This window comes from Cynocephalus volans, chromosome 3 (genome assembly GCF_027409185.1).
Source record: "Cynocephalus volans isolate mCynVol1 chromosome 3, mCynVol1.pri, whole genome shotgun sequence".
Taxonomy (NCBI): Eukaryota; Metazoa; Chordata; class Mammalia; order Dermoptera; family Cynocephalidae; genus Cynocephalus; species Cynocephalus volans.
The window spans coordinates 4,530,525-4,602,613 of record NC_084462.1 but is presented as its reverse complement, the minus strand read 5'-3'; the positions used below and the strand labels follow the sequence as shown (position 1 = coordinate 4,602,613).

The following is a 72,089-nucleotide window of genomic DNA, read 5'->3' as shown; positions in this document are numbered from 1 at the left end:
GGCAGGGGGCATGGCTGAGGCCCTCGGCTCCCCACCAAATCAGCTTGGGAGCCCGGGATGTTTCCTGCTGCAGTCATTGCTGAGCCAGCTGTAGTTGTTGGGGGCATCACTGAGGCCCACAGACCTCCCCATCCCTGGTTTGGGAGCCCAGGGTGCTTCTGGTCCTCCTAGATTTTATAGGTGTTCTTTGGTGGTTACTAGTTACTGCCTTTACTAGTTAATATGAAACCTTGTCTCTGATCTGTGGGTATTTTGTTTTTTCTTTCAGTTATGTGTTGGATTATTTGCTGTTCCAATCAACTCTGCACTGGAACTAATTTGTTGTCATTGGCTTACTTCTAAAAATGGGGAAACTTCCTGTGGGGACCAGTATTTGAGCCCTGTAGTTGAGCCACATTGCTTCATTGCTGCTGATTCCTGGGGGAAGTCTGTTTGTGCAGCTAAGGTTTTAATTGTTGACCTTGTACATACTTCCAGGCCTTGTGAAGTCCAGTCCACCTGGGTCATGTGGAAACTCTGGTCTGGGTCTGAGTCTTTTCAGCAAATTTTACCCCCTGCTGTTCTATATTCTTGACCAGTCACCACTGAGTGGTCCTGTGCTGATTGGAGGGAAGATCAGCTGTCCATGCTGTGCCCCAATGCTGCCCCTCACCAGGTCCATCTGCCTCACCACTTGTAATCCAAACACTTCTTATTACACAAGCCATCTGCAGGTTCCTTATGATGACTCACTGACCTCTGAGTGGCCCCCATTTTTTCCCCATATTTTTTTATTTTTATTAATTTTATTTTCTCGATATACATTGTGGCTGATTATTGTTGCTCATCACCAAAACCACCCTCCCACCTCCCTCCCCCCTCCCCAAAACCAATGTCCCCTCTGTTTGCTTCTTGTATCAAATTCAAGTAATTGTGGTTGTTATATCTTCTTCCCACCACAGCCCGTTTTTGTGTGTGTGTGTGAATTTATATAATTTTTAGCTCCCACCAATAAGTGAGAACATGTGGTATTTCTCTTTCTGTGCCTCACATTTTCACTTAATATAATTCTCTCAAGGTCATCCATGTTGTTGCAAATGGCAGTATTTCATTCGATTTTATAGCTGAGTAGTATTCCATTGTGTAGATGTACCACATTTTCCGTATCCACTCATTCGATGATGGACATTTGGGCTGGTTCCAACTCTTGGCTATTGTAAAGAGTGCTGTGATGAACATTGGGGAACAGGTATACCTTCAACTTGATGATTTCCATTCCTCTGGCTATATTCCCAACAGTGGGATAGCTGGGTCATATGGTAGATCTATCTGCAATTGTTTGAGGAACCTCCATACCATTTTCCATAGAAGCTGCACCATTTTGCAGTCCCACCAACAATGTATGAGAGTTCCTTTTTCTCTGCAACCTCGCCAGCATTTATCATTCAGAGTCTTTTGGATTTTAGCCATCCTAACTGGGTTTAGATGGTATCACAGTGTGGTTTTGATTTGCATTTCCCGGATGCTGAGTGATGTTGAGCATTTTTTCATATGTCTGTTGGCCATTCATATATCTTCCATAGAGAAATACCTACTTAGCTCTTTGCCCATTTTTTACTTGGGTTGCTTGTTTTTTTCTTGTAAAGTTGTTTGAGTTCCTTATATATTCTGGATATTAATCCTTTGTCAGATGTATATTTTGCAAATATTTTCTCCCACTCTGTTGGTTGTCTTTTAACTCTGTTAATTGTTTCTTTTGCTGTGCAGAAGCTCTTTAGTTTGATATAATCCCATTTGTTTATTTTTCTTTTGGTTTCCTGTGCTTTTGGTGTCATATTCATGAAGTCTGTGTCCAGTCCTATTTCCTGAAGTGTTTCTCCTATGTTTTCTTTAAGAAGTTTTATTGTTTCAGGGTGTATATTTAAATCCTTAATCCATTTTGAGTTGATTTTAGTATATGGTGAGAGGTATGGGTCTAGTTTCATTCTCCTGCATATGGATATCCAGTTATCCCAGCACAATTTGCTGAAGAGGCAGTCCCTTCCCAAGTGAATAGGCTTGGTGCCTTTGTCAAAGATCAGATGGCAGTAAGTGTGTGGGTTAATTTCTGGATTCTCTATTCTATTCCATTGATCAGTGTGTCTGTTTTTATGCCAGTACCATACTGTTTTGGTTATTATAGTTTTGTAGTATAGCTTAAAGTCAGGTAGTGTTATGCCTCCAGCTGTATTTTTTTGCTCAGCATTGCTTTGGCTACGTGTTGTCTTTTATTATTCCATATAAATGTCTGGATAGTTCTTTCCATTTCTGAGAAAAATGTCTTTGGAATTTTGATGGGCATTGCATTGAATTTGTATATCACTTTGGGGAGTATGTACATTTTCACTATGTTGATTCTTCCAATCCAAGATCATGGGATATCTTTCCATCTTCTTGTATCCTCTCTAATTTCTCTCAGCAGTGGTTTGTAGTTCTCATTATAGAGATTTTTCACATCCTTGGTTAACTCAATTCCTAAGTATTTTTTTTTTTTGGTGGCTATTACAAATGGGCAGGCTTTCTTGATTTCTCTTTCTGCATGTTCACTATTGGAGAAAAGAAATGCTACTGACTTTGGTGTGTTGATTTTGTATCCTGCTGCTGTGCTGAAATCATTTATCACGTCCAAGAGTTTTTTTGTAGAGGTTTTAGGCTGTTCGATATATAGGAACATGTCATCTGCAAACAGGAACAGTTTGACTTCATCTTTTCCAATCTGGATGCCCTTTATTTCCTTCTCTTCTCTGATTGCTCTGGCTAGTACTTCCAACACTATGTTGAATAGGAGTGGTGAGAGTGGGCATCCTTGTTTAGTTCCTGTTCTTAAAGGAAAAGCTTTCAGCTTTTCCCCATTCAAGATGATATTAGCGGTGGGTTTGTTATATATGGCTTTAATTATGTTGAGATAATTTCCCTCGATACCTAAATTATAGACGGTCTTTGTCAAGAATGAGGGCTGAATTTTATCAAATGCTTTTCAGCATGTATAGAGATGATCATATGGTCCTTGTGTTTGAGTTTATTAATATGGTGTATCACATTTATTGATTTGCGTATGTTGAATCAACCTTGCATCCCTGGGATGAATCCCACTTGATCGTGGAGAATAATTTTATGTATGTGTTGCTGTATTCTGTTTGCTAGTATTTTAGTGAGGATTTTTGCATCTATATTCATCAAGGATATCAGCCTGTAGTTTTCTTTTTTGGTTATATCTTTACCTGGTTTTGGTATCAGGATGATGTCCGCTTCATAGAATGAGTTTGGGAGATTTTCGTCTGTTTCAATCTTTTGGAATAGTTTGTAAAGAATCGGTGCCAATTCCTCTTTGAATGTTTGTTAAAATTCTGCTGTGAATCCATCTGGTCCTGGGCTTTTCTTTGTTGGGAGCCTTCTGATAACAGCTTCAATCTCCTTTATTGTTATTGGTCTGTTCAGATTCTCTATGTCTTCATGGCTCAGTTTTGGGAGCTGGTGTGTGTCTAGAAATGTATCCATTTCCTCCAGATTTTCAAATTTGTTGGCGTATAGTTGTTTATAGTAGTCTTGAATGATTCTTTGTATTTCAGATGAATCAGTTGTAATATCACCTTTTTCATTTCTAATTTTTGTTCTTTGAGTCTTCTTTCTTCTTTTTTTTGTTAGCCATGCTAATGGTTTGTCAATTTTATTTATGTTTTCAAAAAACCAACTTTTTGATTCATTGATCTTTTGTATTGATTTTTGGGTTTCAATTTCATTCAGTTCTGCTCTGTTCTTAATGATATCTTTCCGTCTGCTAACTTTAGGTTTGAATTGTTCTTGATTTTCTAGTGCTTTAAGGTGAAGTGTTAGGTTGTTCACTTGCCATCTTTCCATTCTTCTGAGGTGAGCATTTAATGCAATAAATTTCCCCCTTAGTACTGCTTTTGCAGTATCCCACCGGTTTTGGTATGATGTATCATTATTTTCATTAGTTTCGATCAATTTTTTGATTTCCTGCTTGATTTCTTCTTGAACCCATATGTCATTAAGTAGAATGCTGTTTAATTTCCGTGTGTTTGTATAGTTTCCAGAGTTTCATTTGTTATTAATTTCTAGTTATAATCCATTGTGGTCTGAGAAAATACATGGGATAATTCCAATTTTTTTGAATTTATTGAGACTTGATTTGTGACCTAATATGTGATCTATCCTGGAGAATGATCCATGTGCTGATGAGAAGAATGAATATTCTGAGGTTGTTGGATGGAATGTTCTGTAGATATCTGCCAATTCCAATTGGTCTAGAGTATTGTTTAGATCTTGTGTTTCTCTACTGATTCTTTGCCTAGATTATCTGTCTAATATTGACAGTGGGGTGTTCAGGTCCCCTGCTATTATGGTATTAGTGTCCATTTCTTTCTTTAGGTCTAACAGAGTTTGTTTTATAAATCTAGCTGCTCCAACATTGGGTGCATACATATTTATGATTGTTATGTCTTCTTGATGGATCAGTCCTTTTGTCATTAAGTAGTGTCCCTCATTGTCTCTTTTTATGGTTTTTAGTTTAAAGTCTATTTTGTCAGATATAAGAATAGATACTCCAGCTCGGTTTTCTTTTCTGATTGCATGGTAAATCTTCTTCCATCCTTTCACTCTTAGTCTATGTGAAACTTTATGGGTGCGGTAGGTCTCTTGTAGGTAGCATATAATTGGGTCCTCCTTTTGGGTCCATTCAGCCAGTCTGTGTCTTTTGATTGGGGAATTTAAGCCTTTTACATTAAGAGTTGTTATTGAAAGGTGTTGATTTATTCCTAGCATTTTATTGGTTGTTTCGTTGTCTTAGGTGTCTTTTGTTCCTTGCTTTCTGATTTACTGTTTGGTTTCTGTGTTTGTTGATTCCTTAGGTTGTAGATAGCATTTTTGTTTGTTTGTTTTCTCTTCATGAATGCCATTTTTATTATACTAGTGGGTTTTGATTTTTCTTGGGTTTTTATGGCAGTGGTAGTTATTTTTCAGAAATCAAACCCATTACTCCCTTGAGGATTTCTTGTAAGGGTGGTCATGTGGTAGTGATCTCCCACAGTTTTTGTTTTCTAAGAAATATACTATTTGCCCTTCATTTCAGAAGGATAGCCTTGCATGGTAGAGTATTCTTGGCTGGCAATCTTTGTCTTTTAGTATTTGGAATATATCATCCCATTCCTTTCTAGCTTTTCTGGTTTGTGATGAAAAGTCTGATGTTAGCCTGATTGTGGCTCCCTTATACGTGATTTGATGCTTCTCTCTTGCAGCTTTTAAGATTCTCTCTTAGTCTCTGAGTTTTGCCAATTTGACTATAACATGTCTTGGAGAATGCCTTTTTTGGTTGAATACGTTTGGCGATCATTGAGCTTCCTGGATGTGAAGATCTGTGATTTTTCCTATACCTGGGAAGTTTTCTGCCACTATTTTGTTGAATATGTTTTCAATGCAATCTCCATTTTCCTCCCCTTCTGGAATACCCATGACTTGGATATTTGAGCGCTTAAGGTTATCTGATATCTTTCTCAGATTTTCTTCAATGTCTTTGATTCTCTTTTCTTTCTTTTTGTCTGCTTGTGTTATTTCAAACAGCCCATCTTCAAGTTCAGAGGTTCTCTCTTCAACTTCGACAAGCCTCCTGGTTAAACTCTGCATTGTGTTTTTTATTTCGCTGAATAACTTCTTCAGTTCATCAAGTACTGCTGCATTTTTTTTCAGGACATTGATTTCCTTGTACATTTCCTCTTTCAGGTCCTGTATACTTTTTCTCATTTCATCATGATGTCTAGCTGAGTTTTCTTGTATCTCATTCAGTTTCCTTAGAATTATCACTCGAAATTCCTTGTCAGTCATTTCAAGGGCTTCTTGTTCTATAGCATCTAGAGTTTGAGATTTATTAACTTTTGGTGGTGTACTTTCTTGATTTTTTGTATTTCTGGTATCTTTTTTTGATGTTTAGTCATTGTGGCAGGGGGTTTCACAGTCCATAGGTTTGAGAGTATTGACTAACTAAGATGTTGCTGTGGTTGCCAATTTGGTATGGCTTCCTACGTGACTGCTCAGTTGGACTCTAGTGCCTTGTGTTTATGGTTGCCTCGGGTCTTGGGCCTCTCTGGGAGCCACCTCTCTGGTCACCTTGGACTCTGCTGGGCTGCTGGATCACGGGGCGGTACCGCAGGGTGTGTGGTCTCTGCTGAGCTTTCACTTCTCATGCAGTACTTCTCACTGTTCCGTGCGCTCTGGCCTGGGTTGTTGAATCATGCAGTGGTGTCCCCACAGGGTGTGTGGTTTCTGTTGAGTCTCCGCCTCCCTAGCCAGACGACTCCCCACTCTGTGTGCACTGGGCTGGGCTGGGATGTGTCTTCTGCACCCCTCGTCTATCAGCTGGGCCTTCAAGACCCTGCTTGGTACCGCCTCGCCCAGTAAGTCTACCAGGTTTCTGGTAGGCTCAGACGACCGGTCTCTCTGGGTGCCTTTGTAGCACTGTGTAGAACTTTCTTGGGACTTATCACCTTCCTCCTGGTATCGCAGTTATTTGTGTACTTGTCTTATCTACCACACCAGAGCGTGAGCTCCTTGGGTGAGGAGCCCACATCACACGGTTCACCTTTCTATCCCCCTGGTGCGGACCAAGTCCGGTGCCGGCCCGCAGTCAGCTCTCTGGCAGCTTCAAGTGAACTTGGGAACTCTCCAACCACACTATTCCTAACCAGGATTTGGTTAGGCGTTTTTCCAAACTGGTGGCCCTGGAGATGGTATCTGCCTCCCAGTAACAGGAAGTTTACCGGGGGCCGGAGCCCAGGGTGTGGTGGGGTGACAGTCGGCCCAGCCCATACTTCCTTGCCCTCCCGACACTGGCTGGGGATGCCCCAAGCCACCATCCCTGCCAGAGAACCATGGAGGGAGTGGGATGGGAGGCCGGCCCGCAGGCCCCGGGAAGCCCTGCACCTGGGCAAGCAAGTGGGAAGGCTCAGTGAGGAGCTGAGCCGGGCAAGGAGGACAGGCTTGGCTGAGCCAGGCCGGAGCTGCCACCACCTGAGAAAATGGTGGCAGCCCTGGGGGCGGTGAGTGGCCCGGTGGGGCAGGCGGAAGCCAGGTCTGCATCCGCCCCCCTAGCAGAGCCAGGCTGGGGGTGACTCACAGGGCTGTGCCGGGTTGGGCAGCTCCCTCTCTGCCTCTGCTTTGTCGCCATCCCGGTTCTCGGCCATCGCTGCCTCGGGCTGCTCAGTTGGTCCCGCGGCGCAGCTTGGGTGCTCCCAGGAATCTTCTTTTATGCTGGCCTGAAACTTTGAATCCTGAATAGGGCAGCTGGCTGCCTTCAGTGCGGCCCCGACCTCCGGGATCCTGGCCGCATCAACAGCAGCCCCGGCACCGTGTTACCTGTTTAGATACTCGCTTTTGCAGCTAAGAATCAGTTCTTTTCCTGCTCCATACTTCAAAGCTGTTGCCTGTAAACAAGGCATGAGTGGCCCCTTTTTTTATTTTTCTGAGTCATCACTCGTATGTGGGTCCACAGGAATCCTGTTAGTGGTCTTGCTGGCATGGGGGCTACTAAGGCCCTCTTCTCCCTTACTGCCTCCAATCAACTTCGTACAGAGGGCACAGCAATGGTTTTTGTCAGCTCTTGCTCCACATGCTCACCAGCTCTAGAGTTGAAGAAGCTGGGGCCCAAAATGATGGGAGCAATCCTTTCTTTCTCTCCTTGTGGCTTCTCCTGCCTTCATGGACTCCATAGGTCTCTCCTCCTCTTCCCCTAAACTCTAGCAGCCCCAGCTTGGCTGTTGTTGCTTTGTAATAGGTGTAAATTGGTTGATTTGTGGGAGGGAGTGACACTGGGGACCTTCTATTCCACCATCTTGACCAGAAGCCGATTTTTGCTTTAGTTGCTTGTCTTATTTTAAAAATACTTGTCCAGCCCCATTTTGTGCAACATTTTCTTCTCATACTTTCATAGTTTTGAGTTTTACATTTAAATCTTTAACCCACTTTGAGTTGATTTTTGTATATGATCAGACATAGGGGTCTAGCCTCATTCTTCTGCATGTGAATATCTACTTTTCCAAACACCACTTACTGAAAAAACTGTTTTCCCCAATATGTATTCTTGGCACCTCTGTCAAAGATCAGTTGGTTGTGCATGCATGAATTTATTCCTGGGCTCTCTGTTCTGTTCCATTGTTCTATTTGTCTGTTTTATGCTAGTACCATGTTGTGTTGTTTGCTATATAATATATAATTTTTAATATAATTGAAGTCAGGTATTGTGATGCCTCCAGCTTTGTTTATTTTTCTCAGGATTTCTTTGGCTATTTGGGGTCTTTTTTTGTTCCATATAAATTTTAGAATTGATTTATTTCTGTAAAAAATGTCATTGGTATTTTGATAGGGATTGCATTGAATCTATAGATAGCTTTGTATAGAATGGCCATTTTAATGAATATTAATTCTTCTAAGTCATGAACATGGGATATCTTTTCATTTATTTATGACCTCCTCAATTTATTCAAACTTTTGTAATTATCAGTGTAGAGGTCTGTCGCCTCCTTGACTAAGTTTATTCCTGTGTAATTGTTCTCTGTAGTTATTGTAAAAGGAATTGTTTTCTTGATTTCTTTTTCAAATAATTCACTATTAGTATATAGAAATTATACTGACTTTTTCACTTTGATTTTGTATACTGCAACTTTACTAAATTTGTTGACCAGTTCTAACAAGTTTTTGGTGGAGTCATTAGGTTTTTCTATACATAAAATTATGTCATCTGCAAACAGGAACAGTTTAACTTTCTCCTTTCAATTTTGGATTTCCTGTATTTCTTTCTCTTGCCTTGCTAGGATTTCCAGTACTATGTTGAATAGAAGTGGTGAAAATGGGCATCCTTATCTTGTTCCTGATCTAAGAGAAAAAATGATCAGCTTTCCACAATTCAGTATGATGTTAGCCGTGTGTATGTCATAAGTGACCTTTATTGTGTTTATACATTCTATACCTAATTTGTTAAGAGCTTTTATCCTAAAGGAATGTTAAATTATGTCAAATGCTTTTTCTGCATCAACTGAAATGATCATGTGGTTTTTGTCTTTCTTTCTGTTAATGTGGTGTATCACATTTATTTGACTTGCATATGTTAAACCATCCTGCATCCCTGAGATAAATCCACTTGATTACCATGAATGATCTCTTTAATGTGCTATTGGATTTGATTTGCTAATATCTTGTTAAGAATTTTTGCATGTATGTTTATCAGGGGTACAAGCTTGTAATTTTCTTTTTTATTTTTGTTGTGTGCCTGTCCAGTTTTGGAATTGGAATAATGCTGGCTTTGTAAATTGAGTCAGGAAGTATTCTCTCCTCTTCAATTTTATGACAAATCTAAGGAGAATTCATATTATTTCTTCTTTCAATGTTTGGTATAATTCTTCAGTGAAGCCATCAGGTCCTGGATTTTCTTTGATGAAAGACTTTGTGCATTAGCCTGTTTCTGTTGCTTATAACAAAATACTTGAAACTGAGTGATTTATAAAGAAAACAAAATGTATTGCTTACAGCTTCTGAGGCTGGGCAGCCCAAAGTCCATCTGGTAGTGGTGAGAGTGACACAGGGATCACACATTGCAAGATGGTTGAAGTGGAGAGAGAGAGAAGAGAGACAGACTACCCTCTCTCTTCTTTTCAAGCCCTCAGAACCATGCCCCTGGCCACCATTTTAAATTCACTCAGTACAGCATGGTCCTATAACTTAATCGCCTCTTCTAGTCTCCCACCTTTTGATTATCGTAATAAGATTTCCCACCCTCTTTACAGTCACAATGGGGGCCAAGTTTCTAATATATTAAACTTGGGGGACACAATTCAAGCTTCAGTGAATTTTGGAGGGACATAACTCAATCCACTACGGTTTGTATTACTGATTCAATTTTCTCACTCATTATTGGTTTGTTCAAATTTTCTACTTCATAATTTAATCTTAGTAGATTATATGTGTCCAGGAATTTATTCAGTTCTTCTATCTTATCAAGTTTGTTGGCATGTAGTTCATAATAGTCTCTTATGACCTTTTGACTCTCTGTGGTGTCAGTTGTATTGTCTACTTTTTCACTTCTGGTTTTATTTATTTGAGTCTTCTTTTTTTCTTGGTTAGTCTAGCTAATGGTTTGTTAATTTTTTAAATCTTTTAAAAAAACTCTTTGTTTCACTGATCTTTTCAATTGATATTTTGGTTTCCTGATTCATTTAGTTTTTTCTCTGAGCTTTATTATTCCTCTCCTTTTGCTAATGTTGGGTTTAGTTCGTTACTGTAGTTTTAGTTCCTTTAGGTGTACTGTTAGGTTGTTTAGTAGAAATCTTTTTTCTTTTTTTTTTAATGTAGGAATTTATTGTTACAACTTTCCTCTTAGAACTGCTTTTCTCATATTCCATACATTTTGGTGTGATGTACTTCTATTCTTGTTTGTCTCAAGAAATTTTTTAACTTCCCTTTTAATTTCTTCATTGACCCCATTGATTGCTTAGGAGCATGCTATTTAATTTCCATGTATTTGCAACGTTTCCAAAGTTTTGCTTGTTGTTGGTTTCTAGTTTTATGCCATTGCCAGAAAACATACTTGATATGATCTCTATTTTTAAAATTTGTGTAGGCTTGTTTTATTAAAAAATATATGATATATCCCGGACAATGTATAGTTGGCAAAAATGTGTATTCTGCAGCTGTTGGATAAAATGTTCTGTAAATGTCTATAAGAAACATTTAGCTTATGATGCAGTTTAAGATGTTTCTTTGTTTATTTTCTGTGTAGATGATTGGCCCACTGTCAAAAGTGTTGAATTGAAGTTCCCTTGTATTATTGAAATGCAGTCTATCTCTCCCATTAGGTTTAATAATATTTGCTTTATATATCTGGGTGCTTCAGTGTTGTGTGCATATATATTTACAATTATTATATCCTCTTCTTGAATCAACCCCTTTATTATAATTTAATGGCCCTAGTTTCTTTTTATGGTTGTTGATTTAAAGTCTATTTTGTCTGATATAATTATGGGTACTCCTGCTCAATTTTTTTCCCATTTGCATGGAACATCTTTTTTTTAGTACTCTACCTTTAGTCTACATTTGTCTTTAATAGTTAGGTGAGTCTCTTGTAGGCAGTGTAACATCGGTTATTTTTGTTTGTTTGTTTTGTCCATTCAGCTACACTGTATCATTTGGGGAGTTTAATTTATTTAAATCCAAGATTATTATTGATTGGTGAGAGCTTATTCCTGCCATTTTATTAATTGTTTTCTGTTAGTTTTGTAGATACCCAGTTCCTTTATTTTTCTCTCTTTATTTACCTCTGTAGATTGTTGGTTTTCTGTTGTGTAAGAATTTTTTTCTTATTTGTGTACCTTGTGCAATTAATCTATCTTTCTCTCTTCCTTTTCCGTCTTTTTGTAGTTACCTTGGGGCTAACATAAAGTGTCTTGTAATTTATTATAATAACAAGGCTATTTTAAGCTGATAGCAACTTAACTTTTGTCACATAAAAATACTCTAGAGGTCCCCTCTCCCACAATTTATATATATCCTGTTTTAATGTACATTTGTATCTATTGTATGGTTCTTTGCACTAGTTGTAGCTGTTTTATTTTGACTATTCTGACTTAAACCTTTATACTAGAGAATTGAAGAAGTTATGTAGCATCATTACCTCACCAATGTATTTTGAGTTTAAATTATGAATTACATCTACTGCTGAGTTTTGTACTTGTGTTTTCATTATAGTAACTATCGTCTTTGCATTTCCAGTTGTAGTACTCCCTTAAGCATTTCTGGTAAGTCCAGTCTAGGGGTTATGAATTTCCTCAGCTTTTGCTTTTCTGGGAAGGTCTTTATTTCTCCTTAATTTTTGAAGGCTAGCTATGCTGGATATGAATTTTCGACTGACAGTTTTTTCTTTCTTTCAGCACTTTTATATATAACCCATTCTTTCTTAGCCTCAAGGTTTCCATTGAGAAATCTTCTGATAGTCTAATGGAGATTTCCTTATATATGATTTGACTCTTTTCTGACAGCTTTTATAATTCTCTCTTTGATTTTTGACAGTTTATGATGTGCATCAAACAGAATCTCTTAGGGTTGAATCTAATTGGGGACTTTTGAGCTTTCTGATGTGAATGTCCACATCTATCCTAATATTTGGGAAGGTTTCAGCTATTATTTCATGAAAAGGGTTTCAGTGCCTTTCTCCATCTCTTCCCCCTCTGGGATACCTATTATTCAAATATTTGTTCACTTACTGGTATCCCATAAGTCTCATATGCTTTCTTTATTCTTTATTATTCTTCCCCCCTGACTAGGTTATTTCAAAAGATCTGTCTTTAAGTTCAGAAATTTTTCTTTTCTGCTTTATCTAGTCTGTTGCTGGAGCTCTCAATTGTATTTTTTATTTCATTTATTGATTCTTCAATTCCAATTTTTCTGTTTGGTTCTTTTTTATGACATTTATGTCTTTGTTAAATTTCTTATTCAGATCATAAATTATTTCTTTGAGTTGTTTGTGATTTCCTGTATCTCTTTGAGCTTCCTTAAGATCATTATTTGATCAAATTGTTCCTGTTTACAGATGATTCTATATATCAAAAACCCAAGAGACTCTACCAAAAAGCTCTTAGAGCTGATAAATGAAATCAGTAAGGTTGCAGGATACAAAATCAATATGCAAAAATCAGTAGCATTTTGTACCCCAAAACAAGCTAGAAGAAAAAGAGATCAAGAAAGCAAGCCCATGTGCAATAGTCACCAAAAAAATAAAATAGCTAGGAATAAATCTAACCAAGAAGGTTAAAGATCTCTGCAATGAGGACTACAAATCACTACTGAAATAAATTAGACACCAAAAGATGGGAAGACATTCCTTGTTCATGGATTACAAGAGTCAATGTATTAAAAATGTCCATACTACCAAAAGCCATCTACAGATTCAGTGCAATCCCTATTAAAATACCAATGACATTCTTCACAGAAATAGTAAAAGCAATCCTAACATTCATGTGGAACAACAAAAGACCTCAAATAGCCAAAGCAATCCTGAGCAATAAAAGTAAATCTGGAGGCATTACATTTCATGACTTCAAACTATATTACAAATCTATGGTAATAAAAACAGCATGGTAATGGCATAAAAACAGACACATGGATCAATAGAACAGAATAGAAAACCTAGAAATTAACCCATGTATTTACAGCCAATTGATCTTCAACAAGGGCACCAAGAACATACACTTGGAAAAGATGGCCCCTTCAATAAGTGCTGCTGGGAAAACTGTATATCCATATGTAGAAGAGTGAAACTTGATCTGTACCTCTCACCATATACCAAAATCAACTTAAAATGAATTAAAGACTTGAATATAAGACCCCAAAACTTTAAAACTCCTAGAAGAAAACATAGCAGAAACACTCGAGGATTTAGGACTGGGCAAAGATTTTATGAATAACACCCTAAAAGTACAGACAACAAAAGAAAAAATTAACAAATAGAATTATATCAAACCCAAAAGCTTTTGCACAGCAATGGATACCATCAACAGAGTGAAAAGACAACCTACAGAATGGGAGAAAATATTTGCAAGCTATGTATCCAACAACAGATTAATACCAAGGGTATACAAAGAGCTCAAACAACTTTACAGCAAAAAATGAAATAATCCAATTTAAAAATAGGCAAAAGAGCTGAATAAACATTTCTCAAAGGAAGACATACAAATGGCCAACAGGTATATGAAAAAATTCTCGACACCACTAATCATCAGGAAAATGCAAATCAAAACCACTTTGCATTATCACCTCACCTGAGTCAGACTGGCTATTATAAAAAACAAAGAGAATAACAAATGCTGGCAAGGACACAGGGAAAGAGGAACTCTTCTATACTGTTGGTGGAACTGTAAAATAACACAGCCATTATGCAAAACAGTATGGACGTTCCTCAAACTGCAGATATGATTCAGCAATCCTACTACTGGAGGTATATTCATAGGATTGGAAATCATAATGTCGAAGGGATACCCATACTCCCTTGTTGACTGCAGCTCTATTTACAACAGCCAGGTGATGGAACCAACCTAAATGTCTATTTATGGATGACTGCATAAGGAAATTGTGGTACATATACAAAATGGAATACTACTCAGCCATAAAAAAGAATGAAATTCTACCATTTGCAGCAAGATGGATGAGCCTGCAGAAAATTATCCTAAGTGAAACAATGCAGGTACAGAATGAGAAATATTACATGTTCTCTCCCACAACCAGGAGCTGAATCCATAAATAAACAAATAAACAATAGAGACACACACAGAGAGAGAAAGAAGCAATAATCACAGCAATACATTAAACTTTTAGAAAGAGAGAAAAGAACAGTTATTTCTAGAGGTGGAAAAAAGGAGGGGAGAGAGAGAGGGGGGCTAACAAGGAATTGGTTAATGGGCAGTAAGAATGATTGCATATTGTAATGATGAATAAGCTAACTATCCTGATCTAACCATCATGCATTGTACACAGCTATTAAAAATCAACATTGTACCCCACATGTATGTATAATAAATTATCTTAAGAATAAAAAGTAAAATTAATAAAATTAAAAGATTATTTGAAATTCCTTTATAGGCATTTTGTGACTGTCCTTTTCTTGCACATCTGTTACTAGAGATTTATTGTGTTCCTTTGGGGACATGATGTTTTCTTGCTTTTTCATGTTTCTTGTGTCTCTATATTGATATTTGCACATCTAATGGAGTGATCGCCTTTCTCAATTGTATGGACTAGATTACATAGAGATGAATTTTTCCTATATGTGGGCCCTATGGTGTCTTTTGGTTATGTTGTATTGGCTTTGGTTTTGCGTGGACTCAGTAGCATAGTCTTTATGCAGTGTCTTCAGTTGTAATCCTCTTCAGTGATGCATAAAAATGCCTCAGTGGCCTAGACTGAAGGAGATTGTGCCTGCACTGGTGCTTTTTTGCTGAAGGGCAGAGACTCTGGTTTGGTTGTTGGGCCAGGTGTATGCAGGCTAGGGCCAACACACTCTTTGGTGATTTCTTTGAGGCACAGATTCACTGCCTGACTAGCTGTCTCTCCAAGAGGGTGGTGCGTTGCCTGACCAGCTTTTGGGCTGGAAGCAAGTGAGCCTGGGCAGGGGGTAGGGAGTGTCAACTGATTCTGTGAAGACCTGTCAGGGGAGGTGAAGCTGCTGTCTGGTGAGGAGCTGTGCATGCACAGGTGCAGCAGGGCCAGGTAGCTCTATTGATGTCTGCCAGAGTTGGTGAAACCACGGCTCAATCCACAGTCAAGCAGGGAGCAGGCATGCATGGATGCATCAAGGCCTGGTAGCTCTATGGAGGCCTGCCAGGGGAGGCAGAGCTGATGATAGATCAGCTGTCACACCTAGAGTAGGTGTGCCCTGGTGCAACAGGGCAGGGAATCTCTTTTGAAGCCTGCCAGAAGGAGGTGGAGTGGCTGTTTGATTAGCTCTTGATCCTGGAGCAGATGTGCACTGGTGCAGCAGGGCTGGGCATCTCAGTTGAGGCCTGCTGGCAGGAAGTAAAATCATCATTTGATTTGCTGTCAAGCAGGGAGCAGGTATGCACAGGTGTAGCAGGGTCCAACAGCTCTGAGGAGGTCTGCATGGGGGTGTCAAAGCTGCAGCCTGAGGGAGCAGGTGTGCAAGGGTGCAGCAGGGTATGGCAACACTGTGGAGGGCCAGAGGGAGCAGTAGAGCTACTGCCAAAATGGTTGTTGGGCTGGCCCAGCAACCTGTGGGCTCAGTGGGCCAGCAGGCCATGCAGGATGGGTCTATGCAAATGTGGTGGATCAGCTACTGATTGGTGGCTTCCCCACTTGGCAGTTCTTCCTGTTCTCTTGGGGGAGGGGTGGTGGAATGTATGTTCAGACACTGGGGTCTCAGTTCTGTCTGGCCTAGGCTCCAGGCAGCTGGAGTGATGGTCCTCCAGGCACTGTGTGAACATGGTAGAATAAAGGTGGAGCCTCATGGATGAAGGGAGTCAGTTTCCATTGGCCCTCAGGGCAGGATACACTCTAGAAGTGGGTTCAGGTTCAAATGGCACTGTGCCATAGTTGCTTAGGTCAGGAGTTCTCCCTGCACTTCCACTATGAGGCCATGCAGCTGCACAAACTCTCAGCTACTCTCCAAACTGGACTTGGGGTGTGTGAGGACCCGGCAACTCTCTTGTGGCAAGGATTGCTGGCAGAAGTGAAAATATCTGTGGTTTTTCTGCCTACAGTTTTGCCATAAGGAGAACTCCCACCTGCCAGTCTGTGCAGGGAGAAAGTGTGGCAGAGGCAGGATGACTTGCTCTGTTCTCTTGATACTATTCTGATTTTCCATGTTCCACAGGAATTTCATCACTCCCCAAGTGATCTGTAGACTACTTCTGCAGTCATTCCAGTCAAAATATAGTTGTTTATTTGTTTGGGTCCATTTTTGGGGGGGAGGGGGAGACACATGCCACCTTGCTCTGCCCTCTCTTCAAATGTCCATTTATTGTTCTCTAAGCAGGACTCACTGTTTCTTACCCAGATATCTTTATTGCATAAAGGGAAGACTCTGGATAGACAAGGCAAGATCCCTACTTTTACTAACAAGAGAATAAAAAGAAATGATAAAGGGAAATACCTTGTCCTAATTAAGCAGGTCACAGAGGAGGTGGAATCTTTTAAATGATATCAGTTCCCAAAGGTGTTAAACCCATGAACAAATAAATGTAAGGGTTCTTCTCCAAGACATCCCAAGGGGAATCATACCTCCTCTCATCTATACTTTTATCCATTTTAGACCAAGGTTCTCATCCTTTTTATTCTACTTATTCGCGGGGATTACATTTCTTTTTGCTATTCCATTTTTATATGCAGAAAGACATTGGGTCTCTCTGATAACAAACAGATATTCATACACACCCCTTTTTTTTGGACAATTCCATTCTTTAGAACAGTCTTTCAATTTTTTACTTTCTACAGTGACATAATACCATTTGATCCTTTACTCACCTTCATCTTACTATTATTTTTCCATGTCATGAGAAAAATATGATTCTATAATTAGCACCAGTTGACAGATTGTTGTGTGAGTGGGAAAACACACACACACCGCCACTCCTCTGTTCTCACTCAGAAACAATCAATACAGAAGACTGACTTCTATATATAAGTGTGGGGATTTCTCCCCACTAGCAAGCAAACAAGCAATTTCTCAGCAGACACCAGCTGGGTGTTCTCTACTGCAATTCAATTCTGACACTATCTACCTGGAAATACTGTCAGATCCCACAGGTTGAGTGCTCAGTCCCCAAGACTGTACGCACACTTCAGGTACTGGTCACAAGTCCAGGACTCTGGAACTTCTGACCAACCAGCTATAAATCAGGGTTCCCACAACCCCTTCCTTGGGTTTGATGAATTTGCTTGAGTGGCAAATGGAACTCAAGGGAAATGCATACCAATGTTTTCTGGTTTTTTATAAAGGATATTACAAAGAATACAGACGAAGAGATGCACAGGGTGAGGAATGAAGGAAAGGTCACAGAGCTTCCATGCCCACCACTGTGTACCACCCTCCAAGAGCCTCCACATGTTCAGCTATCTGTCAGCTCTGTGAACCCAGGCCTCCTGGGTTCTAATGGAGGCTTCATTACATAGGCATGATTCACTAAATCATTGGCCACTGGTTATCAACTTAAACTTTAGTCACTCTCCCATTCCTGGAGGTGGGGGGTGGGACTGAAAGTCTTGCCTAGGTCTTTCCTGTACCCAGCCCTTCTTGTGAAGCTGCCTAGCCATCACCAGCACATGAAAAGACTCATCACTTTGGAAAGTCTAAGGATTTTAGGAGTTGTATGTCAGGAGACAGGGACAAAGACCAAATACATATACAGTACACCTCCTGGTCTTTGAACATGGATGCCTTATGTCAAAGGAATTTATAACTTAAAACATTGACACATTACTGGAATACCATCTAGCCATTAATAATTAGTCCAGTTTATAATTATAACCTACAAATATCTCGCAGGGAGAGGTCACCGAGGCTGTAGGTTACCATTCAGTCTTTTCAGGTTCCAAAAGGAGGAGCAGTCTTGGCAAACATATAGCTTCACCTTTTAGGCATATCGTATGGAGACAATGCCATCTATGGCTCTGAGCCTCTTCAAGGTGCTAATGTAATATTGGATTTCCCTCATTGCATAACCCATTTATTGATTCTTTACCCTGAGCTACTGTTCCTCCTTCTCTCCATTAATACCAAAACTTTTTCACCTTTGGAAGGGATATTAGGTTTGGCCACTGTGCTTGTCTAGTTTGCAGGCAGCAATACCAGTCTAGCAAGTGCCTCCCCCTCAATCCACTCCCATTCATATAGAATAAGATGACTGATGGAGTTTGGATATGTTGTCCCCTCCAAAACTCACATGGAAATTTGATCTCCGATGTGGCAGTGTTGGAAACTAATTGAGTCATGGGGGTGGATCCCTCATGAATGGATTAATGCTCTCCCTGGGGGGGTGGGCAATTAATGAGTGAGTTCTCACTCTATTAGTTCCCATGGGAGCTCATTGCTTAAAAAGACCCTGGCACCTTCTCTCTCTCTCTTGCTTCCTCTCGCCATGTGATCTTCTTGTACCTGCCAGTTGCCTGCCACTTTTCCACCATGAGTAGAAGCAGGCTGAGGCCTGTTCCAGATGCAGCTGTCCCAGAATTATAAGCCAAATAAACCTCTTTTCTTTATAAATTACCCAGTCTTAGGTAATTCTGTTATAGCAACACAAAACCGACTAAAACAGAAAATTAGTACCGAGGAGTGGGGTGTTGCTAAACGGAAACTTGAAAATGTGGATGCAGCTTTGGAACTGGGTAATGGGCAATGGTTGGAGGAGTTTGGAGGATTTAGAAGAAGAGAAAAAGGTGAGGGCAAGTTTGGAATGTCTTAGAGACTTATGTCGTGGCGAGCAGAATGCTGATTGAAATATTAACAGTAAAGGCCATGCGGATGATGAGGTCTCAGATAGAAATGAGGAACTTATTGGGAATTGGAGAAAAGATCACCCTTGCTACACCATAGCAAGGAATTCGGCTGCATTGTGTCCATGCCCTTGGACTTTGTGGAAGGTGGAACTTAAGAGTTGTGAACCAGAGCATTAGGCCAAAGAAATTTCTAAGCAGCAAAGCATTAAGGACACTGCATGGCTACTTCTAACAGCCTACTCTGAGTTATGGCAGCAAAGTCATAACATAAAGCCAGAATTTAAAAGGTGTCCCGCGCAACCGTCTCGCCAGCAAGAACGACGCGGCACACACAGGATCCTTCTGCAGTAAAGCTTTAATGCGTCTTGAGAGGCAGAGCACAAGCTTATCGGGGCGGAGACCCCAAGTACAGAAGCCCGTTCCCTTTTATAGAAAACTGTCCCTCGCCTAGGACGTGTCCCCCTCTGACTGGCGGTCGTGCATCAGCCCAGATGACGCCACGGGAGAGGCAGAGACTAGAGGTGGGGAAATTCCCAGCACATGCGCTCTAGACTTGTTTTTGCCGATTGTCAGTGTCGGCCGGCGCCATCTTGTAATGGCGATTACGGTGTAACGTGGGCAGCTCCCCACATCTCCCCCTTTCTTATTACATTAAGAGGCTGGAGCAAGCTCATTGGCCACAACATGTCTAGCCAGTAGTCCTGTCTTAGGTCGACCCACCTCAGGCCGTGACCTTACCCGTCAAAGGTTAACCCTATCGCCACCAGGCACCATGTCTTAGGTCGGCACACGTCTGGGGGGAAGTTGCCTGTCTCTGGATCTACTGGAGCGGACTCTGAATTGTGAATTGTGGGCCAGCACGAGCCAGGGCGAACCCCACTGATCAGTTTTTCAGGGAGGCCAGCCGAAAAGAGGGGGGACTAGTCTTTGAGCATAGATAGCCAAATATCGGGATTGGCTCCTTGCTCCAGAGCCACAAGTGCTTGGGCAACGACCACCTTGTCTCTTTGTGTTTGGGCTTTCAGCCTACAGACCAGCCACAGAAGGAACACTAGTCCACAGCAAAGGGCCGCCCCAAACAATCCCACCCCCACCCATTCCTTGAAATGTGACATAGCAGTTGTGATCCAGGAGGACAATCCAGCTGCAAAAGAGGCATCCACTCTTGTCGAATTCACAGCCACGATGGCAGAGCGCAGGTCCCGCATCAGGCCGTCAAAGTCTCCTGTCCAGTTTCCTAAAAGATACTCAGACAAGCGATGAGACAAGTTTGCTGCCCTGGTATAATTTTCATATTGGATGCTAGTTACACATAATCCTGAATATTTCCATTGACATCCCAGTTGTGCAATTTGCCATAGAACCTCTATTTGTTCTTGGACTAAATCTACCCTTTGATTGACCACCATCAATCCTCCCCTTAACTGAGAATTTATTGCAGTTTGTGTGTTCAGGGCCTGGGCCACAGAAGAAGACAAATTATTCAATGTGGAGGCAGTCTGGACCGTGGTGCCCAAAGACACAGCCGCAGCTGTGGCTGCAGCTGCCGCCAAGGAGACAGCAGTAACAATGGCTGCGGTGAAACCAAAATCCCTCTTTTGCCTGAATAAGGACATAGCATTAGGGGCCTCCACAGGAACGGGAACCCACCTAGGCATTCGCGCAATCACAGCCAATTTAAACCCAGTAGCATTCCAACACTGTGCATAAAAGCAGGATTCATTGGTGCAAGTAATCTGATTTTCCTGTACTGCATCCTGAACTAAAATAAACACGAAAGGGGGGAAAAGGCAGACTGGTGTCGATGGTACAGACGTATTTTGTCCGTACCTTTGGACAGAAACAGAAGACTCAAAAGTCTCGGACGTATTCCACTCAAAGGTGGCATGCCCCCAGCTTCCTCCTTTAAATCGGACTCCTCGCTAGGGCTGAGGGGATCGGAGTCGGACTCATCCAGATTTAAATCTTCTAATTCTTGTTTTAAGGCCCCCAGCTCTTGCATAGGGTAGAGGCCTCCTTCTTTCCCTTCCAACTTTTGTCTGGGTTTTGAAATCCCTCCTTTACCGGCAGATGTGCCGGGAGTGTCACTTTGTTGTTTTAGAATCTCTCCCTCGTCCGTAGACTTACCGGGAGGGCCCTTTTTCTTATGGGAGACGTCTCTCCTCCTGCGGGTACCCATCCTCTCACTCCGTTCAGTTTCTGACATGCTGTCTTGGACCTCCTCTAATGTATTTTGCCCTACTATCACTACCGGTTTACAGCCCTCATCTTCTAAGCAATTTTTAATAAACTTCCAAATGGTCTTGGTGCCCTGACAGAGGTCTCCCTCCGCGTACTTGCGGTCAAGGTCTTTGCCCAATTTGTTCCAAGAGCTCAAGGTTAGGGAGCCGGAACAGGCATACCATGGCGCCACACGATCTACCTCTTTCACAAAATTTCTGAGTACACGGCCCCCTACTTTGATCTCACGTTGTCTCAGCACAGCCTCTAACGCGGTAACCATAGACTGCGTGGAACCCATAATGCGCCCTGCTTTAGGAGGCGCTGTGAGACACACCGCTCCCTTATGTACGAGAGGCTCACACGGGTCTCAGGTGCAGCTGCGTATCTACGTCAGTCTGACCACACCAAGGGATGAGTCTAAAACCTTGTAATCTAACCGAATTCACCCCAGACCAAGAACAGACACACCTCTCTGAACTTACCCTCCTGCAGTTCTGAATCCTCCCTGTCACCAGGGGGTCTCCGAAGGTGCTGACGATGTCACAAGTTTCCCGGGTTTCGGCACCAGTTGTCCCGCGCAACCGTCTCGCCAGCAAGAACGACGCGGCACACACAGGATCCTTCTGCAGTAAAGCTTTAATGCGTCTTGAGAGGCAGAGCACAAGCTTATCGGGGCGGAGACCCCAAGTACAGAAGCCCGTTCCCTTTTATAGAAAACTGTCCCTCGCCTAGGACGTGTCCCCCTCTGACTGGCGGTCGTGCATCAGCCCAGATGACGCCACGGGAGAGGCAGAGACTAGAGGTGGGGAAATTCCCAGCACATGCGCTCTAGACTTGTTTTTGCCGATTGTCAGTGTCGGCCGGCGCCATCTTGTAATGGCGATTACGGTGTAACGTGGGCAGCTCCCCACAAAAAGGGAAGCATGGAGTAAAGATTTGGAGACTTTGCAGCCTGGCCATGTGTAGAGAAGCGGAGAGCAGGCGAAGAATGCAAGGGTGAAGCAGATAAACTGGTTGCTAAAGACATTATCTTGGCAGTGAGGCAGCCAGATGCTAATAGCAGAGAAAATGAGAGGAAAGCCCTGCAGGCATTTGAGAAGTCTGGAAGGGTGCCCCACCCATCACAGGCCCTGAGTCCTAGAAGGACTGAGTTGACCCAGAGGACAGACCTGGGGCACAGCTGCCTTTGGGATCCTGCTCCCTGCATCCCAGCTGCTCTGGCTGGAGTGGCCCCAAGTGTGGTTCATGCTGCAGACCTGGAGAGTAGAGGCCCAAAACCTCGGTGGTGTTGTGTTAAGTCCACAGGCCAGCAGGACGTGAGAGAAGTGGAGGCATGGCAGCCTCCACACCAATTCCAGAGGATGTATAGAAAAGCCTGGGGGCCCAGGCAGAGACCTGCTACAGGGGCAGAGCTGCTGCAGAGGCCATCTACCAGAGCAACATGGAGCAGAAACGTGGGTTCAGAGTTGAAGCAGAGAAACCCCAATAGTGCCATGCCTACTGGAGTCATGAGAGTGGGACCGCCATGGAGACCCCAGTCCTGTGGAGCTACCAGAGTCAAACACCAGCCTGGGAGAGGTGAAGTGTGGCCCAACACCAGGAAAGTCATAGGAGCAGAGCTGCCCAAGGACTTGGGGACCCAACCCCAACACCAGTGTGCAGAGACAGTCGAACATGGAATCAACGTACCTGATTCGCCAGCCTTGAGATTTAATGTGTGCCCTGCTGGGTTTTGGACTTGTTTGGGGCCTGTTTTTCCTTTCTTCTGGCCTATTCCTCCCTTTTGGAATGGCAATGTATACCCAATTCCTGTTCCTCCATTGTACCCTGGCAGTAGATAAATTTGGTTTTGTTTTTCAGGTTCACAGCTGGAAGAACTTTTGCTTTTTGTCTAGGATTAGACTTTGGACTTTGGACTTTTAAGTTGGTGCTGGAGCAAGCTAAGACTTGGGACTGCTGGGATAGGATGACTGTATTTTGTATATGAGAGGAACATGAGTTTTGGGGGGTCAGGAGTGGAATGATGGAGTTTGGATGTGTTGTCCCCTCCAAAACTCATGTGGAAATTTGATCTCCAACGTGGCAGTGTTGGAAACTGATTGAATCATGAGGGTGGATCCCTCATGAATGGATTAATGCTCTCCCTGGGGAAATGGGGATTAATGAGTGAGTTCTTGCTCTGTTAGTTCCCACGAGAGCTCATTGCTTAAAAAGACCCTGGCACCTTCTCTCTCTCTCTTGCTTCCTCTCTCTTGCTTCCTGTTACCATGTGATCTGCTTGTACCCGCCAGCTACCTGCCACTTTCCGCCATGAGTAGAAGCAGCCTGAGGCCTGTGCCAGATGCAGCTGTCCCAGAATTGTAAGCCAAATAAACCTCTTTTCTTCATAAATTACCCAGTCTCAGGTAATTTTGTTATAGCAACACAAAACGGACTAAAACAATGACATATATGCAGAAGTAGTGGGCTATATTTACCATCAGACATTATAGCTACATTCACTGTTAATCCAAATTTTGGCAGATAGGGTAAAGGAACAACACACCCCCATCGGTCCCTTAGTAATTCTGACATAAGGTTTAAAAATATCATTGAAGTTCCTTGCTTAGAAATCATTCTTCCTTCCAGCACTTGTATTTGCAAGACCCAGTCCTAGAACCACTGCATCAGATAGAGGAAAGAAAAAAAAATGACGTAATATGCAAAGAAAGAAAAAATTATAATCACCGTACCAGTGTACTACTATTCCCTTGGCAGGAACTATAGTCATACCAGCATCGTTCTCCACACCCTCTTCCCCAGATCAACCAGAATAATTGAGAAAAATCCAGTGGGGACACTCCTTTAGTCCCACTCACAGTGAGTTTGAGTTCACCTTCATGAAGTCATGTAAGCCAGCCCTTCATGATTATATCTCACGCCCACTTTAGAAAACCAGTGTTTTGATGGCCCATTTTACTTCTCTAGGAAACTATTACTCTGAGGATATATCTCTCTTTCCATTGCTGGATGTTATGGGTGGTATGGTGTGTTTCTTGGTCTGAAGAAATGGTTGGCCATCCAAATCCATGCAATATCTTCTGTTCTGGTTTGCCTATAGCATTCTGAGCATTTGTGTCTTCCACTGCGTAAGCAAAACCCAGTTCAGAGACAGTGTCTATTCCTGTCAAGACCCATTTGTAGCCTTCCAGGGCTACCAGCATCAGTCTAACTTGCTAGCTATGTTCAAGGCCTTCCCACCAGGGAATCTGTCCATAGTCACCTGTAGTCTCTGTCTCACTTGTTGGTAGACAGAAAGTTCTTGTTGGCATTATGTGCCTGAGAGGGTGCAAAAGGAACATGTTTGTATTCAGCCCATCTCTGAACTGGTGCAGTAACCCACTCATATCACAGGGACCGATGACCACCGTAAGTGGGGATGTCTGTCAATTCCAATCACCTTCCAAACCTAAAAGGGAGTTCTTCTAATGGGCATTGACATGTCCTACTTTAATGCTACCCTCAAATTTCCAGAGGGCTGTGCCCCACACAGACATCCCCTTAATAAACCAGGTTTCCATTGCCCTTTTGCCTGACCATGTGACCAGGCCATTCACCACTGCCCATGGGTTGGTAAAAACCCAAACACAGGGGCTTTTACCATTTTTCAAATCCTCTATCACTACTAGTAAAAAAGCATACAGTTCAGCCCACCAAGTTTATTTATTTTTATCTTATTTGACCAGAGTGGCATCACTCCAAAAAAGATGTTGTCTGTTCACCTTGGAACTACCATCAACAAACTCAGCAATTCTTGAGTGGGCACAGCAATGTGGAAAATACCAGTATATAAATATTTAAGGATAAAAAAAAGTAGAGACCATGTTCGGAGAAGGCAAAGGTTGAAAGAAGGTTAAGGCAAAGGACCAAGATTTTACTCATTCAAACATTCAGACTTTTAGTTTGGAAAAGCCCACTTAGAAGCAAAAATTGACTATAGTTATCAGAGAAATAGACACACTTTTTAAAAACAAATGTCTGAGAGGCAAGTATATCAGATCCTCAGAATTTAAATTAAACATATCTGTGACACTCTTGGGTGGGCATAGTTTTCTAAAGTGTATCCCTTTTCATCACTTTGTACCATCAAGCTAGTTTTCCCAAAGCACCAATCTCACATTTAGAGGGAAACTCATTTTCTCGAAATCCAGCCTCTGGTCTAGCTGTGGGAATATTTTCACATATTTCTAAAGAGGGGAGATCAGAAACGATGATAATTTGAGAATTTTGCAAAAGGCTAGTGGACCATGTAGACTTCTCCAGAAGCAGATGTACTTGTGAATGGTGTAAAAAAAAAACCCGTCACCTTCTTCAGTCACACTCTGCATGCTGTACCTATATGGATGTCACATCTGAATTTTTTTCCATTTCAATGTCCCCAATACACTGATGCCCCATTTTGCAACTAACAGCATTTTCTTCCATATTTCTATAATTATATCCCAGTTGCCATCACACAAGAGGCCTAAAGGACTACCTTCCTCCTCAACAAGGACTCTTGTCAGGTTTACTTTTAGTTTAGTTTTGTTTATTGTTTTTATGAAACTCAGGCTGCTCCTTATTGTCTCATTGCTGCCACTGGGTGAAAAGTAAGACTCTGCAGAGCTAGAAAACTACAAAAGAAACCTACTCTTCACCACGCTACTTCAATTACTAACACACAAAATCCAGTCAGCCTGGCAATAAAATGTAGCAGTACCTTAGTTATCCCATTTACCTATGTTTCCATTCTATCACTTCCCCCAAATACTTTGTAACACTGGATTTCATGGAGCTAGCTTCAGGCCAATCATTTGGCCATCTTCCCCATGGTGCTGCAAATTTTCCATTTAATGACTTCAGTCTTTTTCTCTTATTATGTTCTTTATTCAAAATTTAGATATGCTTCTTACATACACTTCATTCCTCATGCTCTACAGATCACTTTAAAACTCTATTTCCTCTAAATTTTTACTATATTCCCTCTTTACTTTTTTTGACATGTAACTTCACACAATCTTGAATTCTAGCAAAAAAACTTGTGCTCAAAACCTGTATTATACATATATTGTCATATATTTGTTACAAAATCTTTGTTACTGAAAGATATTTGTTTCTAAAAAATACTCCATCAGTTTTAGTATATGTTAGGAATGTGAGTCACCCAGTAAACTATCACATAGCATCCCATAGACAACTTTATCAACACTCCCAGGTTTCTACCCTAAATCTAATCAACTTAGACTCAGAAGAGGCTTTGATAAATTTGTTATGCATACATACTCCAACAAAAACCTTGGATTTAAGAGATGCTTGATAGATAGGTAGATCCAGTTGTTTTTTTTTTTAAGGCTGAGCTTCAATGGTCCGGGCAAAAAGTAGAATGAGAACTCAGAGGGGGAAGGTGCTAGTATTTTCTGGAGTGATCAAAAACCTCTTCATGAAGAGAATTCATGAAAAAAACACTGCATGAATCGGGAAAAAAAATAAAACACCAAAATCCCACACCGATCATTTGGTCAATATCTTATGTAATGAACCAGCAACTCCTGACAATATTTATGGTTCTGTTTTAAAGAAATTCTTGTTTTGCTTCTGGGAAAGAAGCCTCTCAGGGATCCTCCTACTTCACCACCTGCTCTTTCTTAACCTACTTTATTAGATACTCATCTTTCTACACTCTAAGATCTTGCCCCAGTAAGGAGCCCAGTTAAGCACTTGTCCTGTGTGCTGCTGATGCTGCCATTGCCGGCCCACTCCCAAGCTCCAGAGAAGCCCACCCACCACCCAACTGGGAAAGTGGGGGCCCAGGTGAGTGCTGGTCATGCACACCATCACTGGACCATGGCAGAGCCCAGGAAAAGCCTGCTCACTGCCCAAGCAGGAGCCCAGGTGAGTGCTGGTCCTGTGTGCTGCTGCCAACATTGCTGGAAGCTCACTCCCGAACTTTGGAAAGGCCTTTCCACCACCTGAGAGGGAGTCCAAATGAGGGTGGTCCCACCAGCAACCACTGCTTCCTCTGCTGGTCCATACCTGAGCCCAAGAAATGCCCACCTAATGCCCAAGCAGAAGTCCAAGTGAGTGCTGGCCTCATGTGCCACTGCCACCACCACCACAGGCTCACACCCAAACCCCAGAGTGGCCTGCCCACTGCCTGAGCAGGAGCCAAGTTGAGTGCCTTCTCACGTACCAAAACCGCTGCCACAGGCTTACACCGAAGGCCTGGAGAAGCTCACCCACTGCCTAAGAAGGAGCCAAGGTAGAACACTGTACACTCAACTGCACTGATACAAGAAGAGTCACCAGCAGAGCCTACAAACAGAGGAGGAAGTCTTTCCCCTCATAGCCCACTCCAGAGTAATAGAAGAAACAAGTGCCCTACCAGATGACCAAACATCAATGAAAAAAATACCAGAACTACAAATAAACTAGAAGATATGACACCACTGAAGGAATATGGTAATTCTCAAGTACTAGACCTCATAGAGCAGAAAACCCTTGAAATGTGTGAAAAGGAATTCCAAGCACTGGTCTTACAAAAACTTAAAGAGATAAGAGACGTACCAATAATATAACACAATGAAATAAGAAAAAATATCCAGCATATGAAGAAGGAAAATTACAAAGAGATTGATGGAGATTGAATGTGTTGTCCCCTCCAAAACTCACGTGGAAATTTGATCTCCAATGTGGCAGTGTTGGAAACTGATTGAGTCATGGGGGCAGATCCCTCATGAATTGATTAATGCTCTCCCTGGGGGGGGGATTAATAAGTGAGTTCTCACTCTATTAGTTCCTGCAAGAGCTTGTTGCTTAAAAAGACCCTGGCACCTTCTCTCTCTTGCTTCCTCTCACCATGTGATCTTCTTGTACCTGCCAGTTGCCTGCCACTTTTCCACCATGAGTAGAAGCAGGCTGAGGCCTGTTCCAGATGCAGCTGTCCTTGAATCATAAGCCAAATAAACCTCTCTTCTTTATAAATTACCCAGTCTCAGGTATTTCTGTTATAGCAACACAAAATGAACTAAAACAGAAAATTGGTACCGAGGAGTGGGGTGTTGCTAAACAGATACCTGAAAATGTGGATGCAGCTTTGGAACTGGGTAATGGGCAATGGTTGGAGGAGTTTGGAGGTCTTAGAAGAGAAAAGGACAAGGGAAAGTTTGGAATGTCTTAGAGACTTATGTCGTGGCGAGCAGAATGCTGATAGAAATGTGGACAGTAAAGGCCATGTGGATGATGAGGTCTCAGATAGAAATGAGGACTTATTGGGAATTGGACAAAAGATCACCCTTGCTACACCACAGCAAGGAACCTGGCTGCATTGGGTCCATGCCCTTGGACTTTGTGGAAGGTGGGACTTAAGAGTTGTGAACGAGAGCATTAGGCCAAAGAAATTTCTAAGCAGCAAAGCATTAAGGACACTGCATGGCTACTTCTAACAGCCTACTCTGAGTTATGGCAGCAAAGGCATAATATAAAGCCAGAATTTAAAAGGGAAGCAGAGCATAAAGATTTGGAAACTTTGCAGCCTGGTCATGCAGTAAAGGAGAGAGGTGAAGAACAATGCAAGGGTGAAGCAGATAAACTGGTTGCTAAAGACATTATCTTGGCGGTGAGGCAGCCAGATGCTAATAGCAGAGAAAATGAGAGGAAAGCCCTGCAGGTATTTGAGAAGTCTGGAAGGGTGCCCCACCCATCACAGACCCTGAGACATAGTAGGATAGAGTTATCCCGGAGGACAGACCTGGGGCACAGCTGTCCTCAGGATCCTGCTCCCTGCATCCCAGCTGCTTCAGCTGGAGTGGCCCCAAGTGTGGTTCATGCAGTAGCCCTGGAGAGTAAATGCCCAAATCCTCAGTGGCATCCACATCACGTTAAGTCTGCAGGCCAGCAGGACATGAGAGCAGTGGAGGCATGGCAGCCTCCACCCAGATTCCAGAGGATGCATGGAAAAGACTGGGGGCCCACAGGGGCAGAGACACTGCTGAGGCCATCTACTAGAGCTATGCTGAGCAGGAAAGTTGGGTTGGAGCCCCCACCAGGAAAGTGTCTGGTAGAGCAAAGGCAGCAGGACCACCATGAAGACCCCAGACTTGTGGAGCTACCAGAGTGGAACACCAGCATGGAAAAGTTGCAGACACCAGCACAGCCCACTCGGCTGCACCTGGCAGAGCTGTAGGAATGAGGCTGCCTGATGCTTTGGGGGCCCAGATGCCCAATTGTGCTCAGGATGCAGGACTTGGAGTCAAAGAACATTATTTTGGAGCTTTAAGACATAATGTCTTCCCTGCTGGGTTTCAGACTTGTTTGGGGCCTGTTTTTCTTCTTCTGGCCTATTCCTCCCCTTTGGAATGGGAATATATACCTAATGCCTGTGTTCCACCATTGTATCTTGGCAGTAGATAAATTTGGTTTTGACTTTTACAGGTTCATAGCTGGAAGGACTTTTGCTTTTGGTCTCAGAGGAGACTTTGGGCTTTGAACTTTTAAGTTGGTGCTGGAATAAACTAAGACTTTTGGGACTGTTGAAATAGAATGATTGCATTTTGTATGGGAGAGTGACATGAGTTTTGGGGGGCCAGGGGCAGAATGATGGAGTTTGGATGTGTTGTCCCCTCCAAAACTCATGTGGAAATTTGATCTCCAATGTGGCAGTGTTTGAAACTGATTGAATCATGAGGGCGGATCCCTCTTGAATGGATTAATGCTCTCCCTGGGGGTGGGGAGATTAATGAGTGAGTTCTTGCTCTATTAGTTCCCTCGAGAGCTCATTGCTTAAAAAGACCCTGGCACCTTCTCTCTTTCTCTTGCTTCCTCTCACCATGTGATCTGGTTGTACCTGCTGGCTGCCTTCCTCTTTTCTGCCATGAATAGAAGCAGCCTGAGGCCTGTTCCAGATGCAGCTGTCTCAGAATCATAAGCCAAATAAACCTCTCTTCTTTATAAATTACCCAGTCTCAGGTAATTCTGTTATAGCAAAATAAAATGTACTAGAACAGAGATCAATACCTTAAAAAAGAATGTAGAACTCCTACAACTGAAGGATTCCCTCAATGAAATAAAAAACAGAACAGTAAGCATGAGCAACAGGCTAGAGCAAGCAGAAGAAAGAATTTCAGACCTTGAAGATGGTCTTTTTGAAATAACCCAGGCAGACCAAAAAATATAGGAAAAAAGAATTTTTAAAAATGAAGAAAATCTAAGAGAGCTAGCAAACAACCTCAAGCACACAAACATCCAAATCATGGATTTTCCAGAAGGGGAGGAGAAAGGAAAAGGCACTGAAAACCAATTTAAGGAAATAATAACAGAAAACTTCACAAGTATAGGGAGAGATGCAGACCTTCAGATCCAGAAAGCTCAAAGATCCCCAAACAGATTCAATCCCAAAAGATAGTTTCCAAGATAAATTATAGTCAAAATGGCAAAGCTTAAATACAAAGAGAGATGTCTAAAAGCAGCAAGAGAAATGCATCAAGTCAACTATAAGGGAGAGAAGCATCAAATCAACTATAAGGGAAACCCCATCAGACTAACTGCAGACTTCTCTACTGAAACCTTCCAGGCCAGAAGAAAATGGAAAGATATATCCAAAATAGTAAAAAAAATAAAAAAGCCAGCCAAGAATTCTATACCCAGTGAAGTTATCCTTCAGAAATGAGGGAGAAATAGTATATTTCCCAGACAAACATTCTGGGAGTTCAGTATCACACAACCAGCCCTGCAAGAAATTCTCAAAGGAGTCCTGCATCCAGAATCTGGAACATGATAATCACTATCACAGATTCACAAGAAAGAAGAAAATCTGCCATTAAAACCAAAATGAAAATGAGAAAGAGAAAAGTTAAATCATGTCACGTCAAAAATCCAACTAACATTGAGGATGAAAAATAAAAGGGGAAGAAAGGAACAAATGATATTTAAAACATCTAAACAAAAAGTAATATAAGGACAGGAGCAAAAGAAAATAAAGCAATACTTGTCAATAACAACCCTAAATGTAAATGGATTAAAGTCCCCATTCAAAAGATACAGACTGACTTATTGGATTAAAAAGACTCAGGTATATGCTGTCTTCAAGAGATCCACCTTAGACTGCAAAATGGTGCAGACTCTATGGAAAATGGTATGGAGGTTCCTCAAACAATTGCAGATAGATCTACCATATGACCCAGCTATCCCACTGCTGGGAATATACCCAGAGGAATGGAAATCATCAAGTCGAAGGTATACCTGTTCCCCAATGTTCATCGCAGCACTCTTTACAATAGCCAAGAGTTGGAACCAGCCCAAATGTCCATCATCGGATGAGTGGATACGGAAAATGTGGTACATCTACACAATGGAATACTACTCAGCTATAAAAACAAATGAAATACTGCCATTTGCAACAACACGGATGGACCTCGAGAGAATTATATTAAGTGAAACAAGTCAGGCACAGAAAGAGAAATATCACATGTTCTCACTTATTGGTGGGAGCTAAAAATAAATAAATCAAAAGAGACCCACCTCAGCTATAAAGACACACACAGACTAAAAATGAAGGTATGGAAAAAGATATACCATGCAAATGGAAACCAAAACCAAGCAGGAGTATCTATTTTTATATTGCATAAAATAGACTTTAAACCAAAAACCATAAAAAGAGACAAAAACTCCACTATATAATGATAAAGGGATCTATCCAGTTAGAGGACATAACAATCATAAATATTTATGCATCCAACACTGGATCACCCAGATATGTAAAGCAAAAACTCTTTAGATCTAAAAAAACAGATAGACCCTGATACAATAATAGCAGGTGACCTGAACACCCCTCTCCCAGCACTGGACAGATTTTTCCATGCAACAAATGAAAGCAGATGGTACATTCTCCAGGATATCCAGACAACTGGATATGGAAAATGTGGTATATGTACACAATGGAATACCATTCAGCCATAAAAAAGAATGAAATTCTTCCATTTGCAGAAACATGAATGAGCTTGTGGAAAATTATGTTAAGTGAAATAAGCCATGTACAGAAAGAGAACTACTGCATGCCCTCACTCATTAATGGGAGCTAAACAACAAATTAATTAATTAAGAAAGAAACAAATAATATATTGAACTTTCAAAAGCAGTGAACTGAACTGTGGCTACCAGAGGTGGGAAAGAGGGAGGAGGAAAGGGGGTTAAGAAGAAATTGTTTAAAGGTCACAAAGAATGATTACTGTTTGTACTTTTGAATATATGAATTATCTTGATTTGACCACATATTGTACACAGGTATTGATATTCAACCCTGTACCCTACAAATATGTACAACTGTTTAAATAAAAAACAAAATTAAATTAAAACTCACTACCATGGTACTACACAAAATAAAAATAAAAATAAAACTACTTCCTATTCTAGCTCTCCCTCTGAAGCCCCTCCTTTGCCACCACCAGGGAAATGAGAGCCATCTGTGTCCAGCAGGTAAACTGGGTGCTCCCAGAACTCTGAGTCCAATTGTGTGCCCCGCATTCTGACGTAAAGTGCCCACACCCATCTCGGTGTTCCTATCCAGAGCTCCCCTAACAGCTGCAGGGAAAATACTGTATTAACCTCAGAGTGCTTGAATCATTGCACTAACTATGGAAATTGTCAGAAGAGATATAAAAACGATAGGATGCTGAGCAAAAATGTAAGATGCTGGCACTATACCCCTATACTGATGCTATGGATGCAGTCATCTTAGGGGATGACTGGATCCCATTCAGGGGAAAATACAATCTCTTGGGAGTTTAGAGTGAAATCTTCAGTACCCTGCGGGCACACTGGCTTAAGGGCGCCTCTGGAGGACCAACAATGTTTGTGCAAGGTGAAATGGGTGAAGAGTGGTGGGGAGGCGATGCCTCAGATTGGACAGAGGCTGTGGACATTTCGAGTCCCCCTCATGGAATGGATGAGATTGGGTAGTGCTCCTCTGGATGAGAATTGTCTTCAGGCCAAACACTGGGGCAGTCTCTGTGAAGACTGGTGCCCACGAACAACTGAATAGAGTATGTGTTTACGTGTAATAAGGAGAAAGGGATGAGGGTTCAAATGTAATTCAAATATTTCCCTAAAACACATGAAAATGTAAATGGGACATAAGAGAGTATTAAATGACTAAATAATGCAGTTATTGTTTGGCAAACACCACACTTTATAACTTTATAAACGTTAACTGTAATTTTTATGAAGGTGAGGGGGTGAAGCAATAGAGGGTATAAATTGGAACTGACTTTTTAAAGAGGCAACCTGGAATTGTCTACCCAATGGAATTTTTTATTTATCTGGTATGCAAACCTTTGAAAGATGAGCTCAACCCCTGATCTGCAGGGCAGATCTGGGCAGCCCATTTGGTATCCTAGATGCTGTGACTGCCATGATAGGATGTGGAGATTCACAAGACAAGTGAGGAAGATCTGAAACCTATACTGGAAAAGAGTCTATTTCTTACTATTTTCTAGAGAACATCTATGCTAAATCTATCCAGTTACAGGCCATTACTTTGCATGTTTTGTTTGTCAGTGTATCCTGTGTTTACAGTAGCATCTGCTACAGTGCAGATGCTTAAAAAATATTTGTTGTAATTACTCAATAACCCAGAGTTTGGGTTTAAATTATGAGGCAGCCACCTTATGGCAAATTTTCAATTTTTTTCTTATAAGCAAAACACTGTTTCTATGTTGTATATATCTTTACTGGATCAGGGGAAGAACTCTCAGAGGAGAGGACAAGGGCCCCATTCCCAGGTGAGTGAGAAGGAATGATAAAGATAAATCACATTTCTCAATTAAGTGTGTCACAGAGGAGCCAAGATCTTTGAAATCACAGCAACTCTCAAAGTTGATAAATCTGTGGACAGATGCAAAGGCTCTCTATGACATCCAAAGTGATTTCACCTTTATCCATCTCACATACTGTCCTCTTTTTAGAGAGTGCAGTTAATTTTCTTCCTTTAATTGGGCTTATTCAGTGGATCCTATTCCTTCTTTGATCTGCCCTTTTTATGTTCTGGCAGACACAACTCTTTATTCAGGATTTGAAAAAAGTTTTTTTTTTTTCTTCTTGGAACAATACCAATCCCTAGAATTTCTTTCCAGTAGCTCCTTTCCTTTAACAACAAAAATAATTTTGATTATATAACTCATCACCTTCACTCACCTTCCAAATCTACATGTAATTAACTTCTATTTTACTATGTGATGGGCAATATACAATTATCTACAAACTATCAAGGAATTTATAATCTAGGTACAGAGATATTAACATTAAAAAAAAGTATTCATACCTTGTTTTATGTAAGTAAAATTGAGTTCTTCCCCCTCCCACTCCAAATAATAATATGCCCCTTTAATAAAAAATTCAGGATAATTTGATTCTTATTCTGTATGTCCCTTTCAACTAGTGTAGGTATATACATCCTTTGGCTACATTTGCTGGAGGGTAAAATTGCTACATGCATATAATCCAGCTTAAGAAAAAATGCTGGCTCAAAAAGGGCTTTTGGTTTGTTCATCACTGCCGTCACCTACAATTCCTAGAATAGCACCAAGTAAAGGAAATATTTGATAAAAAATTTTCTGAGTGGTGTGTATACAAACAATAAGACAAACCACATGGTTAGGATGAGAACTACCTTCTAGGGTAAGAACCTAGCTGATTGGTTATTATTTTTTAATTTTATTCTCTTTGGGTGGTATTTATAAAGCTAAACACATCAAAACATGCTGTTACATTACTGAATTAAATATATTGTTTCCTTTTGAAGAACTTCAGTAGTCTGAAATAACAACTGAATAAATTTAGAACCAAAGATATGCAAGAGCTAATCATATAGTGATCTCAAGTGGGAAAAGAAGGCTGATGCAAAAAAGGGGGGAAAGGTTGCATTGTGTTGTAACTTTAACCAATGATGTGCAAGTCTGCCCACTTTCTTTTAAATAAGAAGTCACTGACATAACAACTAGGAGTTTGGTTCAAAGTATATAGTCCTAAAATGCACATCATATATATTATCTGATATATAATGATGTCAGACTTGTGTAAAGATCTCTAAAATATTCTTCACTCTCACAGGGCTTATTTGCTTCATATGTTCACTGATATTTTGCTGAAGATATTCCAGTTATTGGTCATAGTTTTATTTCTATATTTCTTCTGACAGTTGATGGGGGAGAATGTACCATTGGCAACCTTGCCACATTCCATGCCTTCAAATGTCTCCCAACAGTTTCTGAGGTCTTAATTGGCCAAGGACTTCTACATGATTATTTTATTTCTACCAACTATGAGTCCATTGAAGATCTGTGACCTAAGATCACTGATGATAGGATCTTTCTACAAAAGACTTTTCCAGTCTCTGTATTCATACTATTTTACTCTCAGTATACACTTATCAGCCATAAAATCAGGTAGGTTTTACTCAAGGGTTTTCCACCTTGACTGCATCACAGTTTATTCCTGTGTCATTTTTGTGACATAAAATATGACATAATTGATCACTGACAGCACTACCACATTCACTGCATTAATAAGGTTTCTCTTCTGTGCAAATTCTATCATATGCTGAGGATGAACATCTGGCCACTGGCTGTCCCACAATGGCTACATTCCTATCTGCTTGTAATTCATTGTTGTTTAATGAAGTCTGAGCTACCACAGAAGGCATCTGCATAGTCACCATGTTAACAGGATTTTTCTCCTGTATGGGATTACTTTTATGTGATGATCTGTGACTCTTTGAGAAAGTATTTTCCAACTTAACTGAACCTACATGTTTCTCTCTCACATGCAGCATTCTCTTATGATAAACAAGGCATGACAAGTGGGAGAAAACATTCCCACAATCAGAGCATCCATATGGTCTTTCTCCTCTGTTAGCTCTCCGATGTCTATTAAGGCATGACTTATCTCTGAAAGCTTTCCCACATTCACTGCAGTTATAGGGTTTCTCTCCTGTGTGAAATCGCTGATGTGATGTTAAGCATGTCTTCTGGCTGAAGCCTTTCCCACATTCATTGCATACATAGGGTTTCTCTCCAGTATGAGTACGTTGATGTATAAGGAGATTGCCCTTCTGAATGAAGCCTTTTCCACATTCACTGCATATATAAGGCTTCTCTCCAGTATGAATTCGCTGATGTACAATGAGATTGCTTTTCTGAATGAAACCTTTTCCACAATCACTGCATATATATGATTTCTCTCCCGTATGAGTTTTCTGATGTGCATTGAGCTGTGATTTCCAGCAGAATGCTTTGTCACATTCAGTGCATTCATACCGTTTTTCTCCTACATGAGTTTTCTGATGCTCAGTGAGCCTGGACTTTCTGGAGAAGGCTTTGCCACATATACTGCATCCATGAGGTTTCTCTCCTGTATGAACTCTCTGATGATTAATGAGCTGAGACTTCTTGATGAAGCCTTTTCCACAATCACTGCATACATAGGGTTTCTCTCCTGTATGAATTTTCTGATGTGCATTGAGCTGTGATTTCCAGCGGAATGCTATGTCACATTCAGTGCATTCATAGGGTTTCTCTCCTGTATGAGTTCTCTGATGTTCAACGAGCCTGAACTTTGTGGAGAATGCTTTCTCACACAGACTGCATCCATGAGGTTTCTCTCCTGTATGAACTCTCTGATGAATAATGAGCCGAGATTTCTTGATGAAGCCTTTTCCACAATCACAGCATACATAGGGTTTCTCTCCTGTATGAATTCTCTGATGTGCATTGAGCTGTGATTTCCAGCGGAATGCTATGTCACATTCAGTGCATTCATACTGTTTTTTTCCTACATGAGTTTTCTGATGTTCAGTGAGCCTGGACTTTCTGGAGAAGGCTTTGCCACATATACTGCATCCATGAGGTTTCTCTCCTTTATGAACTCTCTGATGATTAATGAGCTGAGACTTCTTGATGAAGCCTTTTCCACAATCACTGCATACAAAGGGTTTCTCTCCAGTATGAATTTTCTGATGTGCATTGAGCTGTGATTTCCAGCTGAATGCTATGTCACATTCAGTGCATTCATAGGGTTTCTCTCCTGTATGAGTTCTCTGATGTTCAACAAGCCTGAATTTTCTGGAGAATGCTTTCTCACACAGACTGCATCCATGAGGTTTCTCTCCTGTATGAACTCTCTGATGAATAATGAGCCGAGACTTCTTGATGAAGCCTTTTCCACAATCACGGCATACATAGGGTTTCTCTCCTGTATGAATTCTCTGATGTGCATTGAGCTGTGATTTCCAGCGGAATGCTATGTCACATTCAGTGCATTCATACCATTTTTCTCCTACATGAGTTTTCTGATGTTCAGTGAGCCTGGACTTTCTGGAGAAGGCTTTGCCACATCCATGAGGTTTCTCTCCTGTATGAACTCTCTGATGGCTGATGAGGCAAGACTTCTTGAGGAAGGTCTTCCCACATTCGGTGCATACATGGGGTTTATCTATCTTTTGAGTTCCGTGATGCTTAATGAATTGTGAATCTGTATTTATAGAATTTCGACATTGGGGGAATTTCATTTCAGTATCAAATAGTTCATGCTTGGCACGGAGGAAAGCTTTCCCACCTTTACTAACCTCAATAGGATTATTGACTTCATAGCTTCTGTTCTGGTGTACTAAACTTAAATTTGATTTCAGTGTTTTCCCATGTAAGTCAAATATGTCATGATTTTGCCTTAAAGGAAAATTACTTTTCCTCTGATGAATGATGCTTCCAAATGCATTATGTTCATGGCATTGTTCCACTCTCTTCACACATCTTTGGTTTTGTGAATGTATCGGTAGATGACCATCAATGTTCTTGATTTCTAGGAAAGAAGAAAACAAAAAATCCATGAGCATGGAACAGAATAAAATTATTTTACAAACAGTTTTATGTAGACTGGCTCTTTACTGACAACACTATTACCTCAGTATAAAGAAATCTAAGTGGATTTGTTATAGTGCCTGCTGCCATTAAAAAAATATGTTGGTTGTCGCTTGGACACAGGTAAAACACAACAATTTTAAAAAAGGAAACAAAAGGTAAAAGCAGTCAGTGTATAAAAGGTTAGATTGGGCTTCCCATGGCTCACTTGGGAGAATGTGGTGCTGATAACACTAAGGTCAAATTAAGGCACTGTTAGCACTGGACCACAGAAGTTGGAGTTTTTTTTTTGGAATGATGGGGGACATATTCATACATCCACAAATCCTTATTAAATCATAAATGTATATCAGATATTGTGCTGGTGATGATGATATAGAAACATATTCCTTATTTTCTCTGAGTATACATTCTAGGGAGGGAAAATAGAATATGGAAGCAATGAAGTAAAGAAGGTAAGTACAAATTGTAAAAAGTAGTTTGAGGGAGCAATGGAAAGGGAGGAGAAGAAAATCAGAATATAACTTGGAGAAAAGATGAGGCTCAGTCAATATAGAGAGTCAAGGCTTAGTTTCAATACCAGGAGATTAATACAAGTGAGGAATTAAGGATTATTCTTATTTGGATTGAGCCACTGGATAGTGGGGTAGCACCTTTTGATGAGATGAGGAGTAACACTGAGGTCCCAAATGGGAGGGAAACCAAGTGGAAACCCATATTAACCTCAGGATGGGTTTTAGATCTTCAAGTACAGACATGGAAAATCCAATTGGATACAGAAATCCTGAGAAAGGTCTTGGCCAGGGATAATGATGTAGAAACCATCAGTACATAAATATTATTTAAGGACAGAGGACTGGATGAGATCATGTTTGGAAAAATGTACAGATGGAGGCACAAGACCAATTTTATGATTACTGCAATGCTTAGGGTTTAGGTTTGGAAAAGCCCACTGAAGAGTAACAAACATTGACTATACTGATCAGGGAACTAAGCAGACATAGGTATATTAGGAATTATTACCCAAAAGAAGTGAGTGAGAATGTTGTAAACGGCACTTTATTTCAAGATAATTGATAAATTCTTGGTCACCTTATTCCTCTAATCTGCTATTCTTCATTCTGCACACCATCATCAAACCAAATTTCCCAAAGCATCAATCACACATTTAAAGGAAAAATTCTGATAGGTACAAAGATACAATTAGATAGGAAAAATAAGTTCTAACATTCTAATACACAGTGGGGAGACTATGGTTAACAATAACATATTTTATATTCAAAAATAACAAGAAGAGAGGATTTTAAATGTTCTCACCACTAAAAAATGATAAATATCTGAGGTGATGGATATGCCAATTACCCTAATTTGACTACTATACATTGTTTATGTGTATTGAAACATCATACTGTACCCCATAATCTGTACAATTACTATGTCAAAAATAAATACAAAATAAAAATAAATAAAAATAGAATAAAGGAGAACTTCTGTAGTCAATACTCCAGTACTTTAGATTGCTGTGACACATTCTCCCATATCAATACAGAAAAACAGCAACCCCTATGGAATTTGGACCACATAGTCTTCTCCAGAAGCAGATGTGCTGCTGCACTGGCTAGGGAACTGTCATCTTTTTCAGTCACATTCTGTACTTGTATACACGCAACATTCCAGTTGATCCTATTTCAATGATGTAATGATCATTAAGCCCACATCTTGCCACTAGCAGCATCGTCTCTCAAAATTCTACATAAATGCCGATTACCATCATTTCAGGGGTCCTAAAGAATCACACTTCTGATCCCAGACGAAAACCCTCAGCAGTTTTGCCCTCCACTTTTCTTAGAACAACTGGATGTACTTTACTGTTGCTACACTGCTGCCATCCAGTAAGTAAGACGACTACATATCCAAGGGTAATACAAAACAAACTTAACAACCACAGCACTCTGCCCTGATTACACATAAAAGTCCACAAACGGCGGCCTGAAAATAAAAATTTACCGTGATTACCCCATTTATCCATGTTTACAGTTACACTCAACTGGTTCCCCCTACAAATATCTTCTACCCTTTATGTGGCCATGTTCAGGCCAGTCTTTTGACAGCCCCCACAAGGCTTTGTGCATTTCCAACTTCACACCTTCATTTTTAAAACAGCTTTACTGTGACATCGCTGACATATAAAGACTATAGATATTTAAGGTGTACAATTTGATGTTTTGATATATGTACACGTTGTGAGATGATCATCACAACCCAGCTAATTATCATATCTATTACTTCTACATAGTCATTTATGTGTGTGGGTGACCCCTTCATTCCTTGCACTTCATCATTTTGTTCAAACCCTAGATAGGCTTCCTACATATTGTGCTATCATCCCCACTCCATGTCACGGTAAGCTCTGTTTCCCTAAATTTCTAAAGCATTCCCTACCCTTTACTGCTTATTTTGACGGTTAACATCATACAGACCTGAACTGGAGCAAAAGATGCTTCAAGTTCAAAAGATTAACTTCTGTATATTAACTACAGATTTGTCCTCTATTTGCTACCTTATTCCTGGAAAGTATTGCTTTATTTTTCAATAATTCTGAGGCACTCTCACTTGCTCAAACCAGGGATCTTGCAGAACCAGCTACAGCTGACACGCCTCTGTAGCTTCAGCCACCCCTCAGTCTCACCCTGTGGTTATCACAGACTGATGAAACTGAATTTCTCTTCTGTTTTTTTCTTGCCTGTAATTTTCCACCTTAAGATAAAGCTCCCTCTACCATGCTGTAAAACCCGAATATAGTATGATATAAAAATAACAGCTCTGCTGTGTTCGGGGTCTCAGCATTTGGACATTAGCCCTCTGAGCCATGGCCAGCTGGTCAATAAATTCTGCTTCCTGGAGAAGCCTCGGTGTCCCACCTCCCTGTAAGAGTTCACCAACATGCTGCAACATTTCTTGGATGTTCGTACGGGATGGTGGAGATGGCAGCTTAACTGCCTCCTTTGTCTCTTGGTCTCGGCCCTCAAGACAGCTGGCAACATGGACCACACTCAGGTGTACCAACAGAGTTTTCTGTAAGTGGGAATGACTCACCTGGTTGGCACAGGGGACCAACCCTGAGCACAATGGAACCCAAAAGAGGCACACAGGAACCAGACCACGGGAGCACCACTTACCGAACAAGGTAAGGGCCTGGGCCCCAGCAGATTCCTACTCTCAGGACAGTAGAAGGGGAGCCTGATCAACTCCCACAGGGGGGAATGTCCTAGTGCTCCACCCCACAGAGGACACCACATTCTCCAGTCAGGATTTTTGGTAATTTTTAGGTGGTGAATGCAAGTGCGTGAATGTGTGTGGTTGATATGTATCCGGTATATGAAGCAAGTGCAGAGTCCCAACCCACAGGTCCACTGAGACCTCATATGGCTAAGGGTGACTCCTGCAAGAGAGGTCCTGATGTGGGGTTTATACCATCTCACCAAAGCCAGGAGGCACTGAAATATCACCACGAGGTGGGCGGCTAGAGACAGATGAAGCGGTTGGAATTGAGTAACTGTTGCGGCACTGGTCATGGGTGGAAAACATGAGAGGGAAACCTAATAAACAAACTCCCTTTGCCTGTGTTCTGAGGAACTTTAGAAAAGGCTTTTCTGGTGACTATGGTGTCAAGCTGTCCCCTGACAAACTCAGACATCCTGTGAAGTGGATTGCCCATCTTTCAGTGTAGGATGGCCCTCTGAGGCATCCTTTGACCTCTCCCTTATCTTTTGCGTCAGACAGATTATTACAGGCCAGCCAGTTATTATTGGTTAACATGGACATGGCCCTATGGCCACACTGACCAATATTCCTATATTGATTCTTGGGAAGACTTAATTCATTCTCCACCCTCCTGGTTAAAGGCCTGCATGGAAAAATACTGCCAAGTTCTCCTGGCCAGAGAAATGTCAGTCCCAGGTCAGACAAATCTCCCAAGGGGACCATGACTCAGACAAACTGATTACCAAGCCGCCCCATCAAAATTGCATTGGCCTGGCTCAATGTAAACAATATGAAAGTGAATAGGACCGACCAGGCTCCCTTTCCCTGGACCCTCAGGAGCCCTAGGTCCAAATGATGGTAGGGGGCCAACCTCTAAACTTCATGGTGGACACAATCTCTTGGGCCTCTCTTGAAATCAAACCACCATAGAGCTACAGGAAGCTGACAGAGACACTCCTTTTTGCTGCCCAGAAAATGCAACATAGAAAAAAGCGAAGTCATTCATGAGTTTCTATACCTGCCCAACTGTCCAATACCCCTGCTGGGACGAGACCTGCTGAGTAAATTACAGGCCCAAATAACTTTTTCAAAGATCAGAGAGATATCCTTAACTCTGGGAAATTCAGAGGCTCAGATCCTGTCCCTCACTGTTCCCCAGGGAGAAGAATGGTGGTTGTTTAGTTTAGAGGCTACGACGGCAATAGTGCTGGAGCTTCCCTTCTGGGTGCCCAGAATTTGGGCTGAGGACAACCCACCAGGCCTGACAAGGGACATTCCCCCAGTCCTGGTGGAACTGAAACCAGGGACAATGCCAGTTTGCCAAAAGCAATATTATATCTCCTGACAAGCTCAGCAGGGGATATAAAAATGTCTAGACAGACTCCTCAAACATGGACTTTTAAGGCCATGCCAGTCCCCATGGAACATGCCTTTACTGCCAGTTCAGAAGCCTGAAACCAATGACTTCCAACTGATAGAAGACCTCAGGGCAGTCAACCAAGCAACTGTCACCCTGCACCCTGCCATTCCTGATCCATACACGTTTCTGAGCTTAATCCCTGCTGACACTACTTACTTCACCTGTCTGGACCTTAAAGATGCCTTCTTTTGCATGTGACTGGCTCCTCAGAGCCAACCCGTTTTCACCTCCCAATGGGACAATCCTGAGGGGACCCAAGGACAATTGACTTGGACTTGATTGCCTCAAGGATTCAAAAATTCCCCAACCATTTTTGGCACAAGCCTGGCTTCCAATCTACAGGCTTTCCCAGTCAAACAAAGTGGATGTGCTCTGCTGCAATATGTTGATGACCTGCTGCTGGCCAGAAGGATGCACCAAAAATATATAAAATGGACTGAACTCCTCCTCAACCTACTTTGGGATAAGGGATACAAGTTAGAAAAATGGCCCAAATATGCCACAAAAAAGTCAAATATTTGGGGTTCTATATCTCCTGGGGACAACACCAACTGGGATCAGAATGCAAACATGCTTTCTGTTCCATCCCAAACCCCAACACCTGAAGACACGTTTGTGAGTCCCTGTGGACAACAGGTTTCTGCAGGATCTAGATCCCTAATTTTGCAGTGATGGCCAAACCCCTATAAGAAGCAACCAAAGGAGGGGGAAAATAACCTCTAATCTCGGAAATGGCTCAACAAAAGGCCTTCATAGACCAAAAAAGGGTGATTACAAGTGCCCCAGGACTTGGACTGTCTGACTTGGAAAAGCCCTTTTTTCTATATGTCCATGAGAGACAGGGCAATGCGGTGGGAGTTCTAACTCAGCTTCTGGGATCCTGGCACCACCCGGTAGCATATCTTTCAAAGCAGTTGGACACAGTGGCCTGAGGCTGGCTACCCTGTCTCCAGGCAGTAGCAGCTACAGCACTTCTGGTAGCCGAAGCTGACAAATTAACTCTGGGACAAAAAACCACTGTGCAGGTGCCCCATGCTGTTCTCACTTTGCTGGACTCTGAAGGACATTACTGGCTCACTAATGCCTGGCTAACTATCAAGGGATGTTACGTGGAAATCCTCACATGGATCTGGAAAAGTTAAAACTCTTAATCCTGCTACATTGCTGCCATTCAGGACTGGAGCCCCAGATCATGAGTGCATAGAAGTGCCCAATGAAGTGTATTTCAGCCTACTGGACCTCAAGGATCAGCCTCTCTCAGACCCTTATGTTGAATACTACACAGATGGGAGCAGCTTTGTCATCACTGGCCAAGACCAGGCAGGATATGCCATGGTCACTCTCGACTCTACCACCGAGATCAAGGTCTTGCCTACAGGAACTTCAGCACAGAAAGCCAGGTAAATTGCCTTAACCTGTGCGTTACAGCTGGCAGCTGGAACTGAAATCAACATTTACACATACTCCAAGTTCACCTTTACTATCCCCCACACCTACAGAGCCTTATACATGGAATGAGGCTTAATCACTTCAACAGGCAAAGATATAAAGTACCAAAAAGAGGTCCTTGAGCTCTTAGAAGCAGTCTGGGCTTCAAAAATGATGGCAGTCATACAGTGCGGGGGCCACCAAAAGGGAAAGAGCTCCCAAGCCAAAGGAAACTGCAAGGCAGATCAAGCAGCCAAGGTAGCCACCACAGACCTGTCTCCCACATTGAGACCCCAATGGAAACTAACAGTCCCTCTGTTCTCAACTTCTCTGCTCAACTGTACCCAAACTTACATGCCCCAGGAGATAACCAGCTTAAAACAAAAAATGGAACACTTCTCCTGGAGGGATGGTGAAAACTCCCTGATGGAAGGGTTGTTATCCCTAACTCCCTGGCCCCAAGGGTAGGTAACCAGTTCCATGAAGATTCCCATTTTGGACAGACAGCATCCAAAGCCACTTTGAGCTGCTACTTCTATATTCAACAGCTTGACAGTCTAGTCTGGACCATCTGCACGTGATGTGCTTTGTGTGCCCACAACAACCTCAAGTCACACTCGAATGACCCTCCAGAAATACAGGCCATGGGTGCAACTCCTTTTGAAAACCTTGAAGTGGACTTCACAGAAATGGCCAAGTCTTAGGGATATAAATATCTCTCGGTCTTGGTATGCACTTACTCTGGTTGGGTTAAAGCCTTTCCTACTCAAACCAAAAAGGCTCATGAAGTGGCTCAAATACTCCTACAAAAAATAATTCAAAGGTTTGGACTGCCTTTAGTGATTGGATCCAACAATGGACCAGCATTTCTAGCTGAAATTCTTTAGCTTTTAGCCTGGAATTTAGCAATTACTTGGAAGCTACACACTGCCTATCAACCCCAAAGTTCAGGAATGGTCAAATGCATGGACAGGACTATAAAAACTCACCTCAGAAAGCTTTGTCAACAAACTCACTTTCACTAGAACAAAATTCTCCCCATGGTTTTGTTCAGAATCTGATCTACACCCACAAATGCATGGGCTTCTCTCCTTTTGAAATCCTGTAGGGAAAGCCTCTTCCTCTCATCAAGGCTATTCAAGATGATCTGGCAGAAATCAGACACATGGCCTTACAACAACAACCCCCAGCCTTAGGAAAAACCATGAAGGCCATTCAACAGTGGGTAGGAAAATGACTCCCAGTTAGTCTTAACCCCCCTGGATAGCCCTACCAGCCACATACTTCTGTTTGGGTAAAAGAATGGAATATACAGCCCCTCAAACCCCTATGGAGAGAACAATTTACTGTCTTGTTGTCTACCCCTACTGCAGTCAGAGTAGCTGAGGTCACTCCATGGATACATCACAGCAGACTCAAACTATCCACAGCTGCCTGGGACTGCATCCCTCACCCTACTTCCCCCTGCAAGCTGACCCTCCAGAAACAGGTAACTTGACCTGCCTTGGAGACTCCAGACGGATGAGCCCTGCTCCAATCACTCTGGAGGCTGACTAGTCTATGCACAGCAGAAGCCTGAGGATCTCCAATGAGAGAGTGTGCCCCTGCAGAAATTGCTGGACTTTGTTTTTTGGGACTGGTGATACTTTTCTTTGTTTTGCTCTTCTGCTGCATGTATCATATCATTTCTTTCCCTTGTGGATCTTAGTTAGAGGACCCCCAGACTAGCCACAACTTTCCCTTACAGAACCATGCCCCACTACACTTCCATATCCTGACACTAACCCTCAGGGTCCTTCTCAAACTCCAACACCACGTTGGCTTATCCCAGTTGGGGGCAGCTATGACTGGAATGGTGATGATGACAATTGGCTCCCTAACTGTAAATGCCAGGATTTCAACCCCAGGGCCCCTGGGGGGAAAAGCAAGGAGAGTCAGCAACTCTGCTTCCTGTCATGTGGAGCCAAGGTCCAGGGTTCCCAAAGGGCAAATGGAGTTTGCTGCTCTGAAAACCCACAACCTGGCCAAACATGAGAACGACTTCTAACCCCTACCATTCTGTCTTCCTCCAGGGCTCCTGCCCCCACAATCCCATCCCTTGGCCTCTATAACAAACTCAAAGCCTCCTTTCAAAACACTTTTGCAGTCGGCCAAAACCTGTTCATACATCTGGCAGAGAGCATAGCCCCAACCCTAAACATGTCAAACTAATGGATATGTGGGGGCTCCCTGATAAGTGAAAACTGGCCATGGAAGGAATCTAGCCTAGAGGTTCCCAAAATCCTCCTATGGAACAAGACCATAGCCCCATGGGCATCCATCTCACCCTGCAGCTGGGATTTGTCCTCAGAGGTCATCAGACAAAATTGCTTCAGTAGACTGGGTAAAAATTTCACCAAATGGGTTGGAAAAACCTTCTGTAAACAGGTATACTCAAATAAAACAGCATACTCCTGGTGGCCTAACACCATCGCTCTGGGCCTGACTTCCAACCAAGGGAAAAACTCACAATGGGTCCTGCATTCCAAGTTCTTGTTACCCTAGGTTACAAAATTGTACAGGATCTTGAACCTTCCAGGGAATTCCACAAATTAACTAGTACTGAAAAAATGTAAAATCTATTGATCCCAAAACTTAGGGAGCACCTGAAGGGCTCTTCTGGATCTACGGAAAGAGGGCTTATACCCATGTACTCCACAGATGGAATGGATGTTGTGCCCAAGGAACTATCCAACCAGGTTTCTTCCTGTTACCCAAGGAAGAGGAAACACAGCTGGGAATTCCCCTATATGATGACCTGAGACCCAAAAGGTCCATTGAACTGGGAGGAAAACAGAGGACATGGAGATGAATGGCCACCACAATGCATAATACAATATCTTGGTCCTGCCACTTGGGCTCAGGATGGTAACTGGGGAGATAGAACCCCCATCTACATGCTAAATGATATCATCAGGCTCCAGACAATTCTAGAGATAATCAGCAATGAAACTTCCACTGCAATAGACCTCCTAGCCCACAAACAATCTCAAACGAGAGTGACTACTTATCGAAATTGACTGGCATTACACTACCTCCTAGTGGAGGAAGGGGGAACACTTCAGATTGCTGTTTACAAATATATGACAACAAAAAGGCAATCACTGATATAACCACAAAAATAAGAAAATTAGCTCATGTTCCTGTTCAAAAATGGCCTGGCTGGAAGCCAGGAAACCTCTTTGGAAAAATGTTTGGTGGCTGGCTTAACATGTTTGGAGGGTTCAAACCCTCATTATTATGGTCCTTTTCATAATGGGAACTTGTCTCATCCTCCCCTGCCTGTTGCTTCTGATAATAAACACAATTAAATCCTCCCTAGAGGCCATGGTGGAACCAAAAAACCACCAACAGAATGTTTTCACTATGACAATACAAACCAGTGGCCCGACAGGACCCCCAAAACTATATATAATGACACTGTATGACTGAGCCATGTCTGGCCACAGTCAATGCATCAAAGGGGGGAATGAGGCCAAACCAGATATCTTGCAGAACCAGCTACAGCTGACACCTCTCTGCAGCTGCAGCCACACTTCAGTCTCACTCTGTGGCTATCACAGGCTGATGAAACTGAATTTCTCCTCTGTTTTTCTCTTGTCTGTAATTTTCCACCCTAAGATAAAGCTCCCTCTACCATGCTGTAAAACCCAGAAATACTATGGTATAGAAATAACAGCCCTGCTGTGTTTGGGGGCGCAGCTTTTGGACATTAGTCCTCTGAGTCACAGCTCGCCGACCAATAAATTGTGCTTCCCGTAGAAGCTTCAGTGTCCCACCTCTCTGTAAGAGTTTTCTGAAATGTTGCAACAAATTGAATCCCTTCTAGCATGTACTGGGGCTTGTAGTTCATGAACTAGTCTCAAGAGGGCCTGCTTACAGCATTTTATATGGACTAGCCCAGGCCCCAAATCTAACACAAGCAAACTCAGAAAAAGAGGTCTTGGTACACATATTAGGGAACGATGCATTTAAGAAATACTCATCACTAGTTGTACAAACCTCTTCATTATCTGTGCTCCCATTACAGAGGATCTCACTGAGTCCAAATTACTATCTGTAGTCCTTACTCTCCCTGAACTCAGATATCCAACTGCAGTAGAGAACACTACTTGAATGTGAACAGCACATCTAAATTACAATGTCTAAAACAGAACTCCTGATGTATCAATGCACATTGCCTCCTTCACACATTGTTTTCATCCCAGGAAATGGAAACTCTATTCCTTCCAGGACTCATGCCAGAAACCTTACCATCATCCTTCATTTGTATGTTTCTCTCACACCCTTTTTCTACTTCAGTAGGAAATTCCATCTGCCTTTTTAAATAAATATATTCAGAAACTGATTAAAACTCACTCCCTCAACCCAGTTCAAAGACAACCACTCTGTGGATTTCAGGCTTCAACCTCTGCCAGCTACTATTTTCTACAAAGTAGCCAAATGACCCTTTGCAATATGAATTATATCATGTTACTCCTCAAAACTCTCTCATGATTTAAAAAAAAAATCAAGTCTCTCATGATTTAAAAGAAATCAAGTCCTTGAAATCTCCTTGAAAGGTCCTACTTGACCTGTCTATACCAAACTCTAGCTACTGCCACATTGACCTTATCTCCATATATCACCAACCACTGCCTCTTACTCACTCCACTGTACATACATAGGCTTCCTTGAAGTTCCTCAAACATACACCAGCCTTGGGCTTTTGAACTTGCTATTTTGCCCACTTAGAAGGTAATTCATCCAAGTGAACTACTCATGCTCCTCACATAGTTACTCAGTCACCTTAAAAAGAGCCACTCTCGTTCCCAAAAAGAAGCTCGCAGTCACCCACATTATGTGTTTTATTGCTCTTCCCAGCACTTTCACCACCAGACACGATACTTACCTATTCTGATTAATTTAGTGCCTCCTCCTTTTAGAATGTAAACCCCAAGAATTTTGTTGTTGATGTTTACAACTGTCAGGGCTAGTATGTAATGGGCTACCAAAAAATATTTAAGGCCATCAAAAAGTATTTAAGGCAATGAAACAAGGAAAGAATCACATGTATGGAACACATTGGGGAGACTTTGATCTTGACCTTAGGGGGAAGAAAAAACTCTGTAAAAGCAAGATGATGCCATATCACGGAGACTGGACTAGAATATCAATTGACAGAAAAGAAATTTTCATGTTCTATGACTGCTATGATTAACTGGGACGTAATGCCATCAGACTACATATAATATGAAAAGGAAAGCTTTAAGGGAATGAGCCCAGCAATTTCATTTAAGAGAATCTAAAACAACGGGCAGAAATAACTATTACACAAGACAAATATAGCAAAGTGGGACTGAGGTTTAGTAATCTGGTTTGGGCTGGAAAGAGAATGAGAATTTTGAAAAAATCAACAGGAAGAGAAAGACTTTAAATAAAGAAGCTGAGGAGGTAGGGAAGTTTTGAGGTCACTCCACAGTGGCCAGGATAGACTCAAGGAGCTGCCACGGAAATGGTAACATATACGGTATGAACATGTAAAAGTTAGAAAATATGAAGGGAGATGTTAATCCGAGAGTCTCAAAAGAGAACAAATGATTAAGTCATCAGAATAAAGAAAACGTTTGAAGGATATGTGAACAGAGCAACAAATGGAAAACAGAAACTTTGGAGGACCTCAGATTGGGGAAAAAGAGAAACTAAGGAAACAGATATGTGCACAGCAACAGACCAGGTTACCCTGGGGCCACAGAATCCAAGATGGGGGTGGATGTTAGGAAGGGAACTCAAGATTATCAAAAGGGGCAGGAAGGTGAAGTAGTCAGAAGACAGTGCTCAAATCAAAGATCTCTCTGTGGACAGAGACACGGACAGTAGAGTTTCATAGCAAAGGAAGTAAGCAGAAGGAACAGGTAGTGATACTCTGATGGGCGAAGAATGGTGAGATTTCAGAATCCTAAAAAGAAACCTAGAGAAAAAAATCAAGAGCTAGATGAAATAAACAGTGGCCAAATCTAAGCAGAGATAAAGAGGCATATGTTCCTCAAAACACCTAAAAGAAAAAGAGCTCTTTCCTAGGAAGAGGGACTTGTTTACACATCCTCAAACACCCTCACAGCTGTGAACCTCTGAACGTCTAGACTATGACTTCATTGGTCACCCTCCTTGCTGGATCTCACTGACTCACCTAGATAGATTCGACTATGGATTTCATCTTCTATTGTCCATGGTTCTCCTCGTTGCAACCTGGTGAGTGCATCTGGCTTGCTGGCTTGATACCCTGTTCATGGGAAATGACAGAAGACAGGTTCATCAAACTGGGCTGTGATCTGTCAACATAACAGAACACTCCATTTTAAGAACAACATAATTTACATGTCTGAAAATTAAAGGCTTTTCTCTCACAAATGTGGCACATTATGCTCTTTTATCTCAGGCCAGAAAGGTGACTGAGAATCTACCACTTCAGGGCACCACAGACCCTCTAGAGCTTTCAGAAGCTGAGAAGGAAAGGCCACTGACTGGACACCCTCTGAGTGACACAGGGAGCTGTCCTTACCCACTGACACCAGGTTGCTGTAGTTCTCCAACATCACATCCCAGTACAGGTCCTTCTGAGCAGGGCCCAGGAGCTGCCACTCCTCCCTGGTGAACTCCACAGCCACATCCTCCAGTGTCAGTGATTCCTGTAATAACACAGTTCTCCTTAATATGAAGTGTTTCTCTTTTATTGATACAGAAGGAATGTGAAGGATGTTGTTCAGCTCATTTTCACAATATACGCTGCATCTATATACCTAGGTGTTGTAATTTTTTAAACAACACATTGTGATAGAAGCAAAATCTATCTCTAAAATCTATGTTCAAAATCAATCTCTAGCAAAATATGCTGTAATTGTAGAGTCATCCATCAATTAACAAATCAGAATAACTAGTCATTTAATGCCCTGGCTAAACTAGGAACATCTCATATACGTATATGTATATGTAGGTTTTTTTGAACACATATTTATCAGGCACTAAATATATTCTAGTGATATCAAGATGAATATAGCACTTTTCTATATTCATCATGAATCTTCATACCCAATATCAGAATCAACCATGAACACACTATAGACACTATAAGATACTACATATCAAATAAGTTTATTTTGTATGTTAGAAGGTGTGATATTGTCTCTGCCCCCGATTCCTGACACAGAATTCCCAAAACCCTTACAGGCAGGAGGGCTAGAAGAATCTCTTATTTTAATATTTGGTCTTTGACCCTGGGTCCTGACACAGAGCACCTAAGATCTTTGTAAATTCCTGAGTGATAGCAGCATTTGACACAGAGCTCCTAAATCCCTTGGAATTTCATGGGTAATAGAAGTGTCTTTTGTTTTAATGAGGTGACTCTTGGTCTGCTGGATAACCTCAGGATCAGGTCTTTTTGCCAGGGGAACCAAGCAGGGGATTAGAAAGTTGAAACTTTCAGCTGCACCCCCTGGTCTCCGGAAGCGGAGGGGGGCTGAGGGTTGAGTTGATAACCAAACACTTAACAGTGATGTAATCAATCATGCCTACAGAATGAAGCTTTCATAAAACCCACAAGGACGGTTCCAAGAGCTTCTGGATAGCTGATCACGTGGGGATGCCTGGATGATAGTGGTGCATCTGGAGAGGTCATGAAAACTTCCCACTCTTTCCCACATACCCCACCCTATGCATCTCTTCCATTTGGCTGTTCATCTGTATAATTTATAATATCCTGTACAATAAACTGGTAAATGTAAATAAAGTGTTTTTCTGAGTTCTGTGAGTTGCTCTAGCAAACTAATCAAATCTGAGAAGGGGGTTGTGGGGATCCTGATTTATAGCCAGTTGGCCAGAAAGATAAGTGACAATGTACTGCTTGTGAATTGGTGTCTGATGTGGGCAGTCTTGCAGGACTGAGCTCTCAATCTGTGGGATATGACAATATTTCCAGGTAGATAAGTGTCAGAACTGAATTGAATTATAGGGCACCCAGTTGATATCAGCTGGAGAACTGATTGTTGGTGAGGAAGAACCCACACAGTTTTTGGTGACCAGAGGTAAAATGTTCTGTGTTGAATATTGTACGGAGAACAACAGTAGGAAAACACTATTTTTTACCTATCTCTTTGGAGGAGTAAAAGAATCTTTCCAAAACATGTCCAAAGAGCAAGAGACTATTAAGCAATATTAAACAGACTATGAAAAACATAGTATTGCTCAAAAACCACACACACACACAATTTAAAAAATTATTATCAGGTATGTTAACAACATATCAATTACATTGAAGACATAATTAGTGAACTAGATCTGGAGAAAGTACCACAGGACAAAATGATCGAATATAAAAGACAGATTAATAAATATGGAAGACAGGTGAGGTCTAGCATTTACCAATTCAATGTATGAAAAAGAAAATATAATAACGGAAAGGCACTATCCAAAGATTCAAGGGCTGAGACAGATACATCTGTAAATATATATATACATATACACATATATATGGTAGATGCACACACAGGAACAGTGACAGGAAATATGTATTACTGCCCATTTGTTAAAGCTGCACTTAGGCAATTAGGAAAAGAAGGATGCAAAGGAACCTTACTTTTCTACGATATATACTTTATAATCATTGGACAATTTTATTTTAACCTTTAAAATGTATCCATGCACATTTATGGCTTCTTTTTTTTTTTTCCCCTAGCTGGCTGGTACAGCGATCAAACCCTGGACCTTGGAGTCACAAGCACTATGCTATAACCAATTGAGCTAACTGGCCAGTCTGTATGATTAAATTTTAAGAAGGTAACAAGGGAGGCAGCAGTAGGTAAGAACTGGCTTTGAACACAGAAAGAAGTGTGTACTATCTTACGGTGAAGTTCTAAAGCAAACCCTCTGGTTCCTGATAACCCATGCCCTTACCAGACAGCATAACTTCGAAATGCCTACAGACAAATTTGTACTCAAATACCAGTTCAGCCACCTGTTCATAAGGGACTTTAGGAAGTCACAGAATCTTTCCAATTTCCTAGACCATGAAGGTTTTATTCCTAGCTTGGCCCTAAGAGCCATAAAGCTGAGTCCATTGGTCACCTTGCCATGGTCCCATGAAAAACTCTGTATTGAGTTCTCTTCATCTCTTTCCTAAGGGGTCTCTGAGAAACTTCAGTTTAGCATTTATGAGAAATCTGCATTTATGATACCATCTATCACATCACCTCTAGGAATAACCATCCAAAAAAATGTCCTGAGACCTAAGTGGCATGAAATATTGACACCTCTCAGGAACTGGTCTGCTTTCCCCTCAGAGTTAGTGCATATTTTGTGACCATTATGGTTCTCTGGTTGTGATGACTGTCAGAGACATTAGACAGAAGGTGACACCTAATACAACCCACAAGATGCTCCAGTCACACATTATGTTCTGATACTGATCATTCAGTGTAAATTCTATTGTGCTGTTTTTACTCATAACACCTCTGACAATAATTGGGTGGGTTTTTCCTTAGACCAAGTAATTCTCTAAATCTTCAACACCAACTGGGTATCCAACAATTGAATTCAATTCTGGCACCTACTCTTGGAGTTAGTGTAGACCCCACAAGCTAAGGGCTCAATCCCACAAGACTAACCCCACTTCAGATGCAAGTTTTGAAACTGTGGGGTCTCCAGTTTATCCACACTTCTGTCTGACTTCGCTACAAATTTGGGGGTTTCCACAACCCACCCTCTGGTTCAAAAATTCACAAGAACAATTCACAAAACTTAGCATAGCGCTGAACTTACTATTGCCAGTTTATTATAAAGGATGCAACTCAGGAATACCCAAATGGAACAGATGCACAGGGCAAAGTATAGGAGTGTTGGTGGTGGTGTGAACTTCCATGCTCTCTCTGGGCACTCCACCACTCTCCCAGCAACTCAATGTGTTCACCAACGCAGAAGCCCTCTGAACCCCATTGCTTAGGTGTTTTATGTAGGTTTCATTACATAGGTACGACTGATTAAATCACTGGCAACTGGTTATTGAACTCAATCTCCCTCACCCCTCCCTGGTGGGTGGGAGTAGGGCTGAAAGTTCTAAGCTTCTAATTAAGGATTGGTCTTTCTGTTGACCAGCCTCCATACTGAAGCTATCTAAGTGTCCACCAAGAGTAACTTTCTTAGAACAAATGAGGCACCTATCACTATTTTCATTCAGGAATTCTAAGAGTTTTAGGAGCTCTGTGCCAAGAACTAGGGGCGAAGACCAAATATCTTTCTATGATACCACACCTATGAATAATATATTCCTGGTCCTACTTTGTCTTGAATTTGAAGTTAGAGTCTATTTGTGCACTAGTCCTGCTTTACCAATTTATACTTTCCATTTAATTCAATTGACTTTTAAAGTGCTCTAGAAATCAATTATGGAATAAAGGAAAGAGTAAAACAAACCAAAAGTCACCTGGGCCTTGATCATTTTTTCTCTTATGGGATATAGCCAGTAATTAGGATGTTGTGTCTTCAGTCTCTTCTTGAACTGCTCTAAATTTCTAGTTAGAAATCTTAGCCTCCAGTCAAGGATGTCCCAACAAATGATGATATCTAGGCCCTGGAATCTCGTCTCTTCACTTGTGTCTTGCTCTTGGAGCCAGGACCTGTGGACTTAAGAGGAAATTCACTTTGAGTGCACATTCGTGCTGGGCTCACGTCAAGGCCATCTCTAACTGCTCCTTTATTTGGGGCCCCAGAAACTTTTATCCTGTGGCGCAATAAAACATAAAATTCTAACTGTATAATCAACAAATCTTTCTTTGGTAGAAGTGGGGTGACTGTGAGGGAAGATGGGAGAGAAGAACCAACATAACATCATGCTGCAACACCAAAGGATTTCTCATGGAGATCAGTTTTTAGAAAGAGAACATATATAGAAGGTGACAATCTGGATATTTATTTCTTTAAACCCATGTTTGCCCATGTACCTGTTCAAAAGTCATTGTACACCTCAAGTACAGGCACACCTCAGATTGAAGACAAATATGCTAAGCAAAGCATGGGTATTGTCTTATTTAATTTCTCATTAGTGACCACTTTATTATACTCTTATATGAGGTATTAAATAGCAAGCTGACAAAGTCCTTGATATTCTAGGGGATATGGCTTCCCATTTTGCCCCTTTCTCCCTTCTCCCTCCCCTTGAGGACTGACCTTTGATTGAACCCAGGACCCTGGAAGCTTTGTAAATGAGAAACTTATGTTTCTATTTTGTTGATAAGGAGTCAGCTATGAATCTTCAAGCACCTAGGCAGCTGAAAATGAACTATAAATAGCTTGGTACCAGACATAACTGATTTAATCAGTACAATTTGTTATTTTCACTGGCTTATAAAAAGTAACCTAAAATTAACTAAGATGCCTTACAGGTCAGCAGCATGAAAGATCCTACTGATCCCATAAATTGTGTCTCTTCATTTCCCACCATCTCCCCTTGGGGTACTGGTTGGGGACACTACTATATGCTATAAATCATTATTCCCAATTCCAACATGAACATATGGCTTGGTGATTAACTATCTTGTCAAAGAACACACAATATATGGCAGAGTCAGAATTTGAACCGAAGTCCGCCTGTCTACAAGAACATGACATTAGGCATTACCTTATTCCCTTCACCATATATGCTCATCATAAGACTGAGCTCTCTTTGCTACTACACTGAAAGAATTTCATTTCTACAGCATCACTTGAAGGATGGCCACATAGCCACAGACCTCTAATCTGAACTTCCAGAATCAGCTCTGCTAATGGTGACACATGCAACTACCTTCTTGTCTAACAACAAATGGAAACGCTGCATGCCACACCCCTGGCCTGAAAGCAGCAAGTCACAGACCAGCAGCCCCAGAGGCATTGTGTAAGCCAAATTCTAGAGTCACAGTACAGGATCACATGGTGAGAGCATCAACTTGATGGACTCATCTTGACCTTTCCTTCTTCCTACCTGGGTAGAATCACCATGACAAGTTCCCTATGGCTCTCCTCCAAACCCATAGGACCTGTACTTCCTCATCCTCGGACCCACAACTGCATAACCTCCCCTCCCTCTACAATTCCAGAGGCACTTCGCTGAGGCAGTAGACCTGTCACACTTGTCTTCTTGAAAGGCTACCAATGGAACAGTGCACAGGCCAAATGATGCGACTCTTATGGGAAGGAGGCAGTGGATGAATGCAACATATCAGAGGCACCCAGGGTATGTGCTTCAAATCGCAAGGTGTCCATTCCCATGAGTTTCTATAGCCCTATATCTAGGAATAGCTAAAGTTTCTACCTCATTTTTGACCCTTAAGAACTCTCTATAGAAAGTAATTATTCCTGTTTCCTCTAGTGGCTGGGTCCTTTCACTGGAGAAGTACCATTTCTGAAAATATGTGTTTATATAGGAAGCAATAAAGAAAATTTCCACAAAGTCTAAAACATCATTACCAAACATGCCATGATCATTAATCATCATTACATGAAAGTAACAAACAACAAAGGAAAGTCAACAGAAAAAATTCAAAACCTGTAAAGCAAAACTATATGTCACTTGAAACTATATATAAAACATGCATTATGTGAAAAACATGCATTAAATGAAAAACATGCAGTATATGAAAACATACATAATATAAAACAAGTTCAAGAGAGTGGTTATCACTGGGGAAAGAAAAAGGGGGATGGACTATTAAGGATACCACTTAAGTTGCACTTGCAACAGTTTATTTCCTTAAATAAAAGTTATCACCAACAAGGAAATAAAATTAACTATATCATGGAGGAAAATCACATTGAGTGAAAATGGCAGAATAGGAAGTTCTAACTGAACCAACCCTCTGGTTCAGGCCTACTAAACTAACCTCCCCATGTCCCCAGCCACAGATCAGACAAAAAATTCCCCCTCCTCCCAATGCCACTGAGCTGATTTCTATGTTTCCAAGTTTCCAACCCAGAAAAACAGCTCACAACCCTATCCTAACAAACAGCTCCCCTGTCTCACTGGCAGAAATAAAGCATATCTGTGCCCCATTGGAGAAGTGGCCAGTTTCAACTTCAAGAGTGCTGCCATGTGACTTTGCCTATTGCCTGAGAAGAGGCTGGCCAGGCTCCCTCTTGGCAGGCCTGCTCCATGGCCTTGCCCACTGCTCAAGATGCAGCTGACAGGAGCCCCTCTCTGTATCCCTGTCTAGCAGCCTCACCTACTGCTTGAGTAGCAGCTAGACAGCTCCCTTTTGGCAGGCCCACTTGGCTGCTCGCCCACTGCACAAGAAGTGTCTGACAGGGCCCCCTCTCTGCAACCCTTCCTAGCAGCCTTATCCACTGCCCAAGAAGTAGTTAGCAGGGCCCATTCTCTCTGGCCTTGCATAGTGGCCTAGCCCACTGTTTGAGAAGTAACTGGCAGGGCTCCTTCTCTGCAGCTCTTGTAGCCACCTCATAATTTTCCAAGAAGTGATTGGCTGGGGCCCTCTCTGGGTAGTTCTGACTAGCAGGATAGCCTACCACAAGAGAAAATGCTCAGCAGCCCCACCCTTGGGAGGCCTGCTCTGAAATGTCAAGTGAATCACAGTGCCACACTTGGCCTCAAGAAATGATGGAGTGGACTGGCTCCTGGAAGATCTGCACCAGGCTAGCTGAACCAAAGCATATCCATGCCCCTGACTCAAAGAAACAGTTCATCTGTCATGCCACTAGTGGACCTACCCCTGTGCCTTTCCATTGCATGCATGTGCAATCAAGTGAGAAATGGTCTGGCTGTTTGCATTCTACAGTAACTGGTCTGAAAGAATAAGAAATTACGAACGTACCAGAAAAAAGATTCAAATTAATAATCTTAAGGAAACTCACCGAGATACACGACAATACAAACAACTCAACAAAATCAGGAAAACAATTCATGATCTGAATTAGAAAATCAACAAAGAGACATATACCATAATCAGACAGAAATCTTGGAACTGAAGAATTCATGGAATGAAATAAAAATTACATACAAGAATCAAAACAACACACTATATCATGCAGAAGAATTTCTGAATTTCAACACAAATGTTTTGAAATAACCCAGGAAAATAAAAACAAATAAATAAATAAGTAAAGAATTATAAAAATGAATAAAACCTACAAGATTTATGAAATACTATTAAGCAAAGAAGAATTCAAATTATGGGCATTCCAGAAAAAGCAAAAAGCAAAAAACATATTGAAAACATATTTAATGAAATGATAGCTAAAAACTTCCCTAGTCTTGGGAAAGATAGGAACATCCAAATCCAGGATATTCAAAGGTCCACAAATAGATTCAAACCAAAAAAGTTCATTCCAAGACACAGAATAGTCAAACTGTCAAAAGTTAATGAACATATAATTTTAAAAACAGCAAGAGAAAAGCATCAAGTCACTTATGAGGGAATCTCCATTAGACTAACAGCAGACTTCTCAGCAGAAATCCTACAGGCCAGGAGAAAATGGGATGATATATTCAAAGTACTGAAAGAAAAAAGAAAAGCAACTGCCAGTCAAAAATTTTAAATCCAGCAAAGCTATCCTTCAGAAATGAAGGAGAAACAAAGGCTTTCTCAGACAAGCAAAAATTAAGGGAATACATCATCAAAAGGCCAGCCTTAAAAAAAGTGTTTAGGAACCAAGGTCAAGGGTTTAGATGCCCATACTGGCCAGCCTTCTTAAAAACAAAAAGAAAGAAAAAATGCTTAGAGGAGTCTTACACCTAGAAGGGAATGAACGATAACAACCACCATGAAAACTTTTGAGAAAACAAAACTTACTAGTAGAATAAATACATAACTTAGAGAGGGTTGGCCAGTTCACTCACTCAGTAGAGTGTGGTGCTGACAAACCAAGGTCAAGGATTTAGATCCCTATATCAGCCTGTAGCAAAACAAAACAAAAAAGTATTAGAAAGAAAAAATTAAACTTTATCAATACAGAAAACCAAGTGGATAAACAATAAGAGAGGAAGAAAGGAACAAAGGATACACAAAAGAATCAGAAAACAAAGAACAAAATGACAGGAGTAAGACCTCACACACCAGTAACAACCCTGAATATAAATGGATTAAATGCCCCAATTAAAAGATATAGACTGAATTGATTTTTTTAAAAAAAATCTCATCCATATGCTGCCAACAAGAAACACAACTTACATACACAGAGACTGAAAGTGAATGGAGAAAAAAAGAAATTCCCAGCAAATAAAAAACAAAAGTGAGCAGGAATAGATATACTTATATCAGATAAAATCATAAAAAGAGCATGAGTAACTATACTTTTATCAGATAAAATTTAAATCAAAATTTGTACTAAGAGATGAGGAAAGGGATAATATGATGACAAAGGGATCAATACAGCAAGCGGATATAACAATTATAAATATATATACACCCAACCCCAGAGCACCCAAATATATAAAGCAAATATTATCAAATCTAAAGGAAGAGACAGTTGCCAACACAATAATAGGTGGGGACTTTAACACCCCACTCTCAGCATTCAACACATCATCACAGAAAAAAAATGACAAAGAAATATCAAATATAAAAGAGCCTATAGACCACCAGATGGACCTAACAGACACTTACAGAACATTTCATCCACCAGCTGCAAAATACACATTCTTTTCATCAGCCCATGGAACATTCTCCAGGATTGACTATATGCTAGGCCACAAAACTAACCTCAACAAGTTAAAAAAAAAAAAAAGAATCAAAATCATATCAAGTATTTTTTTTTGACCATGATGGAAAAAAACTAGAAATCAATAACAAGAGGAACTTCCAAAACTATGAAAACACATGGAAATTAAACAACATGCTCCTGAACAATCAATAGTTCAAAGAAGAGATTAAGAAAGAAATTTTAAAACTTCATGAACAAACAAAGACAGAAACAAAACATAACAAAACCAATGGGATACAGCCAGGCAATATTAAGAGGAAATTTCACAGCAATAAATGCCTACATTAAATAAACAGCTTAACAATGAACCTCAATGAACTAGAAAAGCATGAACAAACCAAATCTAAAATAAGTAGAAGAAAAGAAATAATAAAAATCAGAGTGGAAATAAATGAAATTGAGACTAAAATTAGACTACAAAAGATCAATTAAACAAAAAGCTGATTTTTGAAAAAAATGAACAAAACTGACAAACCACTAGCCAGAGTCACCCAGAAAAAAACAGAAAAGACCCAAATAAATAAAATAAAAAACGCAAAAGGAGACATTACAACTGATAACACCAATAGAAAAAAGATCATTAGAAACTATTATGAACAACTGTATGCCAATAAATATGAAAACCTAGAGGATGTGGATAAATTCCTGGATACATATGATCTAACAAGACTGAACGAAGAATAAACAAAAAAATCTGAACAGATCAATAATAAGTAACAAGATTGAATCAGTAATAAAAGGTCTCCCAAGAAAGAAAAACCCAGGACCAGATTGCTCTACTGCTGAATTCTACCAAACATTAAAAAAAATACCAATACTTCTCAAACTATTTCACAAAATAGAGTGGATGGAATTCTTCCAGACTCATACTATGAGGCCAGTATTACCCAGATATGACAACCAGGCAAGGATACAACAATAACAAAAAAGAAAACTACAAGCCAATCCCCCTATGAACATAGAACCAAAAATCCTTCATAAATTACTAGCAAATCAAATCCAACAGTACATCATGATCAAGTGGATTTATCCCAGGGGATGCAAGGATGGTTGAACATATGCAAATCAATAAATGTAATACATAACATCAGCAGAATGAAAGAAAATACATACAATCATCTTGATAGATGCAACAAAAGCATTTGGTAAAATTCAATATCCCTTCATGATAAAAAAAAAAACCTCTCAACAAATTAGCTGTAGAAAAAAAATCCTCATACAATAAAGTCTATAAATGACAAACTCACAGTTAATACACTGAACAGAGAAAAGTTCCAAAAAGTGGATTAAAACAAGATGCCTACTCTCACCACTTTTGTTCAACATAGTACTGGAAGTCCTAGCTGGAGCAATTTGGCAAGTGAAAGGAATAAAGGGTATCCAAACTGGAAAGGAGGAAGTCAAACTGTCCCTGTTTCCAGATAATATGACTTTTTATAGAGAGAAACCTAAAGACTCTATACCAAAAAATGTCTAGATCTGAAAAATAACTTGAGTAAAGCTGGAGGATACAAAAATCAACATACAGATAATAGTAGTGTTTCTACACAACAACAACAATGAACTAGCAGAAAAAGAAATTGAGAAAAAAACTTTCACCTACAATGGCAATAAAATAAAATAAAATAACATAAAATAAAATACCTAGGAATAAAGGTAACTAAGGAGGTGAAAGAAAACTATGAAAACTGATTAAAGAAATTATGGCTGGCCAACATATATATAAATAAAATTTAAAAGTAAAAATCAATCAATAAATAAGAAATTAGGGTGGCCACTTAGCTTGGTTGGTTAGAACGTGGTGGTGTAATACCAAGGTCAAGGGTTCAGTTACCCAAACTGGCAAGCCACAAAGAAACAAAGAAACAAACAAACAAAAAAATTAAAGAAGGCCCACAGAAATGGAAAGACATTGCATGTTCATGGGGTGGAAAAATCAATGTTGTCAAAATGAACGTACTACCAATAGCGATCTACATATTCAATGCAATCCCCATCAAACTACCAATGACATATTTCACAGAAATAGCAAAAAAAATTCAAAAAGTTACATGGAACAACAGAAGACCCTGCTGTGGGTTGAATGTCTCTCCCCAAACTCACTGAAACTTAATCTTCAATTTAGCAAAGTTAAGAGGGTGGGAAATCCAATTATGATATCTGAAAGGAGGGGCCTTTGACAGGTGATTAGAGTGTGAGGATTGGATTAATCCATTGATGGTTTAATGGGTGGTAATGGATATTGTTCTGATGGCTTTAAAAGGAGAGCAACTGAGAAGCTTAGCTCCGTCTCTTGCTCAGCCAGTCCCCATGTGATACCTTGCGTCACTACACAGCCACTACCAACAAGGCAGTCACCAGATGTGTTCCCTGGACTTTGGACTTCCCAATCCCCAAAACTGTAAGCAACAAATACTGTTTCTTTACAATTTATCCTGTTTCAGGTATTTCTGTGGTTAGCAACAGAAACAGACAAATACAGACCCTGAATAGCCAAAGCAATCTTGAGCAAAAGAACAAAGTAGATGGCATCATACTCTCTCACCTCAAAATATACTATAAAGCTACAATAATCAAAACAGCATGCTATTGGCACAAAAACAGACACATAGACCAATGAAACAGAATAGAGAACTCAGAAATAAATCTACATATCCACAGCCAACTAATTTTTGACATATGAGTGAAGAACATATATTAGGAAAAGGACAGTCTCTTCAATAAATTGTGTGGGGAAAATTGAAAACCTATATGCAGAAGAATGAAACTATACCCATATCTCTTACCATATACCAAAACCAAATAAAAATGGATTAAAGGCCTAAATGTAAGACCTGAAACTTTAAAACTTATAGAAGAAAACATAGGGGAAAACTTCAGGACATAGGACTAGGCAAAGATTTTACGAATAGGACTTCTAAAGCACAGGCAACAAAAGCAAAAATAAACAAATGGGATTATATTAAACTAAAAAGCATTCTACACAGCAAAGGAAACAATCAACAGAGTGAAAAAATAGAAAAAATAAAATGAACTAAAAAACTAAAAAACAGAGTGAAGAGACAACATACAGAATGGGAGAAAAGATTTGCAAACTATGCATCTGACAAAGGATTAATGAAAAAAAAAACAATTAAAAAAATGGGCAAAAGAGCTAAACAGATACTTCTCAAAAGAAGACATACATGCATAGCCAACAAGTACATGAAAAAATGCTCGACATCACTAATCATCAGAGAAATGCAAATTAAAGCAACAAATAGGTATCATCTTACTACAATTAGCGTGGCTATTACCAAAAAGACAGAAAATAACAATTGCTAGCAAGGATGTGGAGAAAGGGGAAATCTTATACATTGTTGGTGGGAATATAAATTAGTAGGGCCACTATGAAAAAAAGTTTGGAGGTTTCTCAAACTACAGATAGAAGTACTGTAGGATCCAGCAATCCTAATACTGCGTATACATCCAAAGGAATGGAAATCAACAAGTCAAGTAGATACCTGCACTCCTATGTTTATCACAACTCAATTCACAATAGTGAAGATTTGCAACCAACCTAAATGCTCACCCACAGATGACTAGATAAAGAAAATGTGGTATATATACACAGTGGAATACTACTCAGCCAAAAAAAATAATGAAATGCTGCCATTCCCACAACATGGAATTGCTTGGAGAAAATTACATTAAGTGAAATAAGGTAGGCACAGACAGAAATACCACATATTCTCATTCACGTGTGGAAGCTAAAAAAGTTCATCTCAAAGAAGCAGAGAGTAGAATACTGATTATTAGAGACTGGTAACTAGAGACTAGAGAAGGGATAGGGAGAGGGTGGTCAACGGATACAGAATTGTTGAGAGAGGAAGAATAAGGTCTAGTGTTCCACAGCAATATAGGAAGACCACACTGAACAACAAATTACTGGATAACTTCATGTAGCTAATTGAGAGGATGTTGAATGTTCCCAACACAAAAAGGTGACAAATGTTTGAGGTGATAGATATGCTAAATGTCCTGATATGATCATTTTGCACAATATAAACATACCCAAATACCACATTGTACTCCATAAATATATTCACTTATCATGGGTCAATTAAGAAAAAATAAATTAAAAAGAAAAAAATTCTTCAAAGACAGAAATAGGTTAGAGGTAATCAGAAACTAGGGGGAAGGAATAATGAGAAGTTAAAGGTTAATGGGTACACAGTTTATGTTTAGGATGATGAGAAAGTTTTGGAAATAAAAGGAAGTAGTGTTATACAGCATTGTAAATGTAATTAATTCCATGCAATTGTATGTTTAAAAATGCTTAAAATGGAAATCCTTATACACATTTTACACAATAATAAAAAAAATATATATATATTCTTTATATATAAATATAGAGAATTTCCAGGGCAAAGGAAAGCATCCATGCATACTGGGGAATTTATGGAGCCATATGCATGCTCCATAAAACAGGATGCCTGCTCAGAAAAGACCTGAGGATCTAAGCTTTCCCTGTGGCTGGTGTGTAGGCTGGTTCAAGTAGGACGTGAAAGCTAAGGCAGAGTGGTAGACTGTGCGGCTAATCACTGAAGCACACAATACGTAACCGAAATATTATGCTAAGTGAAAGAAGCCTGACACAAAGCACCACATATTGTATGGTTCCATTTATATGAAACACCCAGATCAGGTAAATCCATAGAGACCAAAAGCACATTGGTGGTTGCCAAGGTCTGGGGGAGAAGGGAGTATGGAGTGACTGCGTAATGGATGCAGGGTTTCCTTTTGGGGTAATAAAAATGTTGTGGAACTAGATAGAAGTGATGGTTGCACAACATTGTGAATGAACTAAGAGCCACTGAATTGTTGACTTTAAAATGGTTAATTTTATCTTGTAAATTTCACCTCAATTTAAGAAAAATCCAATACGTCCTAATTGTGTACAGTTAAACAACATAAGTACTTTCTCTAAAGCCAATGGAAAGGCAAGGATGAGCAGTATCACCACCATGAACTAGAAGAATTCTGGAAATGCCACCCAATTGATTTGATGAAAAATGAAGTAACCTGTACCTGCCAGCGGGAGGTGGGGGAACCCAAGTGAGGACAATCGATATTAGAGAAGAGAAAAATTCTAAGATGTTTCACAGCATGATTAAGCAAGAATCAGAGTTGCAAAGATTCAACTGACACATATCAGAAATAAGTTTTTAGCCAGCTGACAGATAACAGGATTTATAACTAAAACCTGATAGCACTCCAAAACACACACTTCTTATTGTTTCCCTGTTTTACTTTTTTATTTCTTTCACACAGCACTTCTTCATTGGTATTAAATGACTAAACAGTTTTGGGAATAGTTTAACACTGTGTATTGAACACTTTCAATAGAGATATAATTAGAATGTAAAAAAATCCACCTATAAATTTTTGGAAAAGAAATAGTGGCACATGCTTACAAATTTGATGCAAAAAATATTATTTAGGTCTATTAATACAGAATTAATTGGATAAGTAAAAGTATATATGTCCAATCAAATACAATACAGCTATTAAAAACACTAACAATCTACATTAGTGAAAAAACATGAATCTCAATGTTGTGCACTTTGTAAGCACATGAAAAGTTGCTCAACATCATACATCTTCAGAAAAATGGACATCAAAATCATAATGAGATACCACTTCACATCCACTAATATGGCTATAAATAGAAAACTGAAAATAACAAGTGTTCGTGAAAATAGGAAGGAATGCAAACACTCAAAGACTGCTAGTTAAATGGTACAGCCACTTTGGGAAACAGTCTGGTACTTCCTCAAACAAACATTTTCACCACATGGAGTTACCATTCCTAGGTTTATACACAAGAGAAATTAAAGGACATCCACACAAAAGCTTGTATGCAAATGTTTACAGCAATATTATCTGTAAAATTCTAAAGGAGGAAACAACCTAAATATTCATCAGCTGTTGAAGGGATAAACAAAATGTGCTACATTCACAGGGTGGAATATTATTCAGATATAAAAAGGAATAAATAATTTTTCCCCCAACAGATCAACCGTGTTGATGTAACTTCTCTAAACCAGTTTCTGTCTGATATGTCAGCTTGAGAGCTCCTCTGCCCCCACTTCCTTGGGCATCTAAGGATGGCAGCTCATCTTTCTGTGTTTTCATCTCAGGTTTGCTGTTGGCAGAATCCAGGCTTTCAACAGACTGGGATGAATGTGGGTGTGGGAAAAGACTGGTTGGGGGCCATGAATGCCACACTGTGTTGGTTCAGACTAATCTGCCCTTGGCTTGGCTCAGTCTGCCCTGTAATGGAAACTTTCTCAGCCATGGAGATAGAATATACAAGATCTTTTGAAAGAAAAAGATAGGCCCTGTGTTTTCCTGAGAAAGTGGTACAGTTTTAGTTGAACCAGTCCCACGAGACTATTGTGCACATAGCCTGAGCTTAAAAGGCTGTGCTCATTTCTCTGAAGAATCAATCACTAATAGACCTTGGTAAAATATCTAACTTTGTAGTCTTCCTACATGAAGAAAGAAAAGAAAATCCTTTAAATCAAAAAATTGTAAAAAAGGAACGAAGTACTACAACATGGACAAACCTTAAAAACATTTATGCTACATGAAAGAAGCCAGTCATAAAAGACCACATATTATATGATTGCATTTGTATGAAATGCCCAGAATAAACAAGTCTATAGAGATGGAAAAAAAAATTAGTGGTTTCTCAGAAGTGGGGGTAAAGAAGAGAGAGTGGTGGCAGCTAAAGGGTACGAGGTGATGAAAATGTTCTAAAACTGACTTTGGTGCTGGTTGCACACACTAAAAGCCACTGAACTGTACATTTGGAATGGGTGAATTTATGATATGAGGATAATGAAGCTGTTAATAGGAAAAGCTATCAGTAGAACTTAATTATTATACGCCCACTGAAACATTTAGAGGCAAATGTATGAAGTTTTTTGAAATGCACCAAAAAAATAACAATAATTTAAAAGATGGCTTAATAATGAGTAGAGGGGTGATATATGGATTTATGATAAAGGAAACACAACACAATGATGACAAAATCTAAATGATAGGCACAAAAGTATCCAAGTGTAAAATTTTTTATTACGTTTGAAAATTTTCATAATAAAATGCTGGAGGATGGGAAAGCTTGTAATAATAAGAGTTCAGCAAGGTGACCAGAAACAAAATAAATATTTTAAACTAATTGCTCTTCAAGGCAGTAGTAAATTAAAAGAGAGCAGAAAATTCAAAGATAAGGACACCATTGACAATCACAAAACAAATTAAAAATCAAGAAGGAAATGGGCATCAGGGAACAACACACTTAGGTAAATACAGAATCATAACCTGTTCCTAAAAGTAATAACTGCACTTTTTAAGTACCAAAATTCTATCTAAATATATGTATATGCTTAGTGATTCCAGCCATAATGCACAAGTTTGCCTCTTGATGATATACTACGACAGAAATCTTTAAAAACCAATTTTGAAACTAAAAACATGAAGTTAAATGGCAAAGCAAAAATTTACCAGTGTTTCAGCAGTTTATCTGAATTGTGAAAATCAAGCATAGAAAAATGAAGACTAATTGAAATACAGTATACAAAACCGTTATCAAAAGTCATCACTGAGTACCAAATTTGGGAGTAAGAGAAATGTTATTTTATTTGTGTCGGAACAAAACGGAAAGAAATATTTACAAGTCTGTGTGTATACATATATTCATATAGTAAATGTGCAGTAAACTTGCAGGAAGAAGGACAAAAATCTTTATCTTTAATAGGATCCTTACCAGTTTAGATTTGGTTAATCCTTGATCACACCAAAAGCTTTCCTATCTACGCGAGGCAAGGAAGGAGAGACGTGAGAAGCCGCAAGAGACACATAAACTAGTCCTTGCAGAGGGACTTAAGGACTGAGGGACAATGTAACGTTAGAACTTCAACAGACACACCAGCCCGGGTCCCTGAACCTCCACCGCTTCAGCTTTCACAAGCCTCTTAACGACTGACAGGTCTGGACCTCCGTAGACACTGGCCACGCCCACCTGGATTAATCCGGACACCTGGACCACACACCTGGGTTCACTGACCGTGAGCCGCGGCCCCTCTCATGGATCCGCGTATTAAATTCCGAATCGGAACCAGGCATCGCTTTCACTGACAAAACCACTCACCACTCCAGCCCTCAATCACTAAGCCCTACAGACAGTCACCCGCAGACACCAAACCCTGAACACGACTTTCAGGCGTTGATCTCGACAGATCCTTAATCAACGCCCACTAGAAAACCTCAGGACTGACTCCAAAATCACCCCGGTCACGGAGTCCCGTCTGTTTCTGCTCCCTCCGCAAGCCCCGCGGCTCCGCATAACACGGACACCCACAGACATCCCCAGCCCCCTCCCCCGCATCCTGTTCCACAGAGAAACCCATACACACCTGATTTTCTCCTCAACCCACCCGCACTTCCTAGACGCTGCGCTTCCGTGAATTCTTCCACTTCGAAGCCATCGCCCAGCCTTGGCGCCGGCCTATGGCGGCCAACGACGATCCGAAACGGTCGTACAGAACACGGACAACTGAACTTCCGGCTTTACCCAGGTGAGGTAATATGTCGGCGCCCATCCCGTCACAGATCTAAGGGGGCGGCCATCTTTCAATACTTGACGTACAGAAAACTAACCGGCTGTTTTTTGCTCAAATAGCCAGGGATAGCTCAGAACTGTGAAAAGCCACTGAAACCACCCCATTTCGAACCTCCTTCAGCCCTGGGCCACAAATTGCATTGGTTTTCAGAGGCTAGCGCTTATACAAGACAAACATGGGGTGGGCTACATCCAGTTCAGCGGGGCGGGGAGAAAAGTCATCCACTCAGGCAAAGAAAGATATGGAGGCGACACAGCGGGTACAGCCATCTTAGAAGGTAGTTGTCCGTACAAATGAAAACATTTTCTCCATGGAGGAAAAAAAGCAAACAAACGGGAGACAGGCGATTTCCCTGGGGAGGTTTCTGGCTGCACGTCGAAAACAGGAGGAAGATTTTGAGGACAGAAACGGGTCTGGAGAAGCAATGGCGGCACAAGACAGTGGTCACACCCTTAGAAGGAAGCCAAAAACAGCAACTGTGAGGAATCCAGTTTACCTTTGCAGAGGGCCACCAGCCCAGGAAAGAGCAGAGAGCAGTCATGAGCCAATGGGAGTAGGCAATCTAATAAGGGAGGCGGGACTTTTCTTACAGGAGACACAGGCTTCCCTTACACCAGAGGTGGAGCCAATATTAAGGGCGGGGCTTTCTGAGAGCCACAAGCCAGAAATTCTGGATGGAATACGATAATTCCAGGGAGAATCAAATGTTGTTCAAGGAAGTAAAAGTAATGGATCATAGTATTGTACGTGACTGATTTATAAACAGTATTTACATAGTCATCATAATGTAAATTCTACGTCTGATCCTACCGAGATTAAGCTAGAACTCTATTGGAAGAATGAGAAGGGAAGTTCGTGTGTGGGGTAGTGCGTGAGCAGGCTGACAAAGTCCTTGCTGTTCTGGGAAGCCAGCAGGGCTGGCACCTCTTTTGCCTACTTCCCCTTCTACCTCCCTTTGAGGTCTGACCTCTCATTGAACCCAGGACCCTGGAAGCTTTGTAAATGAGAAATATGTTCTTATTTTGTTGATCAGTAATCAGCTATGAATCTTTAAGCACCCTGGCAGTTGAAAATGTTTTGTTCCTTAAATAGCTTGGTAGCAGATGTAGTTGATTTAATCGGTACAATTTGTTATTTTCACTGTCTTATAAAAAGGAGCGTAAAATCAACTGAGAGGCCTTGCAGGCCAGCAGCCTGCACGGTGCTCCTGATCCCATTCGATAAGCTGTGTCTTCCTTCATTTCCCACTGTCTCCCCTCGGGGTACTGGTCGACAACAACGTGGCGCCGAACAGGGACCTGAGTATGGAGAAACTTCTTGGAAATAGGTGAGGAAACCTTCATGTTTTAGAGTGTGCACCAATTCTGTTTAGGGCAGAAGGCATATAGTCAGATGGTCAGGAGTAAAACTAACGGGACAAGGTGGACGCAAAGAGTAGGATCTCCTTCTCCACGTTTTGAAATTTATGTTTAAAGCCCGGGACTGTGAGGTCTCTATTGTTCAGTTAGAAAAATTTTTACATCACATTCAAGAAGTCTGCCCCTGGTTTCCTGAAAAAGGGACAGTCAATCTTGAAATTTGAGAACATGTTGGGAGATGGCTCCAAGAACATTATTGTGCTGTGAACCCCTCTTAGTTCCCTGATGACACCTTTTCTTTATGGAATTTGATCAGAGACTATCTACATCCTGGCCATTAGGCTTCTAAAGCTCCTGTGTTCTCAACTGTCTCTAAACCTATTGAAGTTCCTGATATACTTTCTTCCCCCACTGATGTTATTGGAAAACCTTTGATTGGGGAATGCACTGAAGAGATAGAAGATAAGAGGAAACAGATAGTGAGCCAGAATCACCGCCTGCCAAGCCACTGCCTTCACCTCCACCTTTGGCCATTGACTCCCCTGGCCTTTTGCTTCCTTTTGACCATCTGATAAAGTCCTCTATTTGCCCTTACCATAAGAAGGGGACATTTTCTGACTATGTTCGTCTCTGTGCAGGTATTGAGTCCTCAGACATGCAGGGGATAGCTTTTGCCACTGCTTTAGAGAGCAAGGAAAAGATGATCCAAAGCATAGATGCAAAACACATTTTAAATGTGGAAAAGGAGGTCATTTTGCAAAGCAGCAAAACCATGTGGATGGCAGCTCAGAGATGATCCTTGCCTATAGAAAGGGAAGAAGTAGTGAATGCCTGTCATGCTTGTTCAGTATGTGCTCAAGAGAGTCCACACTCCCAGCCGGTGCCCCATATAGATAGGCAAATAGCTCGAGGAAGGGTGCCCCTGACTTTATGGCAAGTGGACTTTGTCAGACCACTGCCAAGGTCAGAGAATTTCAGATACATCTTCACTGCTGTTGATACGGCTACTGGTCTTTTGTTTGTATGGTCTTGTAAGGCCCCAGACCAGGTAAACACTATGAACACATTGAATAGACTTACAGTGCTGTATGGCTGGCCTGTAGTCATAGAGAGTGATAATGGAACCCACTTTACTGGACATAAGGTTCAGAAGTGGGTTTCCCAGTTGTCTATTCAGTGGAAGTTACATATGTCATATCATCCCCTGGCAGCAGGAATGATTGAACGGGGGACTATTGTTATCTGCCCAACCCCCATCCCTGAAGGGGTGAACACGGCAGTTATGGCCAACAGTCAGGATTCTAAATGACCCCACAAGGGTGGACCCTCTCCAGTGGAAGCTCTGTTGCATAGGGCTGCAGCATGTATACAACTGCAAGTCACTACTAAAGATAAGCTTTTGTAGCCAGGATATGGCAAGAATGGAAATATTCTCTTACCAGACCCAACCTGTTTGCAGCAGGGACAGACAGTACAATGGGAATGGCCTTGGAGAATATAAGCCCCCCATATATGCTGGGTAGGCCTAATAAGGCCTTGGGGAAATTAGAAGGAAACTTGCAAGTTGCACGTTGGGTGACAAGTACCTGGCCTCCTCGAGTAAAGGTAACATGGCCTGGAGCAGATAAGCACTCAATTCCAAATGTCACTCATAGTGTTCTGGCTGTGGGCACCAGAGTCAAGTGGGTACATACATACGTTCATGTGATCAATGTGTCAGCTCACTGAATATGCACTGAACTTCCCATCAGTATGACTACAGGATTCCCATGGAAAATCACACCAACTGGACATGTGCAACTAATAGTTGAAAGGACAGAACTACAGGACAAGCCTTAAGGCATATTGAAAAGACAATAGGTTATATAACTGTAAGGGTCATTTATCCTTGCTAAGGGAACATCGCAGAAGATTCTGAATGCATAGATTGTACAGCAAGGGCCCCTGAAGGGGTAGATTGTTGGGAAAACATAGAAAAAATGGTCAGGGACCCTCAGATGTTCAGAATCTTGCCGAGCATCTGATGTAA

The 72,089-nt window shown here is 41.0% G+C and overlaps 1 protein-coding gene and 1 non-coding gene across 3 annotated transcripts; one reads left to right on the top strand and one right to left on the bottom strand.

Annotated features, from left to right (window-relative positions):
- Window positions 1–34,980: 34,980 nt before the first annotated feature.
- Window positions 34,981–68,603, bottom strand: LOC134373646 (zinc finger protein 613-like). Of its 2 annotated transcripts, XM_063091610.1 has the most exons (5): window positions 68,496–68,603; window positions 54,767–54,966; window positions 50,855–50,981; window positions 50,483–50,575; window positions 34,981–38,103 (listed from the first exon to the last, which is right to left on the bottom strand). In XM_063091610.1, exons 2-5 carry the CDS (start codon window positions 54,779–54,781, stop codon window positions 35,810–35,812), a joined length of 2,529 nt encoding a protein of 842 aa, XP_062947680.1. In that variant the 5' UTR covers window positions 54,782–54,966; window positions 68,496–68,603; the 3' UTR covers window positions 34,981–35,809. The 2 variants fall into 2 exon arrangements, with proteins under 2 accessions (XP_062947680.1, XP_062947681.1); XM_063091611.1 differs by lacking the exon at window positions 54,767–54,966.
- LOC134374434 (small nucleolar SNORD12/SNORD106) lies at window positions 66,051–66,142 on the top strand. Its single transcript, XR_010023279.1, has one exon. It is a non-coding gene; the product is annotated as a small nucleolar SNORD12/SNORD106 (small nucleolar RNA).
- Window positions 68,604–72,089: the final 3,486 nt, after the last annotated feature.

Coding starts and splice junctions, on each gene's coding strand:
- LOC134373646 (XM_063091610.1), bottom strand. Junction 50,576..50,854: donor CAGCAACCTGGTGTCAGTGG/GTAAGGACAGCT, acceptor TCCCATGAACAG/GGTATCAAGCCAGCAAGCCA. Junction 38,104..50,482: donor CCATAGTCGAATCTATCTAG/GTGAGTCAGTGA, acceptor CTTCTTTCCTAG/AAATCAAGAACATTGATGGT.